The following is a 71,772-nucleotide window of genomic DNA, read 5'->3' as shown; positions in this document are numbered from 1 at the left end:
CCTAAGTGTGTGTGTGTGTGTGTGTGTGTGTGTGTGTGTGTGTGTATTTCTGGTAATTCGTGTCTGGGTGCTTGCGATATTCATGGAATGTTGTTCTTTACACCAGTGGTCAGTTCGTGTGGCTAGGGCTTAAGTCAGCCATCTGTCTCTGGGTGTGGTCGTGATTGGTATCAGTTGGTCGCTCAATATGTCTCTGTAATTTTGTTGTGTGCTGTTGTGAAACATGTTGTGCAAATGCCCTCCTTATATATCATTAGGTAAAACGTTAGATTATCTTTATTACAAATCCCCCTCTTCACGTCTGCAAGACGTGACAAAAAAGAACAATCTGCGGCACAGCGGGAGTGAAAACAAACAAACGGAAGTACACAAATTTGTCAGAGACAAATTTTGTGAGTCCCCCTCTTCACGTCTCACCTCAGCAGATAGCTTGTCAAGTCTCAATAGGGATTAAAATCATATCATTACCATTACAATCCACCCGTTTTGCTAGATATTTCACATACATTATAACACATCTATTTTGATTGGATTCAGAAATTTCACACAAATTCAAACTAATTCATGCATCCCAATAGATGGTCTCATCTAACATGTGCTCCTCATATTTGAATGAATCCTCCACCTTGCTCGGCGGTAGGTACTTGTCATCTCATTGATCTGAACTTTGACTCGGTCCGTAGCTCACCATCTGCTCCGTTATCCATCTCTCTAGAGTTCTGGTGATTAAACCTCTTGCACACGGGACCAAACAACAACCACACAACCCAAACACACTCATACAGGTGAAAGCAGCCCATAATACAGTTCTTGCAACACTTTTCCATTTCCCAAACATGATCTGTGTTATCAAAAATGTACGTACAGCAATGAACCTAATCATTCTACCTACACCATCCTCTTTGCCCGTAACCTATCGAGAGTCAGTCTATTTTACCAGGTCATGAGGGAGGTGGCGGATAATTGGTCAGAGAACCTCTTTACTGCATCCCCTGTTTCATTCATGAATCTCTGTTGATTAAAATATGTCATTAATTCAATCCACATTATTATTTATTGTCAACTACCAAAATAATGTAGTGTTAAAGCCTTCACATATTTGATTCATAGCTTTGTATTCATCTGGAACTTCCCTGAGGATGCCAATAGCATCCATCTTGTAAAGCTACTCCCATCCTGGTCAAAACTCCTCCTGTGCCTACTTTAGCCTCCTATAACTGGCCTCTGATGACTAACTCGAACTGGTTAGACCAATAACCCCAGGGCGCAATTCCTAACCACCCTTTGTGGTAATTTCTGTCGTATGCGTCCTTTGCTGGTACTAGCCCACCCTTCATCAGTTATAGGTGCTATGAGGTTACACATTTTCTCCTATGCTTTCAAACCTAAGTCAGTCATATTAACAATTACCTTTCCAGCCATTAAAATCATCTTAATTCTCGGTGCCATTTTTGTATCTATAACACTGGTATTCATCCGGAATTTAGGTGAACCGAGGTGGGTTGGCTGAGTACTTCAATCTGGCCAACCCATATTCCTGTACAGTTGTCTGCTTCCCCAGGAAATTGTTTAATGTTTACCTTAAATTCTACATCTTGATCTTCTTTGATTCCTTATTCTGTACGTCACTCATCAGTGTATTATATAGTTTATCTTTTACTTCTTCTCCATGACAACGGTAACCTATGTTTAGTACCAGTAGGTGGTGGATCTGAATATATCAGAAAGATTAGACTATGATGCAGCTCAGAGTTTCTACTCTTCCCAAAAACCGTCAACCCTCTCCTGCCCTTAGTCTCTCTGCTTGGTACCACCCCATACTCACACCTCTAGGAGCACACACAGTGATGAACGGTCGGGATAGGGAATCTTCGTTAAGGAGGTAACCCCGGACCCTGTTGGTATCGGTTCTTCTCCTAACTCTGTGTGTGATCAGCAGTGGTCATATGTGTACATACCTCCTTGCAGTGGGTAACGTGGACCCAAGTGACTCTCTCAGCTTTTCTAATGGCAAAGGCAATGGTTTAACAGCACCTGGTATGGGCCTTCCCCACAGGGCTGCTTCCCGTCTTTTCTCCTCAGGGACTGGATCCACACCCAGTCTCCTGGTTGGATTGAGTGAATCACCTTCTCCTGTAATTCACCTGTTGAACACAAAATCTTGGACATACGGGTTTGGTTAACAAACAGTCTTCTCATGTGCTCTGCTAGTATATCTTTAACTTCTATGTCTACCTGTTCTGGTATCTCTATTCTCCCTAACTCTGGCATTCTATAGGCTCTACCTGATTAGCTAAACTGTCATCCATCATTTAAAGAGATAGATCCCAGTATCAACACTAGGGATTATATCTTGTCCTAATATTCTAGCTACCATAATCATGTCCACCAAGTAAGTTGGGAACACTTCTACCCATTTGCTATACTTATCTGTTATTGTTAAACACCCCTTCTTCCCCTTAATTCTGAATAGTTCAATAAGTCCATTTCCAAATGTTGGAATGGACATTCTACAAAAAAAATTTTTGTTCTAGTAGCATCCTATCCTGTTCTATCGCCTGCTCTACCATACTCCCCCTATTTATACATGGCTCAAGCCATGTATCAATTTTGCTGCATTTCTTAACAATGTCTTTTGTAAGGTTAGTAAATTATCCTTATGTCAGCCCTTCTCTTGTAGGATTGCCCCCTTTCATATACCACATGTACAATTCTCCCTGGGGCATTCATCCTTAGCTACCCTGTGCATTTCTCTATCAAGTGTCCTATCTTCTTTAAGATTGAACAACTTCTTTCAACTAAATTATCATATCTTTTCCTAGCGAATTTTACCAAACATAACTTAAAATCATAACTATAATACATGCCTATGGAGCCGATAGTCTCTCCATGTATTAATATCCTAACTAAATGAACCTAACATCTTCTATTCTTATGTCTTTTCTGTCTCTCCAGTGTTATTTCTGTCCTCACCTGTTTATAATTTAACTATGCTGGTCTCCACTCACTAACCGTTATCTAATTCTTCTATGTTACTTTTATCTTCTCTTCCTTGTTTATGCTCTCCTCCTTCTACTTCCAACCCATCAAGGTCTCAGCAGTGCAGGGGAGTACTAAATGTCTCATGGTCTTATTACATAGCTACTTACATTTATCTCGATACCCTCAATAATCCTGGATTCCCTACAGATGTCATATATTCCTGTCCTGTTGGCTTAAGTCTACCATTATTAACCTGTTTTATCAACAAAATATAATATTACTATTATATTAATTCCACAGTCTTGTTGTGTTAAATCTCTTCCACTAAATACAACCACAGCTGACTTCCTAAGGGAAAATAAACGTATCTAGATAATGTAAAAAGTACCCCTACTTATCAAACGATATTCACGTAACGTAATCAGATCAAAATGACTAATCTGAACTACTCCCCAAAGAAAAATTATTGTACCCTTTTCGTCATTTTGTCTTCTCATTGGTTCAAATTATCAATTGTGTCTAAGAACTTTAACTCCATCATAATTATCAGTTCTCCTAGCTTCCTTAAAGTTAGTATCCCAAATGACCTTAAATTCACCATCCAATGGCTTTTCATTGCGGCTGATCAGACCACAAAAGGAAAAGTCACCAGTGGGGTCAAAAAAGTCATAACCCCTTTTCAGAACCGTTTTTTCTTTCTTACTACATTAGACAAATGAAAGCTAATAACCTTATCTAGATTTCGTATCTCAAGTTCCCAGAACATTCCCTATCAAAAGAATTTCACGTGTTTAATTAAAACTCAGAAAATAAAACTTTAAAATGCCATGTGTGTCTACCCCTTTAAGATATCCTGTCCCTAGGAATTTTTCCCCAAAGAGCTAAGCGCTCCATATTCCATAAAATAACCACTTGGTCAGCATTTCCTCATACTACACCGATTCAGAAACCCAAAAGTTAACTACAAACAAAACCTAAAAATGCTTATACTTCCATTGTACTCCCCCCAATCATTAGTTTTAAACTTAATTGAACATGCGCTACCCTTGGATACAATACTGTACTTCAATCTATGAAACCCCATATTTTAACGTACTATTTAACCAAGATTGCTTAAAACCCTAAAACCCTTTCAGTTTGTCTGCAAACCGGCCCATTCTGTTTGCTAGGAATACCCTGCCATTATACACAACTGTGTTTAATGTGCACCTTCCCAGTTAATTATAAAATGAACTCCACCTGTAATTCACCTTAATGACTTGATATTTTTCCTTGCAATGTTCAATTCACTGGTGTTACTAAACAATCAATACCACGAATCAATAACCAGAATTTATCACAAAACAAAACGCTTCTTTCCCGCCAAACATAGCCCAGCGATTACCTCTTTTCAAACAGCGTTCTGCCTTTCCTCTATCACAAGATTAAAACCAATATTCCAACTGTATCTCTCTTTCGGCTTCACACTTATGAAATGTCTATGTCCTTATATGTACCATGTAAATCGCCATACTTATAAAAATAACATCATTCAACTCTTTCTCTGTATGCCATTTCCAGCAACAGAGAACGTATTATATCAAAATTCTCTCGCTATTATTTTCTAATTAGTTAGCCTTTCAATTTAAACTAATCAAGCTATCAAAACGTTACATTAATATCTTAAACAAACGCTAGCAACCGTATCTCTCCAGGCAAAACATATCTTCTTACATTTTAGTCCCATGGTGCATGGGCTGGGATCCGAACCCGGGCCTCCCGCGTGGCAGGCGTGAAAACTAAACTATTCGAATGCATACTCGGGTTCAGTGTCTTCCACCTGAAGCAAAGGAAACATTAGGCCCCTATCAGCCTGACCAGGGTCAATAGCGGTGGTGATCAGCCTAGTAGTGTACACTCACAAAAATAACAAACAGGGGAGCTGATATCCCCAGCCTCTCCCAGGGAGGGATGTACCCCGACCCTGGGCGTGGTGCCTTAGGTCGTGGAAACGGAAGCCATTGTCCCATTTTCCCCAACTAAGGTTTCAGTGGTTGGAATCGAATTGGTTTCAGTCAAAGTTCTGGAAGGGGTTGGGGCTGGAGTGCAATGTGTAAGGTGGTGCCAAGGTGCTCCTGATTTACCTTTGACCTGGACAGAGTGTGAAGTAACTTCCTTCACTTCGTACAGCCCAGTCCACCTGGGTTCCAGCCACTTTCTCTTGTGGACTTTGACCCTCACCCAGTCCCCAACTTTTACCTTCAGTGGTGGCGAGTCTCCCAACAGCTCCCCCTCTTTGACCTTGCGGATCTGTGTGGAGAGAGCTGCAGAAAGTTCCGTCAGTTTTCTCACATACAGACATTACAATTTGTTGTACATCAAGGGCGGGCATATGACCTCCCTCCCTTGGTGGACCAGGCATATTCAAACCTGCACATACCTTAGCTATTTAGCCTTAAGGGTTTGAGTGGCACGTTCCACGAGGCCCTGAGATTGGGGCCTGCACACCTACCCAAATTTGTGTACAATCCCGAATCTCTCTTCCACCTGTCTCAGGTGCTTGTTACTGATTTGCAGCCACTTTATGACTGACTTGGCATCCTCTCGTGCCTTTGGTATTGCTCTGGTACTACTGTTACCCACCCAACAAACCTGTCTTTCACTCCCACCAGGTACCCCCTTTCCACTTGCCACGTTATCTGGGCCCCTGACGGTGTCTTCCTTTTCTCTGGTTTTTTTTTTTTCTTCCTTCTTAAACCTGTGGTTCCTGTTTCTGTCCTTTTCACTTTCTATTCCCTTCTCAACTGCTTCCTTCAAACCTTCCTCCATCACTACCTTATTGCTTTATAATGTTCCTTTCCCCCCGCTCTATCCTGTATCTTCTGATCTAAATATTCGCTAAATTTAAGTTTGGTTGGTGGAATGGTTGCCATTTTATTACCCACACTAATGTCCCTCTATCTTTGTATTCTTAGCCCGTCGTTGGTCAAAACCATCGATGTATTCACGGTGCTGACACAGACTTATCTCTGGTGCCCCACCCTCGTAGACAAAGTTCCGAAAATTATAATTTAATTTAATGAACTGTCTATATTACAGTAGCAGAATAACAACCACTTCAACCTTTATTAAGACAGTTCGTTAATTGTATTGTTGAAATAACCCAGGACAATACCAACAGCACGGCGGCTTACCACAATTCACTCAGTAATTCTTAAAAATTATACAAATGAAATTAAATTGATTAAAAAGAGACCTGTGAAACGCTCAATCAACACTACAATATTCCAAATTATCCGACTGTATATTGGCGCTCCTAACTGATGACTACTTCAGTTGTCCCAATCTCACGGATATTTCCAGGTTAAATTTTCTATGCACCCGACTGTGTATTGACGCTCCGGACTGAGAGTCACTTCAGTCCGCCCCAATTTCACGGAATGCACTATTCCAATGTATCTGACTGTATATTAATGTCTCCAACTAAACGCCACTTCAGCCGGACAGAAACTCACAGATACGTTTTACCAATCCCAGTTTACTAACTCTACTTGAGTAGTTATACCGATCCCAGTTTACTGACGCTACTCGGTTCTAATCGTGATCAATCCCAGTTTTACTGATGCGCCTAGTCGAGCGCCATTTCGACTAGTCCCAGTGTACCGATGCAACTTGACCTAACAACTAATTATCCGACTATATATTGGTGCTCCTAACTGATGACCACTTCAGTTAGCCCCAATCTCACGGATATCTCTGGGTTAATTTATATGCACCCGACTATGTATTGATGCTCCGGACTGAGAGTCACTTCAGTCCGTCCCAATCTCACGGAATGCAATATCCCATGTACCCGACTATGTATTAATGTCCAAACCAAACGCCACTTTGGTTGGACAGAAACTCACGGATACATTTTTAGGCCTATAACAGCAAATATCCTTGTACTCAGCCTTAACGTTTGTTTATACAATTTTATACAATATTAACAGTAATTCATACTCACGCCCAGTACTACTGATCAAATTTTGGATAAAGACTATAATACAATATGCAGATTTTGTTTTAACAGGCTCTGCTTACCTTTTTTTTAATCGAGCTCGTTGATCAGTTTCCCGGGGCAAGCAGAATCGCCGATGACTCCTGCGGACAGGTCACCCGTCCTTACAAGATTGTCCTGGACTTGTCTCTTCTCACATCAACCATTAATGGACCGAATTCAGGAGTTTGAAACCATCCTCTGCTACCAATTCTGTTGATGATTAGTTATTTGAGAAGGAGACAAGTCAAGACGCTGGACCGGGTGATTCAGTTTATAGTAAGGCAGTTTATTATGAGACAAAGATATTTGGCAAAGCGTGCACGGACTCCTTCGTTTAGCTCATAGGGAACTAGCAGAAGAGAGCCCCGAAACATAGTATACATCCAATTTATACAATGAAATAACAGTGTGTTGACGTTGAGTCTAGTAGGTCCGCTCTCCTGACTGGTCGATGAGTGGAGGGACGGTCCACTCTCCAGGTGGTGTCGACTTCCCATTGGCCCTTGGCAGTGTCCTTTGTCCTCGGAGTCCAACACACCTAAGTGTGTGTGTGTGTGTGTATTTCTGGTAATTCGTGTCTGGGTGCTTGCGATATTCATGGAATGTTGTTCTTTACACCAGTGGTCAGTTCGTGTGGCTAGGGCTTAAGTCAGCCATCTGTCTCTGGGTGTGGTCGTGATTGGTATCAGTTGGTCGCTCAATATGTCTCTGGAATTCTGTTGTGTGCTGTTGTGAAACATGTTGTGCAAATGCCCTCCTTATATATCATTAGGTAAAACGTTAGATTATCTTTATTACACTAACATTTTACTAAATTACTCACGATAAACGTTCACAAAAAGCATAACAATTATTTTAAGAATTATAGATACAGACCTCCTCTATGCACTCGATATGTCCGATTTTAAAATAGCTTTTTGGTGAAAGCACATTTTGCAATATTCTAAGTACATAGCCCAGGCATCACGGGCTAGCTATTTAGACACCTGGCAAGTTTAGCACTCACCATAATCATATTTACTATTATAAAAGTTTGATTACCTTTTGTTGTCTTCGTCAGAATGCACTCCCAGGACTGCTACTTCAATAACAAATGTTGGTTTGGTCCAAAATAATCCATCGTTATATCCGAATAGCGCCCGTTTTGTTCGTATGCGTTCCAGACACTATCCGAAATGGTAAAGAAGGGTCGTGCGCATGGCGCAATTCGTGACCAAAAAATTCTAAATATTCCATTACCGTACTTCGAAGCATGTCAACCGCTGTTTAAAATCAATTTTTACGCCATTTTTCTCGTAGAAAAGCGATAATATTCCGACAGGGAATCTCCTTTTCGGCAAACAGAGGAAAAAAATCACAAAGGCGGGGGCGGTCGGGTCACGCGCCTAAGCCCAGAGTCCCTTGATCGGCCACTTGAGAAAGGCGATAATGTGTTTCAGCCTGGGGCTGGGATGACGACATTCTGTTTTTTCCCGGGCTCTGAGCGCCTATGGACGACGTAGGAAGTGTCACGTTAGAGCAGAGATCCTTAGTAAAAGATAGAGATGGAAAAGAAGTTCAAGAAATGGTCAGACAGGCCACTTCCTGTAAAGGAATCTCTCAGGTTTTGACCTGCCATTTGAGTTCTGTTATACTCACAGACACCATTCAAACAGTTTTAGAAACTTTAGGGTGTTTTCTATCCATATGTAATAAGTATATGCATATTCTAGTTACTGGGTAGGAGTGGTAACCAGATTAAATCGGGTATGTTTTTTATCCAGCCGTGTCAATACTGCCCCCTAGCCCTAACAGGTTAATGATGTGAGTGCTCAGCAATAATGAGGCTGGTCAACACAACACAATTAACTGTTGGGTTGAGAGCCCTGATACAAAGAATACAAAGATATTTTATAGCAAAGATACACCCCCTCAGACTACATGACAAACAACAGATGTGTGGAATGGGTCATAACCCAAAACTCATAACCTCAGATTTGTATGAAAGAAATGAATAATTCACAGCAGACGGTACCTGCTGTGAAAACTGTTCTCATTTTAAGGAAACCAGGGTTTGGCCCCCAAAATGAGGTTCCTCTCAACCATTTCTCCCTGGTACCTTCGAGTCAGACCAGAGCCATCTTCCTCACATTACATTTCAGTCATTTAGCAGACGCTCTTATCCAGAGCGACTTACTGTAGTGAATGCATACATTTCATACTTTTTTCTTTTTTTTTCCCCAGTACGAATTAAACCCACAACCCTGGTGTTGCAAACACCATGCTCTACCAACTGAGCCACACGGGACCACCTCACATGATTGAAATGTAGCTTGCTAGGTTTATCACCTAAGCCTAAGGCATCGTCAATCTACTGTCAGCATTAACACAGACACATGAGAGTTCTAAGAACCCTTTTCTATTACATATAACAACCATTTGATGCAATAACAGTATTATAACATAATCTTGTAATTTCATCCACCATATCCCTCGATCTCCCCCTCTCTAGCAGCTACCTAAAGCACTTCCATCCTTTAATGTTCAGTATCATAGTAAGCTTTGAATCACTGAATATTCATGTTTGATTATTCCTGTTGTTGACTATTGCCATTTTGTTTGACTATTGTTGTTTGAATAAACTTTTCTAATCAATACATTTAGCTTTGTCATCATTTGATTTTATATGACCATTTCAACAATTATTATAATATGTCATTAAATAAAAGCTTTTCAAATTAAGGTTCACTTGGATGTTTTTAGTTATAATGTATTTTTTAAATACTCTCCTCCTGACACCAGTCTGCACAAGACAAAAGTTTAGCTGTCCTAAAGCTTAGTACATTTCCAAGAAGAAATCCTAAGACATTATTTTTAAGAATTACATTTATTCTTAACTTCTACAGGAAAAAAAACTTAAGGACATTTCCAATAACTTTATTGAGGAAAAGCAACGTTTAGTAAGTTTCTTCCTAAGTATAAACTTCAGGGAAAAAATGCCCCTTAAAAATAAAATTCATCTTAAGGTTTTGTGAATCCGGGCCCTAGTTCAGCATATCAACCAGCTAATTATTAGAATAATGTGTTTTAGATTAGGGTTGGAGTGAAAACCTACAGGAAGGTAGTTCAACAGGAACAGGGTTGGAGTGAAAACCTACAAGAGGGTGGTTCTACAGGAACAGGGTTGGAGTTAAAACCTACAGGATGGTAGCTCTCCAGGAACAGGGTTGGAGTGAAAACCTACAAGAGGGAGGTTCTACAGGAACTGGATTGGAGTTAAAACCTACAGGATGGTAGCTCTCCAGGAACAGGGTTGGAGTGAAAACCTACAAGAGGGAGGTTCTACAGGAACAGGGTTGGAGTTAAAACCTACAGGATGGTAGCTCTCCAGGAACAGGGTTGGAGTGTGCTGGTGTAGGAAGTGTGCTTAGCTAGACTGCCATAGTTATTCTAACAGGCACTGAAGAACTGCTAAAGACATCAGAATCAAATCACAGCAACATTATCAATGAAGTGTTTGTGTGTGTGTGTGTCAGTGACAGAGAGAGATTGTAGAGAGCGAGGGAGAAGTAGAATTTTGGTATGCTTTAATTGTGGCCTTTACTTGTGGAAAAGAGAGGTGCAGGGAGTGCGTCAGGCCAAAGTGTCATGACACGCAATCACACACGCACTTCAATCGAAACCACTAGACCAGCGTAGATCTTCTAAAATGAGTCTTCCCAGTCTGAGGTTGACACACGTAATAGACACATGTACACTCTCTTTTACACACCTCATCTCACACACCTCATACCTCATCTCACACCTCATACCTCATGTCACACACCTCATCTCATACTTCATAACTCATGTCACACACCTCATCTCACACCTCATCTCACATATCTCACCTTCTCACACATCTCATCTCACTCCTCATCACACACCTCATATCATATCTCATCTCACGCCTTATAGAAATTCTCAGAAAGAGAATTCACAATGATCAAATAGAAACAGCCAGGGTGAACGGTCCATGGACAAAACCCCACCCACTCACCTCTCCCTTCTCTCTCTCTTCACCCACACCTCTCTCTCTCCCTTCTCTCTCTTCACCCACGCCTCTCTGTCTCTCTTCACCCACGCCTCTCTCTGTCTCTCTCTCTTCACCCACGCCTCTGTCTCTTCACCCACACCTCTCTCTCGCTCTCTCTCTTCACCCACACCTCTCTCTCGCTCTCGCTCTTCACCCACCTCTCTCTCTCTTCACCCACACCTCGCTCTCTCTCTTCACCCGCACCTCTGTCTCACCCTTCTCTGTCTTCACCCACACCTCTATTTCTCAGTCTCTCTCTTCACCCACACCTCTCTTTTCTCTCTCTTTCGCTCTCTCTTCACCCACACTTATCTCTCTTTCTCTTCACCCACACACTGCTCAATTTAATGCAGTAGCCTTTATTGACATGGCAAGTTAAATTACTTACATTTTCAAAGTATACATATAGCAAAAATGGTGAGACCAACAGCAATAATACTAGTAGTTGTAGTGGAAATGGGATTACCATTAACAGCAACTACAACAACAATATTAATGAGAATAATAATACATTAAAGCAATAGCAGTAGACCAGTCTCAACATGAGTGAGAAGCCACATGACATGGTATGAAAGCCAAAACAAAACTAAATGGGAAATATTATTGTCATTACATTGCACTTTCCACTGGCTGTCCCTCAGGTTGGCAGGAGGACAAATATTTGGCTGCCAAAACTGCACATTTTGGCTTTTCACCCAATAAACTTTTGATTCTTTCTTCATCTTTTATAGTTTAAAATTCTTTGTACTGAATGATAATTTTGGTCATCTTAAATCTGAGTATTTGTCACAGTGTAATAGGAAATGCAGCTCTGTCTGCCAATCCCCTGGAGCAGAGTGATCAAAGACAGTCCTCTCTGGGTAGCCAGGTTTGCCTGTGATGACCGGTCTCTATAGCCAGACTGCTTACTGAGTCTGTACCTAGTCAGTGTTTTCTATCACTCATAGTAGTCAGATAATCTGCCACCGTGTACTATCTGTTTAGAACCAAATGACATTGAAGTTTACTTTGATTTTTTGTGGTGTCTTTCCAATAGGTGATATATAAATATATATATTTTTTTTTTGTGATGATTTGGTTGGGCCAGATGTTCTGTGATGTCTTGAGGCTCTATGGTTTGGGTTAGTGAACTGAGCCTCAGAGCCAGCTGGCTGAGGGACATTTCTCTTGTTTAATTTCTTGACATTGCAGAGCTGTGTGATGGAATGTTTGGGGTCACTTGTTTTTAGATGGTTGTAAAATGTGATGTCTCTTTTTTCTATTAGAATAAGGAGGGGGTTTGGCCCAATTCTGCTCTACATAAGTTATTTGGAGTTTTTCTTTGCACAATACAGTCTGACAAAACTCTGCATGCAGTATTTCAATTGGATGTTTGTCCCATTTGGTGAATTCATTTTTTGAGATTGGAACCCATACTTCACTGTTAAATAGAGCAATTGGTTCTATAACTGATTGGAACATTTTGAACCAGATTCTAATTGGAATTTTGATTTCAATGTTCCTTTTAATGGCATAGAATGCTCGTCTTGCTTTGTCTCTGAGCTCGTTCACAGCCCTGTGAAAGCTACCGGTGTTGCTGATATTTAGTCCTAGATACCTGTCGCTTTTGGTGTGTTCTAATAGGACTGTGTCCAAATAGAATTTATATTTGTGATCCTGATTTCCGGACCACTTTATAAATATCATTATATTTATTTTCTTTAGGTTAACTGTCAGAGCCCAGGTCCGACAGAACCTGTGATTAATGGTCAGAGCCCAGACAGAACCTGTGGTTAACGGTCAGAGCCCAGGTCCGACAGAACCTGTGATTAACGGTCAGAGCCCAGACAGAACCTGTGATTAATGGTCAGAGCCCAGGTCTGACAGAACCTGTGGTTAACTGTCAGAGCCCAGGTCCGACAGAACCTGTGATTAATGGTCAGAGCCCAGGTCTAACAGAACCTGTGGTTGACGGTCAGAGCCCAGGTCCGACAGAACCTGTGATTAATGGTCAGAGCCCAGGTCTGTCAGAACCTGTGATTAACGGTCAGAGCACAGACAGAACCTGTGGTTAACGGTCAGAGCCCAGACAGAACCTGTGATTAACGGTCAGAGCCCAGACAGAACCTGTGGTTAACGGTCAGAGCCCAGACAGAACCTGTGATTAACGGTCAGAGCCCAGACAGAACCTGTGGTTAACGGTCAGAGCCCAGACAGAACCTGTGATTAACGGTCAGAGCCCAGACAGAACCTGTGATTAACGGTCAGAGCCCAGGTCTGACAGAACCTGTGATTAATGGTCAGAGCCCAGGTCTGACAGAACCTGTGGTTAACGGTCAGAGCCCAGGTCTGACAGAACCTGTGGTTAACAGTCAGAGCCCAGGTCTGACAGAACCTGTGATTAACGGTCAGAGCCCAGACAGAACCTGTGATTAATGGTCAGAGCCCAGGTCTGACAGAACCTGTGGTTAACTGTCAGAGCCCAGGTCCGACAGAACCTGTGGTTAACGGTCAGAGCCCAGGTCTGACAGAACCTGTGGTTAACGGTCAGAGCCCAGGTCTGACAGAACCTGTGGTTAACGGTCAGAGCCAAGGTCTGACAGAACCTGTGGTTAACGGTCAGAGCCCAGGTCTAACAGAACCTGTGGTTAACGGTCAGAGCCCAGGTCTGACAGAACCTGTGGTTAACGGTCAGAGCCCAGACAGAACCTGTGGTTAACAGTCAGAGCCCAGGTCTGACAGAACCTGTGATTAACAGTCAGATCCCAGGTCTGACAGAACCTGTGATTAACAGTCAGAGCCCAGGTCTGAACAATATGACATTGTCAGCTATTTATGATACTGCAGAGAATTTTCCCCAAGTTGCTGTTAATGCAAATTCCTCTAATTATTTGGGTCAAATTTGTCTCCATTTTTATAGATTGGTGTGATCAATCCTTGGTTCCAAATATCATAGAAAACACCTGCAGTGAGGATAATATTAAGTTTGAGTATAGCCAATTTGAATTTGTGGTGTGTATATTTGATCATTTCATTTAAAATACCATCAGCACCACAGGCCTTTTAGGGTTGGAGAGTGCGTAGTTTTTCCAATAATTCTTCTTCTGTAATTGGGGTATCCACAGGATTCTAATAGTCTTTGACTGCTGATTTAAGGATGTGTAATTGTTCTTGTTGTTCTGGGCTCCTTGTTATATTGCTGTAGAGGTTTGCTAAGTGATTTCACTACATCACCATTTTGGATAGCCAATTCCTCATGATGAGGTTTGTTTAATATATTCCAATTCCCCAAAAGTAGTTTCATTCTATTCGCCTTATGTAGCCCCACCCACTTGACCCAGTTCTATTCGAATGCGATTGTGTTTGTGTTTCCGTTTTACAACTTCCATCAACGCTAGCTAATTACATCAGAGCGGTGGCTAGCTAATAAAACAATGTGCATCATTAACACATCTTAACAAATAAACAAAAACAAAACATGGCTCACATTTGGGAACAGACACAAATGGCTTCACCAGGAGGGAAATGGATTGGTATTTTTGAAGGTCGATGTTCAGCCCAGCCAATCAAGCAGCTCTTACCACTCTGCTTGGGGCACTTGTATTCAACAACGGATCAGTAGAGATGGCTGGATGCGCTTGTATCGCTGGCCTTGGAAAGTCATGCAGCCTCAATTTTGTGTAAGGTAGACTAATAAGCAAAGTCACTTGCATTTATTTCTATGTCTAGTATTACTTAACATAAGCGATTACAGCATACAAGTAGCCTACATGTGTTGTGGTGACAGTTACTATAATCAATAGACTGACGTTATGATAGAGTTCTCAGATGATATCTATGATCAATCTCCGCATTACTTGGTCTTGTAATTGATGTTTATAGCCTATTTTCTTCGTTCCTTTCATAGATGAAAGTGCGTAATACTGCCTTATCTAGACACAGAATGATAAAATAGGCTTAAATAGCAGTTAGACCCAAAGTTTTGTTGGATGAAAGCTGAATTGAGAACGTCATTATTTATTGGTTACCGTAATTTCCGGACTATTGAGCGCACCTGAATATAAGCCGCACCCACTGAATTTTGTTTTAATTATTATTTTGAACATAAATAAGCCGCACATGTCTATAAGCCGCAGGTGCCTACCGGTACATTGAAACAAATGAACTTTACACAGGCTTTAACGAAACACGGCTTGTAACAAAAATAAATAGGCTTTAACGAAACACGGCTTGTAACAAAAATAAATAGGCTTTAACGAAACACGGCTTGTAACAAAAATAAATAGGCTTTAACGAAACACAGCTTGTAACAAAAAAAAATAATTTTGCAGTAAACAGTAGCCTACCAAGAAAGTCATTGGTCACTATCTTCCTTCTCCTGTGCACTGAAACCACTGAAGTCATCTCCTTTCAAAAAAAAATTGAAAGCGGGAAAAATCCATATATTAGCCGCGTCATTGTTTAAGCCGTGAGGTTCAAAGCGTGGGAAAAAAGTTGCGGCTTATAGTCTGGAAATTACGGTATGTTAATATGATGTATTTTTGGATAAGCAGAACTGCTGTATTAATGTGGGGAATCTGTAAGTATCCTGTCAAATCTCATGTTGGCGTAGCAAGGTAGGTTTATGGAGTCCAGGTGAGTAGGGTATAAAATGTATTTAAACATGTCAGCATCACATGTATTTCTTTAGTGTTGTTGTTTTTCTGGGTGAATAAGGTTTGTAAAATATCCTTGTGGTTGGGGGGGTAATGCTTAAAGTAGGGTAAGTATAAGTGGTCTCATCTCATTGGGAACAATAGTGTTTTGATGAAGTTGATCTCATAGTCCTCAGTCACACAATAGTTAATAATGGGATTTTCTCTGAATGTATTTTTTTGTAACTAACATTCTATCACCGGTGCAGAATGCAGTGTCCAGTGGGCTAACTGGCATAGCCTTTACAGATGAGCAGCAACAACGGAATGCAGGCACTCGGAGGAACCTTGAGCCAAAGCGGTTAAACAGCATTGACTTCACACACCATAAGGCCAGTGACCAATATGCAGAAAAGAGTCCAGAATGTCCAACCCTGGTTCCCACTCCTGCATTCCACTCACAGGAGGAATTGAATAGGAGCCTGAGACACCTGAATCTGCCTTTGGGGAGTCTGCTCTATACGTGTGTTAATGCTGAACCGACAGTAACATCACAGCCAGTAGCATCCCAGGTAAAATTGGACTGAAAGGAATATTTATTTGTGGCTGTACCATGTTAATGTATTTGAAGATAATGAGCTGATGGCCTCCCAGTGGCTGGAAGACTGGATACTCTGTGAACCACAGAGGCACTGTTGTCAGTGTCGAAGAGCCATGGCGATCAGCAAGCCCTGGCAGGAGTGCTGAACTCCAAGGAGCTGTTGGAGATCAAGTGTCCTGTCATGGGGAAGGACCGTGATTCGCTGGATGATGTCATCAACAGGGGCGAAAATCTGATATCCACTTTGGAGGGGACAATTACATGAAATTTTCTCAAGAGCAATTCCTGAGGGGGACACCAAAAGTAGTGCTGTAACACATAGCCTACATTGTAATATGGTAAATGTATATTGTGGAACCAAAGAAATAAGGTCTTTGCCGTACTCCTAACTACCGGTACCCAAAACTACACAACTAATCACAACAGCAATACCATTGCCTTTAACAAATCTTAGTTCAGTCACCAGTTTAAGTTGAGAGTGGGGGTATCCATGGCATTTTCCAATTATGTTCCTATTTTACAAGTCAAAAAAATGGAGAACCTTTCATAATGTTGCCAAACAAAGACTCAACAAACTTACCTGAGACTCCCTGTCTCTGCCAGTCTGTCCCTGCATATCTGTCCCCAACTCTGCTGTCTGTGTGCCATCTGTTGCCTGCTCTGCCTAATGACATCATTGTGAAACATTTCCATTAGAATTTCATTTCTTTCTTATGAACATTTTATCAACTAGTCTTTGAGATATTAGGCTACTAGGGTTCTTACTTTGCGTTTTGGTGTATTGAAAAATACTCTGATGTCCGTCTTTTATTTTTCTGCCATTTTTCTACCTGGCTGGCTACACACACAGTGTTTAGGTTATTTACAGTAGGAGATGGGCTTCTATCATCTTCAATCATTCTATATGGGCTTCGATCTAAAAGGTAGCTAGCAAATGTGATACGGATTAAAATGACGAGTTGACAGCTGTATGAGTTCACCATTTACACAACATATGCTGCAACCTTTTGTAATTTTAATAGTTTGTTTCATATTGGCTGGCTTCCAACAATAGCTAAATTTGCAAAGCTAGCGAGCACCAATTCAGTTTCAGTGGTGTTTGCTATAATCTTTGCTACCCGGGTTAAATAAAGGTGAAATAAAATAAATAAATAAAAGTTCCCTTGCGACAATTTAGCTTTTGCAACGAGACCATTAAATATATTTAAGACAATGGTAGATGAGAGTGTAGTTCTGTTCAGTTTGGACTTCAGTTTATCGCTAACCTTATCACAGGGACTTTGAAGCACTAACTTACATCATCTGCATGCTGATTCCATCTTTGACGACGCCACATAAATGGAATAGGTACTAGCTAGCTTAATAGTTAATATTCGCGCGCTAGCTCTGCATATTCAGCTAGTGTGTGTGTGCACGATTGACTGGATGAACCTCACGGCAGTTACGTAGCAAGCTAAGGAACTGGCAGTGGATCAAACCATTGTGAGGCAAAGGGCGGGAGGGTCGCAATCTTTAGAAACTTAAAAACGCGCTATTAAGTGTCTATAATCAGCACAATTGCTTTCATTGCGTATTATTAATATTATTTAAATTACATAGTTATGTTTCAGTGATATATTGGGGGGGACAAATCATATTTTTCCCAGGATGGGGGGGTCGTGTCCCCCCCGTCCCCCCCAGGATTTCCGCCCCTGGTCATCAATGGGAAAGCCTGTGATGTGAAGGTGGTGGAGGGCACACCCAAACTTCAACCACATGGGCCACCTGGCTACTACATGCAGGTGCAAATTGGTATGTTTTGCACAGGACTGAGAGAAAGTAAGGTGCTCATCTGGACTCTGTCCCTGCAAGTTGTCATCCCTGTTCCCTATGATGCACAGTCCTGTGCAGAGGCTGTCCTGAGGTTGAAGGCATTCTACTCAACACACATGCTGCCATTTATTGTTGAGGAGCATCAGGCAGGCAGATTGTGACTGAGTGACAAATATATACAGCTCTGTAGACGTATGTAGTCAGATGTCCCTCCTGTTTGCAGTTAACATATTAACACATTGTTTGTCAATTAAAAAGCCTGCCTTAATGCATCCACAGTCAGTATTATGGAAATTGTTTTTATGGCTTTGTTTTTTATTCATATTCATCAGTAATGTAAAACAAATAATTAAGTCGAGTTGTTATAGAATGAATTGACATTTATTTAACGTAACTTTCGACAAGTTTAATTCATATTGGGAAATCGACCTTGTACATGGCGTTTGACTAGTCAGTTCATTCAGCATCTTCATGAATGATATCACCACGCAGGTTACACAGGGCAGCAGAGATTCTAATGATTTTGTCCATTTTAGATGAGAGGTTGATTGGCACTGTTTGTGAGATGATTCTAAACCATTTGAGCTTTTGAATTACGCGTTCCACATGAACCCTCACGTTAGCTATATGTCTTGTACATGTGGTGTCCTTCTCTGACAGCTGCGCTCCTCTTTTTGTGAAGGCTGGAATTGTTCATTTGACCTTCCACTAGTGTAGCATATCACTTATTGTGGAGCCCCGGTCAGCCATGACCTCATCACCTGGACAGAGGTACTCCAGGAACCCAGAATCCGATGTTATATCTTTGTCGCTACATCTACCTCCATATGCTGAGGAGATGAACATCAGTAGACCACAAGGTGCAATGACCAGAAGGTACTTGATAGTGTTCTGGGCGTAGTAATGGCTGAATGACTCCCCCCTTGAATCCATATTCTTGCACTTCTGTAAATTAGTTTCTGAGCAGTCAATAATGCAGGTTGTTCCTGGGCAGTGGTCCTTAAAACACTGGCATTCTAGCACGGGTGGTCTCCCTTGGCAACCATGGAATGTACTCCCTCAGATTCCCTTCCATCATGTCGATCTAATACCTAATCACTCGACTGACAATCCTCTGGGAAACACCAAACCTTTCTGCTAGGTACTGCTGCAGCAAGCTGAGCTTCAGCTTCATCAGTGTCATTAGGAGTTGGTCTGTCAGGTCTAACTGAAAGCTGCCTTTGTAGAAGGGTAGAAGACGTTCCGCCAAGGTAGAAAAGGCAGCAAGAGACAAGCCTGTATGCAGTGGACAGAGTGCTTCGTTCCTCAGCAGGGTTTTGGAGAGAGGTGCTGCTGGGCACTGTGTCCCTGCCTCACAGATACTGGGCAGGGACACAGTGATCACCTGAGCTGTAGTTGTGATCACTTAGAGATGGGTCTTCCCATTGGGTTTGGGCATCCTCCTCTCTGAAGGCATATCCATTCCTTCTATCTGTGTTGGCCAATCCCCATTTTCAATTTGGTGAAAACCTGAACCTGTTGTGTAATGTGTTAATAAATCAGTATGGCTCGTTAAGCAAGTCAACGGACAATTAATAACAAAAACGTACAATAAAACACTGTACTGCATGGACGCTCTTATAATATTTAATAATCATAACAATTAAGTATATATATAAATGGGAATTTTTTATTGAGTTGTAGAGGAAATAAATTGTGCTATTATGAGACTGTGCTTAGATAGAAGAGGGAGACACAAAATGAGAGCAGGCAAACTGCTCAAGCGTTTGGCTTACACGGAACCCAAACCCACACCATCGTGCATAGATTTATTTTGTCCCCTTACACCAAACGCGATCACAACACGCAAGTTGAAATATCAAAACAAACTCTGAACCAATTACATTAATTTGGGAACGGGTCGAAAAGCATTAAACATTTATGGCAATTTAGCTAGTTAGCTTGCACTTGCTAGCTGAATTTGTCCTATTTAGCTAGCTTGCTGTTGCTAGCTAATTTGTCCTGGGATATAAACATTGAGTTGTTATTTTACCTGAAATGCACAAGGTCCTCTACTCCGACAATTAATCCACACATTGTCACGTCCTGACCAGCAGAGGGAGTAAGTGTATAAGTTTTGGTCAGGGCGTGGCAGAGGGAGTTATGTTTTGTATGTGTGTCTATGTTCAGTCTAGGTTGGGTTGTTCTATGTAGAGTTAATTGGGGTGGACTCCCAATTGAAGGCAGGTGTGTTGGGTTGCCTTTGATTGGGAGTCCTATATTAGTAGGGTGTGTTTGTCTGTGTGTTTGTGGGTAATTGTTTGTGAGCACTGCGTTTATTGAGCCTGCTACACTGTCTAGTCGTGAGTACTGTTTATTGTTTTGTTGTTCCTGTGGATGCCTTTCGTTTTTTTCCATTAAAAGAATGAGTATCCACATACCCGCTGCATTTTGGTCCTCCCTTCAACACCACGACGAAATCCGTGACACACATAAAACGGCCAACCGAATCATTTCTAGTCATCTCCTCCTTCCAGGCTTTTTCATCTTTGAACTTATATGGTGATTGGCATCTAAACTTTCATAGTATTACTACACGGACCGGCAACACAGTTTGTCTTTCAATCACCCACGTGGGTATAACCAATGATGAGATGACACGTGGGTACCTGCTTCTATAAACCAATGAGGAGATGGGAGAGGCAGGACTTGCAGCGCGATCTGCGTCAGAAATAGATAGGAGTTCTTTTTTAGCCCTTGGCAATGCAGACGCTCGTTGACGCATGCGAGCAGTGTGGGTGCAATAATTGAATAACGTAGATTTCTAAAATTGTTTTGCGACGCTCGCGGTGTGGTCAGCCTATTACCTGTCACTGATGACTGCCTGACCGACACCTTGACGCTTCTTCACAAGTGGAGCACCGTAGTCAAGCCATTTTTCGGGGTAAGGAAGCTCCACTGTAGGATTCTTGTCAAAGAAGTGATAGGAACACACAAAGGGAAGTTTTGGTGGTTTCTTTAGGTTTAACGCTTTGAGCCAGAGCCGCAAAGACTGTGTCTTTAGGAGGTGGATGCAGGTCGCATGGGGCTCCACAGGTACATTCAGATCGACCTTAGAGGTTGGTGTTCACAACATTGTTGTTGGAAAACTGCCTCCTCTTCATTCAATTATTGTGACAGCCTCGTACTGAACATATAATGCTTGCCATGTTGATCAATTTTAGGATTTTGTGTGGTCCTGTCAGTGTAAAACTATCAATCTCTCAACTAAAAGTACAGCTTTTGCCTCCCGCCACTTGCACGCGCTAGCGTCGCATGAATGTTGCCGGAAATAGAAACACAATTGCAACTAACTCGCCGCGATCACTGTGATCTTCCAGAATAAGGTGAATAGATTCCTCAATTCCATCCAGCTGATTTCTAAAGTGGTGTTTCTTTTTTGTTCTTAGGGTGTGTTTATATTGCTTCAGTGTTTCTCCATATTAAAGGTCTATATTTTTGTTGTCTGGTTTTTGATTAGATCAATTTCTCAATGACTTCCTTACATTTCTCCAATCATTATCAAACCATCTTTCATTATCTATTATTTTTGGTTTCCTCTTATATTAGCCAAGGAGGCTAATTTGTCAAATATAAAGTTTATGTTATAAACGGCCAAATGTACACCTTCATTGCTGTAGGAGAATGTTAAGGCTAAAAAGTTGTCCAGGAGAGATTTATTTTTTGGCTACTAATTGCTTATGGGTAGATGTCTGTACTGTTTGCACCCCATCTATAGGCCTGTTTAGTACCATGTAATGTATTGGGCTGTGATGCTTCATGGTTTGGTTCTGCTCTTCTCAGATACACTGACTTTACTGTGGTCTGAGAGAGCTGGGTTGACTGTGAAGGCACTTAGATACTTAGGGTTGAGGTCGGTGATAAATTAGTCTCTCTCTTCACCCACGCATAAAGTGCATTCGGAAAGTATTCAGAGTCCTTCACTTTTTCAACATTTTGTTACGTTACAGCCTTATACTAAAATGGATTAAATAGTTTTTTCCCCTCATAAATCTACACACAATACCCATAATGACAAAGCAAAAACAGGTTTTTAGAAATGTTTGCAAATGTATAAAAAAACAACCTAAAATTTCACATTTACACAAGTATTCAGACCCTTTACTCAATACTTTGTTGAAGCAACTTTGGCAGCGATTACAGCCTCGAGTCTTCTTGGGTATGACGCTACAAGCTTGGCACACCTGTATTTGGGAAGTTTATCGCTTGATTCTCTGCTGATCCTCTCAATCTCTGTCGTCCTCTCAATCTCTGCACAGCTACTTTCAAGTCCGTGCTCTGGCTGGGCAACTCAAGGACATTCAGAGACTTGTCCCAAAGCCACTCCTGTGTTGTATTGGCTGTGTGCTTAGGGTCGTTGTCTTGTTGGAAGGTGAACTTTTGCCCCAGTCTGAGGTCCTGAGTGTTCTCGAGCAGGTTTTCATCAGGGATCTCTCTGTACTTTGCTCCGTTCATCTTTCCCTTGATCCTGACTAGTCTCCCAGTCCCTGCTGCTGAAAAACATCCCCACAGCATGATGCTGCCACCACCATGCTTCACCTTAGGGGTGGTGCCAGGTTTTCTCCAGATGTGACACTTTGCATTCAGGCCAAAGATTTCAATCTTGGTTTCATCAGACCAGAGAATCTTGTTTGTCATCGTCTGAGAGTCCTTTACGTGCCTTTTGGCAATCTCCAAGCGGGCTGTCATGTGCCTTTTACCAAGGAGTGGCTTCCGTCTGGCCACTCTACCATAAAGGGCTGATTGGTGCAGTGCTGCAGAGATGGTTGTCCTCCTCCCAACAGCTTTTACCCCCAAGCCATAAGACTCCTGAACAACTAATCAAATGGCTACTCGGACTATGCACTGTGTCGACGACCCCCCCCCCCCATTTTAGAATGAGGCTGTAACGTATTAAAAGGTGGAAAAAGTGAAGGGGTCTGAATAGTTTCCAAATGCACTGTACCTCTCTATCTCTCTTCACCCACACACCTCTCTCCCACTCTCTCTTCACCCACACCTCTCTCTCCCTCTCTTCATTGTTTTGTATTTCTCTCCTGCTATCATTCTTTCGTTAAACATGTCACCCTCAACCTCTCTCTTTCCCATCAATCTGAGCTTTTTTTCTTCTTCTACCATTCACTCATTCCCAGTCTGTACCCTGTTCACTGTTCTGTTCCCTGTTCACTGTTCTGTACCCTGTTCACTGTTCTGTTCCCTGTTCACTGTTCTGTTCACTGTTCTGTTCACTGTTCTGTTTCCTGTTCACTGTTCTGTTCCCTGCTCAGTGTTCTGTTCACTGCTCTGTTCCCTGTTCTGTTCACTGTTCTGTTCCCTGTTCTGTTCACTGTTCTGTTCCCTGTTCACTGTTCTGTTAACTGATCTGTTCCCTGCTCAGTGTTCTGTTCACTATTCTGTTCCATGTTCACTGTTCTGTTCCCTGTTCACTGTTCTGTTCCCTGTTGTCTGTTCCCTGTTGTCTGCTCCCTGTTCTGTTCAATGTTCCCTGTTCTGTTCACTGTTCTCTGTTCACTGTTCTTCTCTGTTCTGTGTACAGTGTAGACTATAGTCAACCCCTGACCCTCCCTAATCTCTGTCTAGTGTAGACTATAGTCAACCCCTATCTTTCCTGTCTCTCCCTCTTATGTGTCTTTCTGTCTGTTTGTCTCATTCTTTGCAGTCAAACAGGCAGGCCGCCACTCCAAAAGAACAGTTGAGGAGTCAGAGACAGGTCAATGGGGACCTCTTCTGGGGATTTCAGTGTACTATAACAGTTTGAGGACGAGTTAAAAAAGGACTTGGCAGAAAAATATTGCTTCACAATATTACAGTTTTTCTGACTTATCCTCTGGGGGGGCTCAATATAGAGAATAAGAGAGAGAAGCTTATAGAGAATTGGGAGGGGTGGAGAGAGAAAGAAGGGGTCTAAATCAGTTCAACCCACTTGAGCACTCTATTGTACCATATAAATATTCAGGCCTGGACAAGTGACCCCAATAAGATTCTGTCAACACAATACACACTCTGCTCTCTCACAGAAAGAAAAAGACACACATATACACACACAGATGCACACATCACACTCACCGAGACACAAAAACACTACACATATGCACACACAGACTTTTACACACACACCCAGATCCTTTCAGACAAAGGACATAATAAGGTGATGAGTGCTTTAGCAGCTCAGCCTGTAGTAAATAAACTGGTTGGCTTGGTTCAACTCTCAGTAGCCCTTTACACTCGTACCTTGTATGCTGGTTGAAAATGGCAGATTTGGACACTGATAAGAGCCTAAATTGGAACGCAGTGGCTGTACAGTAACATGCTAAACATGATGTCGGAGCTCAGGTTCTCTGTTTTACAGCTCTGTATGGGTTTCCACTGACAGCCGTTCTGAACTTGACTACCCGCTAATCGGGCAACATTTGCAAATGTTTTGTTGTCTGAGTGAGGAGAATTCTGTAAATTAAGAGGACACAATGTATTTTTGAAAATTAGACGTTGAGTATTATAATACACACCGCTTTGATGTTATACCAGTAGGCCAAACACCGTGAGTCCAAATGTGGACTTCACATTTCCATATCATAAAACTCATGTCATATACAGTGTCAAGGTTCATCATCACTATGTTTGATGTACAATTACAAGATGACATGGTGTTATACCTTGGGCTGTCCTGAACAGAATGAGCCTGTTTGTTTGTATTGCTATGAAAAATGTGCCGCGGACCACGCATCTGAGAGCACTCATGACTTCATTTTATGAGCATCAAAAATAACAATATGCTTCATTGAATCGTCTTGTAAAATGTTGCTAGTCGTGTTGGTAATAGAACAAGCATTTAGATAATGACACACCTGACCCAGGGATTTATAATGGACCTTTTACGATTGCGTAAACAGTAATTGTGTAAAAGCGGTGATACAGGGCTGTTCCAAACAAAACAACTATAAGTGTTTTTGCTCTAGTTCCTCAACAGCAAAAATAGGAGAGCTCAAAAAAGCACATTGTAGTTGAAGAATCTTCTTTGAGTCATAAGTGCATTGAAATGACTTAGGAACTGTGAACACTTTGGAGAGGTGTGTGTCCACTTGGAGAAACCAGTTAGTCCTCTCACTCAAATCCTTGTCATTTTTATGTCTTATGTTGCACCTACCCCACATTTTCAAGAAATATTATTATCATGTTGCTGAATGAATGTATCCAGAGGATTTCGTTAACAACAAATGCGGCAAAAATTACAGTAAATGTAAAATGCACATAAAATCAACAGTGTAATGTTTGGATTCAGTCCCGGGTCAGGTGAATTGTTGTGTCCTCACAGCTGTCTGTGACCAGGCGAAAAAATCTTTCCAAGCTAAACCTTCAAATCATAACCGCTAACCTCTACACACAGCCTAGATCGTTATCGCCATTATTAACTAGCTAACATCATAGTCAACATAGCTACTAGAACTAACTGGTTGGTAAACCCACTACAATCATGCAGTACAGTGTAGTCAGCAAGCAGTTTAGCAGTTACACCAGCGGCCCCTGTGTCAGTAAATTACTAAAACCAAAAGCTTACCTTGACCTGGAAGAGATCCTGTGTTGGAAAACCATAGCCAGCTAGCTAACATAGCATCCCTCTCTGTTTGAGGCGGGTCTTTGAGTAGGCTAAACAAGATGGCTGAATTCACTAACTAAGTATGTGAAAGTGAAGGTGAAAAAAATACAAAATATAGCTCTCGCTCTCTTGCTTCTCCTTCATTTTTGAAGAAATTAATTTGTTCAAAACTGTTAAACTATTGTCTTTCTCTCTCTTTGAGTCAACTACCCACCACAATTTATGCACTGCAGTGCTAGCTAGCTGTAGCTTATGCTTTCAGTACTAGATTCATTCTCTGATCCTTTGATTGGGTGGACAACATGTCAGGTCATACTGCAAGAGTTCTGATAGGTTGGAGGACGTCCTCCAGAAGGTGTCATAATTACTGTGTAAGTCTATGGAAGGGGTTGAGATCCATGAGCCTCCTGGGTTTTGTATTGAAGTAAATGTACCAGAGCAGGACGGAAACTAGCTGCCCTCCGGCTACACCATGGTGCTACCCTACAGAGTGCTGTTGAGTCTACTGGAGACCGTCGTTGCAAAACAGAGTGTTTTAATAAATGAATTGGTGATGTGAATATATTTAGTATAGTTTTATCTAAAAATGATAATTTTTTTTACGTTTCACTATTTTTATTTTTATGAAATTCGCTGAGGATGATGGTCCTCCCCTTCTTCCTCTGATGAGCCTCCACTGATAGGGAATAGGCTGCCATTTGGAACACACTTTGAGGACTGACCCTAAACCTCATCCCTCTGGGACTTTCAGAGGGGAAAGAACTGTGTTTGCCCCTTCTGATCACACACATTATAGGCTACATAGATAAGCAGACACCCAGTCAAGTCAGCACACACACACACACACTTTTTAAGAGCCTCACCCGTTGCCTACAAATGAACAAGCGGTCAGAGTGAGTGTCAATAGTGTATTTTTTCTCACAAACATTACTCACCATCGAGGGCAAGTCTGACTTTTACTCATTGGAAGATTCCAAAAAGGGTGGAAAAACATCTACTAGGCCTGCTGTTATAAAGTGAGTACATATTTTCTGTCATATTTCAGGACACTACAGTGAATCCAGCATTAGAATGTAAAACCTAGTAAGGGCCTAGTGTAAAAAGTAAAGCAACACATAGAAGATTGTAACAACGTTTAAATAAGATAGACTACATCTGTTCGTTTTTTTATGACCCCCAAAAAAGTTAAAGAATTTTTTTTTAAAGGGGAAACAGCAAAAATGTCCCATCCAAATGATCTTCAAGTCACCACTATTGAATGCGTCAATCCGTGTCATTCATATGTGATATTGTGAAGAAAATACTTTCTGATTGAGACATTCTATTCCAAAGACAGTTCATCTTAGTGATGGGTCGTTCACACTTCCTCTCTCTCCAGCCGAGGAGAGAGAGGAAGGACAGCTGTGAAAACAACAGCTGGAAAATGAGTCGGAAGCACAGTAACATTTGGATGCATTTTAATAATGTAGACAATGATAGAGCACAGTGTAGAATTTGCCAAAACAAAATCTCATTTAAAGCCGGTTCTAAGCACAACCTACACCGACATATGCGAACTGTGCACCCAACTGTGAAGCTAGTGTAGCAGAGCTTCCAGAAACTAGCGGGCCTGCTAGTGATGGTGGTGGAGCCGGTATCCACTCAGTCAAGTAGGCCTACTCCGCAACCCACAGCAACGCAGTCTTCTATGGACCAGTTTATGCCAAAGTCTATGTCTGTAGCAAAACAAGGCCAAATTGATATCGCATTGGCTAAAATGATTGCCACCGATTTCCAGCCATTTTCGATCTTGGAGGACAGAGGTTTTAGAAACTATAGCAATAGTCTAAATCCAATGAACTCGATTCCAAGCAGGAAAACCCTTTCAAAATCACTTATTCCACAACTGTACGAGAGCACACAGGCTTCAGTGCGGGAAAGAGTCCAAAAAGCTACTGCTGTTTGCCTTACCACTGACTGCTGGACATCAAGGGTAACCACTTCTTACATGTCGGTTACATGTCACTTCATTGAAGATTTTTCGATGTCTAGCTGTCTTCTGGACTGCTTTGAGTTCAGCGACAGACACACCTCAGAGAACTTGGCAGAGGAACTGTTGAGAGTGGCCAGAGAATGGCAAGTAGATGGAAAAGTGTTCTGTTGTGTTGGCGACAATGCAGCTAACATAACCAAAGCCATGAAGATTTTAAAATGGACTCATCATCCAAAAAAAGATGCAGGTATAAGGGCTGGATTACTTGACAGAGAGAACTTGTTGCGAAGGGGAGTGCCTCGTGATGCATCAGAGAGAGTGTATTTTGTTACAAAATACAGCACTGAAGCAGCGAACATTAAAAGAATCATTAAAAATAATTGGGGAATCATCCAAAGTGATACGCTACTACGCCAAGTCTTTCCTGAGCCACCAGTCATAAGCTTTAAGAGATGTCCTACCCTAAAGGACAAATTAGTCCACAGTTATCTTCCGGGTGACTCTCCAAAAACTTGGCTTGGCCACAAACCCAAGGGCTCTTTTAAATGTAACCAGTGCAACCATTGCAGAAATATTGCACAGAAAAAGTATTTTGTTGATACAGCTTCCAAAATGGAGTATTACATCAAGCATTTCATTAACTGCAAAACCACTCATGTCATCTATAGATTGGAATGTCCACAGTGCAAGGTGTTCTACATTGGACGGATAAAGAGACGCCTTCAAGATCGCCTAGCGGAACACAAGTACGCCATATGGGTAGGCAATGAAGACTACCCGATGGCAAGGCACTACAAGTCCTTACACCATGGCAACCCTGCCTCCCTACAAGCTATGGGTATTGATCATATCCCGGCCTCTATTAGAAAAGGGGACCGTCTTAAACAGTTAAACCAAAGGGAAAGTTTTTGGATTTACAAACTACAGGCCACTAAATACCCGGGTTTAAATGAAGATATGGATTTCTCACCCTTCTTGTAGGGTTGTGATGGGTACATTTGCTGTCATCTAGTGGACATTTTGCTCAATTGCCCTCAGCTATGTTTAGACTCTTGTTGTTCATGTTTTGCTGTGTTCTAGTGTACTATGGAATATATTCCTTTCTTATTCTTGACACTTCTCCCAGACATATTTTAGGTTAGAATTACCTTTCTAAGTGTTCTGATACTTCTAGCTTGGAGTTAAATTTTTATGATAACATAGCTACAGTATTTCACTTTAAAGTGTGTATACTATTGCTTACAAGGTGTGTCCAATCAATTTTAACCACTCCCTCTTCAAATTAGGGTTAATGTAAAAAGCTGTTAAAAAGAGAACATTGTATTATTTCTTTGTACTCCCTGACGAAGGCCATGCAGGCGATACGCGTCGGATTTTTATAAACATTGTTTCTATTGAACATGCCATACTAATAAAGGCATTTTAATCAATTATATGAAGAGTGCCTTGGTCCTCCTTTCTTTTTGAGGACTCATCATCCATGTCTTCCCATCACAATCAACCTGATTGTAAGATATGCTCTGAAGGTGATGAAGCCCACTGTGGACAAAGTGAAAGCAGCTGTGGAATACTTCCATAGGAGCACAGTAGGTGCTGAAAAACGAAAGTCTACACAACGCCAGATGGGGATGCCATCATCTCTACCCTGGCCATTGTCAATGCACCTGTTGATGCTCTGACCCAAGAGAAATGGGAGGAGGTGTGCAGAGTCCTGGCACCCTTTGAGCAGGTCACTGTGGAGATCAGTGGAGAGAGGTACAGTAAGCAGTTATTACTACATCATTATTTAACACAGTTTTATACACTGCTCAAAAAAATAAAGGGAACACTTAAACAACACAATGTAACCACAGGAAATGTGACAGAGTTGATGGACACCCTGTGTTCATCAATGGACAGAAAGTTCCACAGAATGGAATATAATCACGTGCTATCAGAAACCGCTGCACTTGACCCCAGGTTTAAGAAGTTAGCCTTCAGTGATGCCAGAGCGATTGATGAGGCTCTTCAAAGAATAACCTCAGCAGCAGAGAGGGACAGCCCCAGCAGTCAGCAGGCTCAGGCACCAGGGCAACAGGAAGAAGAGGGAGCAGATGGAGCAGAAGCACCAGCAGTAGTGCCACAAACGTCTGCTGTTTGACGAGAGAGGAACTGGGGATGCAGCACGAAGGAATCCCTCAGCAGATGCCATATGGAGGTCCGATCCTATTTGGAGGAGCCCCTCCTCCAAAGATCTGCAGATCATCTGAGCTGTTGGAAGCACAAGGCCTCTGTCTGCCCCCGGCTTACTAAAGTCATGACAGGGAGACTGCATAGTGGCCACATCCGTTCCCTCTGAGAGGGTCTTCTCGAAAACGGGACATATAATTACTGAGAGAAGAAACCGCATCAGCCCCTCAAAAGTGAGGCAACTTGCATTTCTGAATGCAAATCTCTCATAAAAGCAAAATATGGTCAGCATTTCTGTGTGCTGCTGGTTATAACATGGCAATAAAGAAGAGAGAGAAAAGAGGGACCAGTTTAATGTTTTAAGTGGGATGCTGCAGTTTTGCACATTGTTATTTATTTTTCTTTGATATGGTGCAATATTCTATTATTATGTTGTTCACATTGTATTCGTTTTGAATGGTCAGATTTATATGCACTTTGTTTATATACATTAAAAAGTTATACTTTAAATGCAAATGTTTAACAGCATTCTTTTTCATAACAAACCAATGCATTTTTAAATACATTGTAGTTAAGGTAGAGTATGATTTCATTTAATAATTTGATTAGAATTATTTTAACACCAATCATAGTCAAAACTATCGCAAACTGTTTGACTTGAAAAAATACAAAACATACTTTTTTTTAAAGAGCTGTTTGGGAGCCAAAAGAGCCGGTTCTTTTTCGGGAACTGAGCCGAACGAACCGGTTTACTGTAAAGAGCCGGAATTCCCGTCACTTGTTTATCTGGGGTTACAATACATTTATTTCCTCATCACGTGATCTGGAGCAGCAGAAAAACACATTGCTCAAGACAGAAAACTTCACATATCTCCAAAGACATGAAGATCACAGACGTCTCTCGCTGTACGATGGAAGTTATAGAAGTTGAGGAATTCTTGCGGAACCCTCCGCCCGGTTTCACGGTAGAGGCTGGCTACGGATTCGTGAAAAGCGATCCTGAAAACTGCTGCGTGTTCATCGATGACTTCGAGTTATCCAGAGGAGGAAAAGTAGTCTTCCAGCACTCGCAGGGAAAGTAAGGAATATGTTCATTTAAAAAGTTTGATACATTAGTCAGCCTTGAAAATATAATTAATTCAGCATCAACTTCTTAACTAGCAATCGAAAATGTATTTTATTTCAGGAAAATCACAGTGCGCAATTTGGGAGATTACACTCGCTTCAGGAAGAGCCTAACGTCAAAAAAGATATATATACTGGTGTCTGCATGTGAAAGTAAACCTTCATCGACAGATGGGAAAGCTCCCAAAAACATAAAAGGTAAAACGTTTCGCTGTTCTATCTATAATGGACCTGCTGCAGCAGACAAGGCGTGTTCTGCACTGTAGTCCATGGTTTCCCTAAATGACTTTTCATAACGTTACTCTTTACTGCATCAAATAGCAGATTTCATATGTACAGGAGTAAATGTTAGCCTGATACAGTATGTATGTATTGGTGGATATCAGCAGCACATCATTCTTAACCATGCAGTGAAACAACATGTTATTTATGTATTTTTAACCTGGGCTGGCCCTTCCATATGGAGGTTATAATGAATCACTCCCTGCTTCCCAAATTGCACCTTATTCCCTATATAGTACACTACTGTTGGCCAGGGCTTTGGTCAATATATTGCACTATATAGGGAATATGGTGCTATTTGGGATGTAACTGTGGTTTTTGACCGGTTGCAGGCGGTGCAGAGTGACCTTTAAGTATGACTCACAGCTTAACTACAGAGACTCATGGCTTATTACTAACTAACACAGTGGCCTTCACAGGACTGACTGACTCTTTCTGACTCTCTCTCTCCTTTTCTCCCTCCCTCCCCAGTGCTCCAGCAGTATGTGGTGTCCATTGATGGCCGTAACCCTCTGATCAAGTGGGAGATTGAGAGAGGCCTGGACAGGACTATCTCCTCTGTGGCTGGGGAGAGCTACAGGGTCGACGTGAGTTTGTCATTTTTCTGTTAGAAAGATAACATTTAATAAGAGTGATTCTTAGAAAACAAGCTTATTTTCTTTACGCAGCCACCTCTCAAGATGTTGACATTGAAAATAGCATATTCATATTTATTATATCTTTTTTTTCATGTAAAGTTGAAATACATTTTTCCCTCTGCTTTTTTGTTTTCAGATTGACCTGTGTGATGCATTGCGTGGCTGGGCAGGGGAGAGTTTCTGTCTCCTAGGCAACAGAGAGAAGGTCACGCCCGTGTGGAAGGATACCTGCTTCACCCTGAAATATTACTCTGATGCCCTCTTCGACTTCCCACACTGGCTCGGCTTCAGCAAACGCCATTTTAAGGTCAAATACAGTGATTGAATGACGCCTATTTATTTATTAATGTATCTGGAACTTTCCTTTTAGCTTATTGATGTATATTCTCTCCTGCGGACAGTTTACTGCTGAATAGTCTGTGTTTCTCTGAATCTTACTTGTGGCCATCAAAGGGTGCGTCACAATAATATCCCTGTCCTCCTGAAGTGTGAACTCATTCACTACTTCCCACAAATCTAAAAGCATTGAAATACGGTGGAGACTCCCACCAGCCCATTGCTCCGCCAAATTTCTTACACCAGTCATTTTCTTTCAAATCAGTGAAGGGAAGGAAATAGATCCACTCTGGGAGGAAGGAGATGATTGGGCCATAGCTAGGGTGTCCACTCTGTGAGGAAGGAGATGATTGGGCCATAGCTAGGGTGTCCACTCTGTGAGGAAGGAGATGATTGGGCCATAGCTAGGGTGTCCACTATGAGAGGAAGGAGATGATTGGGCCATAGCTAGGGTGTTCACTATGAGAGGAAGGAGATGATTGGGCCATAGCTAGGGTGCCCACTATGAGAGGAAGGAGATGATTGGGCCATTGCTAGGGTGCCCACTATGAGAGCAAGGAAACCAACACGTTTATTTACTTTGTGATTTCTTCCCTGTAGATCTCCAACCATGGAAGATGAGACCTTAGCAAGAATCAATAATAACTATTTGATGGGCAAGAAGACTGGACATAGGCCAAAGATGATCTATTATATTGACAAGGTAGCCGAGTGACCACTCTAACAATGGAAATGCATGTCCTTAAGGCTTGAAGGCAAGTGAAGTCAGGTGGGACCATACTAGCCAATGAGAGGGCAGATATGCGTGTGAACAACAGGCACAACCAAGTCATTTTTCGCAAAGCTGCCGGAATGCCACCTGCATCCACTTATATCAGTACATTTGAAACAGTCTAAAAATTACAAAACTTCTATTCAAATCAAGTTAGCCCTATGTAATTCGACACTCTCTCATAGACCTCCATACAAAAAAATGTCATATCTCACACGGACATATTATGGGGTATTAAGGAGTAAATCCTCTCTTCGCCTCTTCCAAGGCCCATGTTTCAGTGGACAGCGACACCTGTCAGTTGAAGTGAGAAGCTGGGATTCCTGCTACCTGCTATGCAGGATTCCACCACTTGGAGGAGCTGTTTATCAGTAGACTGGATCATCTCGTTGAGTGTAGGACATGGATGGCCAGTTCAATGCTGCTGCTTTGGTTTGAGAATTTAACCCTCTGATGCACTGTTATGTTAATGGGAAGATGGAGTAAGCCAGTCGGCACGAAACTATTGAAAGAATAGCCCAAAAGACTTTACAATAAGTTGTTTTATCAAGTTCATATATACAGTGCCTTCAGAAAGTATTCACTCCCCTTGACTTTTTCCACATTTTGTTGTGTTACAGCTTGAATTTGCAATGAATTAAATTGAGTTTTTGTTTTTGTTACTGACCTACACACAATACCCCATAATGACAAAGTGGAATGATGTTTTTAGATCAATTTGAATAAAAAATGAGTCTTAAGTATTCAACCTCTTATGACAAGCCTAAATAAGTTCAGAAGTATACAAGTCACATAATAAGTTTACATGGACTCACTCTGTGAGCAATAATAGTGTTTAACATGATTTTTGAATGACTACCTCATCTCTGTACCCTACACATACAAGTATCTGTAAGGTCCCTCAAACAGATTCAACCACAAAGACCAGGGAGGTTTTCCAATGCCTCGCAAAGAAGGGCACCGATTGGCGGCTGGTGGTACCTTAATTGGGAGGACGGACTCTTAGTAATGGCTGGAACGGAATTTATGGAATGGTATTGAACACATCAAACACATGGTTTTCATGTGTTTGATACCATTCCAACCATTATTATGAGCCGTCCTCCCCTCAGCAGCCTCCTGTGGTAGATGCGTAAAAATAAAAGCAGACATTGAATATTCCCTTTGAGCATGGTGACGTTATTAATTACACTTTGGATGGTGTGTCAATACACCTAGTCACCACAAAGATACAGGCGTCCTTCCTAACTCAGTTGCCCGAGAGGAAGGAAACCGCTCAGGAATGGTGACTTTAAAACAATTAGAGATGAATGGTTGTGATGGGAGAAAACTGAGGATGGATTAACAACATTGTAGTTACTCTACAATACTAACCTAATTGACAGAGTGAAAATAAGGAAACCTTTACAGAATAAAAATATTCCAAAACATGCATCCTGTTTACAAAAAGGCACCAATAGAAATACTGCAAAATATGTGGCAAAGCAATTCACGTTTTGTCCTGAATACAACGTGTTATGTTTGGGGCAAATCCAATGCAACATAGTCCAGAGTACCACTCCATATTTTCAAGCATAGTGGTGGCTGCATCATGTTATGGGTATGCTTGTAATCGTTATGGACTAGGGAGTTTTTCAGGATAAAAAAGAAATGGCATGGAACTAAGCACAGGCAAAATCCTAGAGGAAAACCTGGTTCAGTCTGCTTTCCACAAGACAGATGAATTCACCTTTCAGCAGGACAACCTAAAACACAAGGTCAAATCTACACTGGAGTTGCTTACCAAGAAGACAATGAATGTTCCTGGGTGGCCGAGTTTTGACTTAGATCTGCTTGAAAATCTAGGGCAAGACCTGAAAATGTCTGTCTAGCAATGACAAACAACCATTTTTTGTTCAAGCTTGTAGAATTTTGAAAAGAATATTGGGCAAATGTTGCACAATCCAGGTGTAGAAAGCGCTTAGAGGCTTACCCAGAAAGACTCACAGCTGTAATCCCTGCCAAAGGTGCTTCTACAAAGTCTTGACTCGGGAGTATTTCTGTATTTAATTTTCAATAAATTTGCAAACATTTGTAAAAACAGGTTTTCACTTCATCATTATAGGGTATTGTGTGTAGCAGGGTGAGATGAGAGAAACAATCAAATTAATCCATTTTGAATTTAGGCTGTAACACAAAATGTGGAATAAGTTGAGAGGTATGAATACTTTCTGAAGGCTATGTACGTTGTTAGAAAGCATTTTAAAAGTTTGTATTGTGTATGGCGACATGATTTCTAGAACATGGCGACAAGATTTCTAGAACATTTGAATGTAGATGTTTAGATGTTGTATGCTCTTTAGATGAAGGGTCATCTTGGACTGACTTTAGAAACTGTTCACATGTCATTTAGATGGATTGCTGTGGCTGCTGTGGCATATCAACATATTTTATACATTTTCAATGGAATTCAATACTATGTAGCTTTTGTGTTTTTATTTCCCATACTCAAATAAAATCTTTTTTTTTTTAAAGGAAATAAAACATGAAATGATTGTGCACAGAAGCGGATAATTGCACCACATTGAATCACTCATCACATCACCACACTTGCTGACCCTTGCACTGTGCAAATACACACATGCACACACAGACACAAAACATAGACTTTATAGTCACTTTCCGTAGTTCAGGGAATGAGGAGTAGAGCGGAGGCTGCGTTGGTGATCATTTCCATGGTGTCTTTATAGTCGCTGCCGAAGTAACGCAACAGCAGGTAGTTGAAGATACCCACAATGCACATCAGGATGAGGAAGGACAGGACGCGTTTCCCAAACAGGTACCCTGGAGTGCTGTCAGACAGAAACACAGTTGATTAGTCACACACACACATACAAAACAGCAGTCAATCAGTTACAAATACATACTTTACACACACACACACACACACACACACACACACACTCTCACCTTTGAGATGTCTGACCCATGTACCCGACAAAGTACTTCTGCCTGGCCACCAGGTAGATGATCCCTGCAAAGGCAGCAGGAGCTGAACACACCAAGATCACAGACAGTGTTAGCTAGATGAAAAGAGAGACTGGGGAATGTTACGTGACGTACAGTATCTGTGTGATGATTTACCTTGGTTAAGGCACAGCCCAGCACACCACATCACTGCTAGGAAGGTTGGGTAGGAATCCATACAGTTACGACTGTGGAGACAGACAAGAGAAACACATGATGAAAACCCCAGTTAGGCCTAGATTCAATCAGATCAAGGGTTAACCGGCGCTAGAAGACACACGCATAACAGATGTTTTGGCGATGTCGGAGGTGTCACTACAGTCCCTGGTTCAAATCCAGGCTGTATCACATCCGGCCATGGATGGGAGTACCATAGGGCGGCGCACAATTGGCCGAGCGTTGACTGGGTTTGGCCGGGGTAGGCCGTCATTGTAAATAAGATTTTTTTCTTAACTGAGTTGCCTAGTTAAATAAAGGTTCAATAAAACATAATCCACACCTGCCCCACTCGTGTTAGAAGTTCAGAGTGAGAAAGTGTAGGCTGTACAGAAATAATTACGCTCCAACTGAAAAATCATTCAATTAAATAACGATTTCTAGCATCTTAATGGAGGTGTAGATTACAGTTTACGAGGCTGCATGGGATTTCTGTTAATGTGACTCAGCATAGCCAATGACCGCTTTAGGTATAATTTACATTTTAGTCCTTTAGCAGAGGCTCTTATCCAGAGCAACTTACAGTAGTGAGTGCATACATTTTCCTTACTGGTCCTCGTTGAGAATCGAACCCACATCCCTGGCGTTGCAAGAACCGCACTCTACCCAACTGAGTCACACACGGGAGCCACTTGTGGCTTCGACAGCTCTAATGAAGTTCCACCGCTAACAAAGTTCCACCGCTATGTGGATGTTGGCTAATGCCGATCTGATTGAAATAGAGCCCTTAGGCTTAGACAGTTTTATGCTGAAATTACAGTGGATACAAACACACACTGAGACTCGACTTGTATGAAGAGTTAGGGTTCTAATTCAATCCATACCGTGGAAACTCAGCATTACAGAGTGATTGACATGTAAAGGCAATATTCTCGCTTTAGCGGAGACTGCATTCATGGTAAAAGCTGCATATGTCGGCTCAATCGGAAATGGCTATTGAAGTTCTATAGCGGAATCTGTAACGCTTCAGAATGAATAGAGCCCTGAGTCCAGGGGCGAAAATCTGATATCAACTTTGGGGGGGACAATTACATGACATTTTCTCAAGAGCAATTCCTGAGGGGGACACCAAAAGTAGTGCTGTAACACATAGCCTACATTGTAATATGGTAAATGTATATTGAGGAACCAAAGAAATAAGGTGTTTGCCGTACTCCTAACTACCGGTACCCAAAACTACACAACTATTCACAACAGCAATACCATTGCCTTTAACAAATCTTAGTTCAGTCACCAGTTTAAGTTGAGAGTGGGGGTATCCATGGCATTTTCCAATTATGTTCCTATTTTACAAGTAAAAAAAATGGAGAACCTTTCATAATGTTGCCAAACAAAGACTCAAGAAACTTACCTGAGACTCCCTGTCTCTGCCAGTCTGTCCCTGCATATCTGTCCCCAACTCTGCTGTCTGTGTGCAATCTGTTGCCTGCTCTGCCTAATGACATCATTGTGAAACATTTCCATTAGAATTTCATTTCTTTCTTATGAACATTTTATCAACTAGTCTTTGAGATATTAGGCTACTAGGGTTCTTACTTTGCGTTTTGGTGTACTGAAAAATACTCTGATGTCCGTCTTTTATTTTTCTGCCATTTTTATACCTGGCTGGCTGGGTACACACACACACACAGTGTGTTGGTTATTTACAGTAGGAGATGGGCTTCTATCATCTTATCTTTTATCATTCTATTTGGGCTTTGATCTAAAAGGTAGCTAGCAAATGTGAAACGGATTAAAATGACAAGAGTTGACAGCTGTATGAGTTCACCATTTACACAACATATGCTGCAACCTTTTGTAATTTTAATAGTTTGTTTCATATTGGCTGGCTTCCAACAATAGCTGAATTTGCAAAGCTTGCGAACACCAATTCAGTTTCAGTGGTGTTTGCTATAATCTTTGCTACCTGGGTTAAATCAGTTTATCGCTAACCTTATCACAGGGACTTTGAAGCACTAACTTACGTCATCTGCATGCTGATCTCGGAATAAATTGACCATAGCAAAGATTCCATCTTTGACGAGGCCACATAAATGGAATAGGTACTAGCTAGCTTAATACTTAATATTTGCGCGCTAGCTGTGCATATTCAGCTAGTGTGTGTGCGCGATTGACTGGATTAACCTCACGTCAGTTACGTTCATTGAGTGCCTTTCAGACAGTGGCTACGACCCCTCTGTTACCTTGCCAGTGGATCAAACCATTGTGAGGAAAAGGGTGGGGGGGTCGCAATCTTTTGAAACTTAAAAACGCGCTGTTAAGTGTCTATAATCAGCACAATTGCTTTCATTGCGTATTATTAATATTATTTAAATTACATAGTTATGTTTCAGTGATATATTGGGGGGGACAAATCATATTTTTCCCAGGATGGGGGGGTCGTGTGTCCCCCGTCCCCCCCGCGATTTCCGCCCCTGCCTGAGTCACGAGAGCTATTGCAAATATTATGTGATCAGTAAAAGACTCTGTAGTATGCAGTCAGTAAAGTAACAATGATGAAATGGGTTGACAACATCCTCAGCCCTGCTCTCTCACTAGGAAGGAGGAGTGGAGGGAGGGAGGGAGGGGTGTTGCAATAAAAACACTGCCTCTTCCTGAAAATACAAAAATATAGTTCCTGTGTGACAGCGCAGCCACACAGTAACTTCCTGAACTTTGGTTTTTCTTGCAAAATGTTTTACTGTGTGTGTGTGTGTGTGTGTGTGTTTCTTCACACGTGATGTCAACCTAACCACCTTAACTCTACAGAGAAGTTGTATTAGTCATATGTACGGGATATGCATGATAGACATCGTCCAATGAAATGCTTACAGGCAGGTTCTTTCTGGACAATGCAATAAAGTGAGGAGCAGAGAAAGGATGTGGGTCCACTGCTTCCTTTTTTAATACAGGAAGTACATCAGCGCAACAATGATGGCCTCCATTGAAACAACAGTCCTGATCCTCTGTTCCTTCATGTGTCTTTATCTACGTTATTCCTTTTTTTTACCAGAATATTTGAAGGAAAGGAGACAAGGAGAGGAAGCCACTTCATACTATTGAGGTGCACCCTGTGGGCCGATTTCCTGGTCTGAGATTAAGCCAAGTCCTGGAATACAAAACACTTACAATTGGGCTGTTTCCATTGAGTATGCTTTTTAGTCCAGGACTAGGTTTAACATCTGTACAGGAAACCATTAGAGTCTACAGCCCCAGAGGGCAGATCCACACAGTAAGCAGAGACTAATCTCCCCTACAGCCCCAGGGCAGATCAACACAGTAAGCAGAGACTAACCTCCCCTACAGCCCCAGGGCAGATCCACACAGCAGAGACTAACCTCCCCTACAGCCCCAGGGCAGATCCACACAGTAAGCAGAGACTAACCTCCCCTACAGCCCCAGGGCAGATCCACACAGTAAGCAGAGACTAAACTCCCCTACAGCCCCAGAGGGCAGATCCACACAGTAAGCAGAGACTAACCTCCCCTACAGCCCCAGAGGGCAGATCCACACAGTAAGCAGAGACTAACCTCCCCTACAGCCCCAGGACAGATCCACACAGCAGAGACTAACCTCCCCTACAGCCCCAGGACAGATCCACACAGTAAGCAGAGACTAACCTCCCCTACAGCCCCAGAGGGCAGATCCACACAGTAAGCAGAGACTAACCTCCCCTACAGCCCCAGGGCAGATCCACACAGCAGAGACTAACCTCCCCTACAGCCCCAGAGGGCAGATCCACACAGTAAGCAGAGACTAACCTCCCCTACAGCCCCAGGGCAGATCCACACAGTAAGCAGAGACTAACCTCCCCTACAGCCCCAGAGGGCAGATCCACACAGTAAGCAGAGACTAACCTCCCCTACAGCCCCAGAGGGCAGATCCACACAGTAAGCAGAGACTAACCTCCCCTACAGCCCCAGGGCAGATCCACACAGTAAGCAGAGACTAACCTCCCCTACAGCCCCAGGACAGATCCACACAGTAAGCAGAGACTAACCTCCCCTACAGCCCCAGAGGGCAGATCCACACAGTAAGCAGAGACTAACCTCCCCTACAGCCCCAGGACAGATCCACACAGTAAGCAGAGACTAACCTCCCCTACAGCCCCAGAGGGCAGATCCACACAGTAAGCAGAGACTAACCTCCCCTACAGCCCCAGGGCAGATCCACACAGTAAGCAGAGTCTACAACCTATTCCCTATATACTACACTACTGTATGGGCCCTGGTCAACTGTTACGCACTATAAATAGAAAATAGGGTGCTATAACCTGGTCTGGTTGGAGTTTGAGGAAACTCCATGTGATGGTTTGTAATGTTAGGAGAGATGGAAATCACATGTAAAAGGTGACCAGATGGAAGAGAGAGGAGACGTGCGATATGCAAAACCCTTCTACCACAGGCAACACAACCTATGTGTAAAGAAACACACACAGTCTTGTGTGGGTTACAGCATGGCTATTATTAGGCTATGGCTTGATACACTGGGATAGTAGCATTTATGTAAATGCGATAAGCCGTAAAGAACAGGGGAAATGATACACAGTTAAAATGGTACATCCTTGTTTGGGTTATGTGCTTAGTTTATATTCTGAATACACAGCGAAATAATATAATTGTACATTGTGTGTGTGTGTGTGTTTTTTTTTAAATTATTTTATTTCACCTTTATTTATCCAGGTAGGCCAGTTGAGAACAAGTTCTCATTTACAACTGCGACCTGGCCAAGATAAAGCAAAGCAGTGCAACAAAAACAACAACACAGAGTTACACATAAATAAACGTTCAGTCAATAACATAAAAGAAAAGAAAAATCGAAAGATCTATGTACAGTGTGTGCAAATGTATAAGAGTAGGGAGGTAGGCAATAAATAGGCCCTAGAGGCAAAATAATTACAATTTAGAATTAATACAGAAGTGATAGATATGCAGATGATGATGTGCAAGTAGAGATACTGGGGTGCAAAAGAGCAAGAGGGTAAGTAATAATATGGGGATGAGGTAGTTGGGTGTGCTATTTACAGATTGGCTGTGTATAGGTACAGGTACTGTGTACAGGTACAGTGATCGGTAAGCTGCTCTGACAGCTGATGCTTAAAGTTAGAGAGGGAGATATAAGACTCCAGCTTCAGAGATTTTTGCAATTCGCTCCAGTCATTGGCAGCAGAGAACTGTAAGGAAAGGCGGCCAAAGGGAGTGTTGGCTTTGGGGATGACCAGTGAGATATACCTGCTGGAGGCGTGCTACGGGTGGGTGTTGCTATGGTGACCAGTGAGCTGAGATAAGGCGGGGCTTTACCTAGCAAAGACTTATAGATGACCTGGAGCCAGTGGGTTTGGCGACGAATATGTAGTGAGGGCCAGCCAACGAGAGCATAGAGGTCGCAGTGGTGGGTAGTATATGGGGCTTTGGTGATAAAACAGATGGCACTGTGATAGACTACATCCAGTTTGCTGAGTAGAGTGTTGGGGGCTATTTTGTAAATGACATCGCCGAAGTCAAGGATCGGTAGGATGGTCAGTTTTACGAGGTTATGTTTGGCAGCATGAGTGAACTAGGCTTTGTTGCGAAATAGGAAGCCGATTCTAGATTTAATTTTGGATTGGAGATGCTTAATGTGAGTCTGGAAGGAGAGTTTACAGTCTAACCAGACACCTAGGTATTTGTAGGTGTCCACATATTCTAGGTCAGAACCGTCCAGAGTAGTGATGCTAGTCGGGCGGGAGGGTGCGGGCAGCAATCGGTTAGTTTTGCTAGCATTTAAAAGCAGTATTTTTATTCCAGGACTAGGTTTAATATGTGTCTGGGAAAAATGATGTGTGTGTGTGTGTGTGTGTGTAAGTTACTTACTTGGCGCAGGACACTCTCTCAAAAGCAGTTTTGTTGTTGTGCTCTTTACCCTCCCTCTCTACCTTTGTTGCAAAGAAAGCTGGAAATAACACGACAGATAAAACACCAACAGTTCAGAAATGTATTTCATCGTCGATCAGAGAAGTGAAGAAAAAGACTTGGTTATCAGGTGATAAACAGTCATTTAAAAGTAAGGCATAGTATTCAATTCAAAGCATCAACCGAAAGGTTCAATGATAAATACATTTTACAGTATGAAGAACATAGAACACTACACCACTACTAATATAGAGCATGGTGTTTGCAACGCCAGGGTTGTGGGTTTGATTCCCACGGGGGGCCAGCACAGGTTTTTTATTTTTTTAATTATGAAATTAAATGTATGCATTCACTACTGTAAGTTGCTCTGGATAAGAGCGTCTGCTAAATGACTAAAATGTAAAAAATGTAAAAATGTAATAAACCACATAGTAAGCTACTTTACAATGTGAGTAAATCCTCCACAGGTCTCCATTTATAAAGATATTATTTATCTCAATGGGACTTCCTGGTTCTAATAAAAAAAATATATTAAGTTTATAGTCTCCTACATGAGACAGGACAGGTTTCCCAAACGCAGATTAAGCCTAGTCCTGGACTAAAACATCGCCATTGAAAGTGATTTTTATACCAGGATTAGGTTTAATGTGTGTCTGGGAAAAAGACCCATAAAGTTACATTATTCTTTCGCTGACAATGACAATACAAGTAACTTCGCCACAGTTGTCTTTTTGGCCAGGCCTCCTTTCTATACATATATTATTCATGTGAATGGGACATCCTTGTTGAAATAAAATAACAAATGTAGTCAAACGTAATTTTTGTTATAATAACAATAACCAAAATAATGTATATAAAGTGTATTAATTGTCTTACCATTCTGCAGGACGCTAATGAGAGTGACGATGACCAAGAGAAAGATGTGTTCCACCACTATGGACAACATGACTATTCAGAACGGAGGGATAGATGGAGAGAGAACAGGCTTATTGAATATAAGGATAGAGGAGGGACAACAGTTATAACTCTCTCTGTGTCTGTCTCTCACGCACACAGTCTCTCTCTCTCTCTTGCACTTCCTGTTAGACTGTCCGTTTTTTCCTCTATTTGTTTTATGCAAACTATTTCTCAGACATTATTTCCTTATTGATGTGTGTATTGGCAACGGGGCTCCGTCATGATTACTTCATTGTTGTTGTCATTGCGTAGTACATTCAAAACCCCATTGAGGACAAACAAAATTATAGTCCCATATGGTCTAGCGGTTAGGATTCCTGGTTTTCACCCAGGCGGCCCGGGTTCGACTCCCGGTATGGGAACAAGTATTTTTCTTACGAGTCTTCTCACCAATAAATCATTTTATAGGCGATTCAATTTACTTACATGTTTTGATGCATGCATGACGTTTCAATTGGCGAGGAGTATTCTGCGTTAGTAACCATAAGATAGTCAAGAGAACTTCCAATACATCAGCCTAGCTAGTACTGACTGTTTCACATGTGTCATTTATGTCAATAAATTAAACAAAACATTGATTCCTCCAACTGATAAAATACCTTCATTGATAATAATTGACATACTGTAGCTAGGTAGAACCAGAGATTGTAGAGAAAGCGAGACACAACACTCCGTAATTGTTTCGGGGTGGGGCTACTCTGGTCTACTTATTTCCCTCGCCCGGCGGAGCAGGTGCCCCAGGGCGAGATATGTCACTGGCTCATTTTCTATGGTCGGGGCGGATGGGGCGAGCGGGAGGGGACAATAAGTAGACCAGAGCCAGCTATCAATTCAAGGGCTTTATTGGTATGGGAAACATACATCAACATTGCCAAAGCAAGTGAGGTAGATAATAAATAAAAGTGAAATAAACAATACAAATGTACAGTAAACATTACACCCACAGAAGTTCCAAAAGAATAAAGACATTTCAAATGTCATATTATGTCTATTTACAGTGTTGTAACGATGTGCAAATAGGTAAAGTACAAAAGGGAAAATATATAAACATAAATATGGGTAGTATTTACAATGGTGTTTGGTTTTCACTGGTTTCCCTTTTCTTGTGGCAACAATCTTGCTGCTGTGATTGCACACTGTGGTATTTCACAGTAGATATGAGAGTTTATCAAAATTGGGTTTATTTTTGAATTCTTTGTGGATCTGTGTAATCTGAAGGAAATATGTCTCTAAAATGGTCATACATTTGGCAGGTTAGGAAGTGCAGCTCAGTTTCCACCTCATTTTTGTGGGCAGTGTGCACTCTTGAGAGCCAGGTCTGTCTATGGCGGCCTTTCTCTATAGCAAGACTATGCTCACTAAGTCTGTACATAGTCAAAGCTTTCCTTAATATTGGGTCAGTCACAATGGTCAGGTAAGTAGACCACTGTGTAATCTCTGTTCAGGGCCAAATAACATTCTAGTTTGCTGTTTTTTTTGTAAATTCTTTTCAATGTGTCAAGTAATTATCTTTTTGTTTTCTCATGATTTGGTTGTCTAATTGTGTTGCTGTCCTGGGGCTCTGTGGGATCTGTTTGTGAACAGAGCCTCAGGACCAGCTTGCTTAGGGGACTCTTCTCCAGGTTCATCTCTCTGTAGGTGATGGCTTTGATATGGAAGGTTTGGGAATCCCTTCCTTTTAGGTGGTTGTAGAATTTAACAGATCTTTTCTGGATTTTGATCATTAGCGGGCATCGGCCTAATTCTGCTCTGCATGCATTATTTGGTGTTTTACGTTGTACACAGAGGATATTTTTTCAGAATTCTGCATGCAGAATCTCAATTTGGTGTTTATCCCATTTTGTGAATTCTTGGTTGGTATGTATAGTTTTTTGTTTGCTCTAGGGCAACGGTGTCTAGATGGAATTTGTATTTGTGGTGCTGGCGACTGGACATTTTTTGGAACACCATTATTTTTGTCTTACTGAGATGTACTGTCAGGGCCCAGGTCTGACAGAATCTGTGCAGAAGATCTAGGTGCTGCAGTAGGCCCTCCTTGGTTAGTAACAGAAGCACCAGATCATCAGCAAACAGTAGACATTTGACTTCAGATTCTATTAGGGTGAGGCCGGATGCTGCAGACTATTCTAGTGCCTTCGACAATTCGTTGGATATATATATATATATATATATATATATATATATGTTGAAGAGGGTGGGGCTTAAGCTGAATTCCTCTTTTGCATGAGTATGCCAGATATTATGGAGGAACAGTGAGCTCACGAGGAAAAGCATGCTCACGCAAAAGAGGTAACGCCAACTTACACATACAGGAACCTTGAGAAAAAAAAACTCTTATTTATCTACCATCTTTGGTAGAATATTGAAAAACCGAGGTTGGGTAAATGGACATGCTCTTTCAAATATTCTCCACTAGGGGGCGTATTACCACTATCGAAGAGCATGCTATGGCGAAGTAAATTATGCTATTTGTAGCGTCACTACTAGTGAAATTGTATTACAAGTAAATAGGTGTTGGTGGAACTACTTACCAAACGATGTATATTCAGTACAATTTATCACCCTGTAATGAGACCACAACTACAAAGCTACATCACCACATTTTCATATCGTTCCCTTCATTTTAGTTTAGTAAATGATGTATACTTTCCTGCAGGTTGCTGATGATTCTTAGCCTGGGTATCACTACCTTTCTGTTGTGCCATCATGCCACAGGAGTTGGCATGATAGCACATACATATCTGGGACCAGTCTAGTTCATTCTCACAACTCTCCCCAAAAACTATTTCTTCTAGATTCTAGAAATTGTCAATATGGAGCATTTTGCCTCATGATTGATTTGCTACAAGGAGTCACAGTGTTTTCCACTGCCTACTATACACAAATAAATAAGGGGATGGTTTTGGGGGGGGGGGTAAGACCGACAAGCGTTCTGTCCAAGAGGTACATCACGCAGACTCACGCTAACACAAAAACAATTATTAGATTCTGGCTCAGACAAGGCTTACTTATATACCCCCCAAAACATGTGTATCCATGTAAATAAGATTTTATTAGAATTACATACAGTATCTGATTCGGTACAACATTTTAGAACTCTGTCACACTTTTTATTACAAAAAATACATTCAAAAGATAAGAGTTCGAACCACCCTTTAAAACACAAACATATTTTTATCCCAGACGTCAGGCTTTTTATCCTAGTTTTCAAGTAATTCAGACAAACGAAAATAAAAAAAGGCAAACAAAAACAGCATATGTCATCTTCAGGAGTTTTTTCCCTCCTCCACAAAGATCAAATAATTGGGTCTATTAACTTCCCAGAATACTCTGAAACAACCTACATTTTTAATCTCCCTTAAAGCCTCAGAACCTGTAAGTACTATGTTTCCATCACAAATGGCACCCTATTACCTTAAAAAAGTACATTACTTTTGACCAGATCCCTATAGACCCTAGTCAAAAGTAGGGCACTATGTAGGGAATAGGGTGCCATTTAGGACAAACCCTCAGTGAGTACTAACATTACTCCATGTTCAACTTCAACATTCTCGGTAAACCCCCAAAAAATACATGAGCGATATCCGAGTGCTTACCAGAGTTACAGGAATAGTTCACCCAAATTACAAAATGGCGCATTGGTTTCCTTACCCTGTAAGCAATCTATGGATGACAGCAATCCATGCTTTGGTTAAGTTTCAGTGCCATTGTTTCCATATGCTAACGTTTTAGCATTTGTATCAGAAATCCCATTCATGGGACCGATATTAGCATTTTTCATGCATCCTGTCCTAACCAAAATGAGCTAAAATTGATTGTGAATCTTAAGAAAGTCACTTAAATATGATTTGAACAGGATGCGTAGAAAATAATAAATCAGTCCCATGACTTGAATGGGATTTGTACCACAAATGCTAAAACGTTAGCATGTGGAAACAGTGCCAGGGAAACTAAACCAAAGCATGGATTGCTATCATATATTGTCCATAGACTGCTTCCAGGGTTAGAAAACCAATATGTCACTTTGTAATTTAGGTGAACTCTCCCTTTAAAATGGCTGCTTGATTCCGCTTCATGTAACACATGCTATCCAGAACAGAACAACCCATTGATGCCAAGCACACACACACATATTCTCCCGACTGAAAGGAATAGTAAGTAGCATGTAGTTTCTCCTAGAAACTGCCTGCATGCATCCAAAATGGCACCCTACTCCCTATATAGTGCACTACTCATATAATTTGGAATTAGAATAGTTTAATTTAATAGGATCTCCATGGTGCTACATTTGACCAGAGGCTCTATATAGGGATTAGCATGCCATTTCAGATGTAGCCTTAGCCACTGATCTGAGGTAAGCTTTGCATTTCCCCTAACGTTTAAGCTTAGGGGTTGGGTAAGAGTTGTTAGCAGATCCTAAACCTGTAGTTAACGAGCCTAAAAGAACAGGTCGAGAGCACTGAGGGTATCAGTCTCCATCTCCGTCTGCTGATTGGCCGACCCTGATATGAACTCTTCCAGGAAGTTCTCACCAGAGGTCGTGATTGGCTCGGCTAGACCAGGTTGTGGCACTACTACAACGTGATTGGCCGGATGCAAGATCACAGGTGTCACCACCTGTGAGGCTCCACTAATACCATCCCCTCCACACGCCAAGTCCCCGCCCCCTTCTTGTCCATTGGTGGTCAGCATCTCCAGGAAGCCCGTGCTGTCCGGTGATAAGTTGCTGGCGGTCGTCGCCGGCGACAGAAGGTCGGCAAAGAACTGGTCGTATGCGGGGCTGTCGTAGACAGAGGTACTAGAGCTCACGGTGTGGGAGGGACTCCGATCAGTGATGTCTGGTGTGCAGGTTACTTCCCCCCGTCCTCCCGCACCCCCCTGGTAACCCAGCATCTGATTCAGCTTCTCTAGTTTCTTCTTCTTGGCTTTCAGCTTCTTCAGCAGCTTGTACCTGAGGGCATCGGTCTCACTGACCAGACCACCGGGGCTGTGTTTCCTGGAGGAAGAGATTTTAGGGATCTCCGTGACTCCTGGAGAGGGAGGAAGTGAGGTCACAATAGGCACTGCTGAAGTGGTGTGGTTGATAAGGGGTTTTCGCGAGACGAGGGCAGCAGGTTGACTTGGTATCTTCCAGGCGTCATTTTGCGGGTCAGTTCTTTGAGAAATAAGCTGGGTGGGAGGTGAAGTCTTGGAGGGGCTGTTTATGTTTATATTTACGATCCTGCTTCTGGCCTGGAACCCTCCGTACATCTCGGCAGCCTTCACCGGCAGGGCCTCGATGTCCCCCTTACTTAGTTTGGGTTTGGGTAGAGGTGGAGGCTTCTTTAGCCTGGCGTCTGGGTTGGGGGGAGCCATCCTTGGGACCTGCCAGCTCTGTGAAAGCTGCTGGAACCGGTTGGGCGTTGAGTGGTTGAAATGACTGGTTGGTCTCTGGGTTCTTGGGGGATTGGGGATGGAGGTGGGATGGAGGCTAAGCAGGTAGGACCAGCGAGAGTTGGGGTCCGGGGGTGGAGGAAGGCCAGGTTTGCTCTGCAGAGAGGTGGAGGTAGCAGCGGGTTTGGAGTGGGGCGGGGGAGGAGTAGAGGCCTCTGGTGCTAGGGTGCTGGGTTCCACATATGATGGTGACATCATAGATACAACTGAGGGCAGGATTATTCCACCCCAGTTTCCAGGAAGTGCCATTGGTGTAGCTGTTCTTGGTGGTGTTGTTGTGACCACCTTAGCTGCTGCAACTGGATTGTTGGATGCCATAATTTTCGCTTTATTGCTGGTTCTTCTGCCCCTTCTGAGCTTGGGAGGACTAGGAGGAGTGGGCTTTTCAGAGTTGGGCTCAGAAGGACCGTCACTGCTGTCAAGGAGAAACCCACTGGCAGTATCAGGGGACGATGGCCTTTTGATGACGACAACATCTGTTTCAGGGGGCATTTCATGGGCAGGTGCGGGGTTCTCAGTCTCAGGTGTAGGAGCAGGTAGAGGAGGACTGAGGTCTCCATTTTGCCTGGGAGCCAGGGAGACATTGTTGTCGTCCAACGGCCTCCCATCAGAGTCAACTTTGACCTCTACGAGTGTCAGGGTGACAATGTCATCGTGGGAGAGGCCCTCGAAGGTGTCGAGCAGTGTGGTGCTACTGATAGACGAGTTACCAGCGTTACCGGTGGTTACCGTGGTGTCCATGATGTCGTTGTCGGTATCGTCAGACACCGTCAGTGCCTCGACAATGGCTGTGTCGTTATGAAGGAGGGGGAGAGAGAGGTTGTGGTAACAGGACTGAACCGGTACGCTATGAAGCACACTGGTGGAACCGATGGCGATGGGAGAGTTAACGTTATTTGTTAATGTTGTGTCCATATCGTTATCAATATAGCCAGCAGTTATGGTGGTGTCCATGTCAGTGTCCGCATCATCAGAGACCGTCTGAGAGATGTCTTGAGATTCATTGTTGACAAAGAGTTTGGCTAAGGGAGGTTTCTGCAGTTCTTTGTGTATCAGTAAAGTGCTTGTCAGGGATACAGGGGGAGAGCAGGGTGTCTGTGGGTTGTCCGGTCTGTCGGTCTTCAACTCCCAGAAGACAACATGGATTTCTCTAGGAGGGACCACCAGCTGGGTGTGGGAGACACAGTTAGGGTGCTTCAGATCGTCAAACTCCAACCACGATCCTGTGGGGAGAACAGCAAGAGAGAAGAGTGAGGAATGGGTTCTATACACTGGTGGTGGACGGGGAGAGTTACTACAGTCACAGAGGAATGGGTTCTATAGACTGGTGGTGGACGGGGAGAGTTACTACAGTCACAGAGGAATGGGTTCTATAGACTGGTGGTGGACGGGGAGAGTTACTACAGTCACAGAGGAATGGGTTCTATAGACTGGTGGTGGACGGGGAGAGTTACTACAGTCACAGAGGAATGGGTTCTATACACTGGTGGGAGAGTTACTACAGTCACAGAGAAATGGATAACATGCTCACTCTGATCATTCCTCAATAGAAGGAAGGTGCTGAATCCTTGTGAATACTAAATGGATTATTGAAGGTATTTTTGGTGTGCTGTCCATCTCTTTTAAAGAGTTACCCCCAACACAATGTAGAGAGACCTACTGACTGGCACTTTATAAATGCTAGACATGATTAGACAGAGACTGACATCACTTTTCAGTTATGAAATAGAATTGTTTCTATCCATTGATAATGGAGGTATGAATAAGCTATATATATAGCATTCTTAAAAGGGATACTTTGAGATTTTGGCAATTAAGCCCTTTATCTACTTCCAGAGTCAGATGAACTCATAGATACCATTTTTATGTCCTTGCATCCAGTACGAAGGAAGTTAAGAGGTAGTTTCGAGAGCCAATGCTAACTAGCAATCTACAAGCATGCTAGTAGTTACCATAGACTTCCAGTCATTGCGCTAACACTAGTTAGCAATTTCCTTCAAACTGTCCGCAGAGACAGTTTGAAGTTTGTGGCTCAGTTGGTAGAGCATGGTGTTTGCAACACCAGCATGGTGTGTGCAACGCCAGTGTTGTGGGTTCGATTCCCACGGGGGGCCAGTACAATTTATTTTGTTTATTTTTTTTTATTATTATGAAAAGTATGCATTCACTACTGTAAGTCGCTCTGGATAAGAGCGTCTGCTAAATGACTAAAATGTAAATGTAAAATAAAAATGGTATCCACGAGTTCATCTGACTCTGGGGAAGTTGATAATCCTGACGTATATATTTAAAAATAACACAACTGAACTTGTTGACCAGTAAACAACAAAAAAACTTTACTAATGAAATGACAGTCAACTGCCCCTGAAGGGACAAATAAAGTTATACTGAACTAAATGACAAAGTCACACTGACCGTCAGGTCTGCGTATCCAGGTGACAAAGTGCTTGAGTTGCTGGTCATACTGTATGACTGTGGTGACGGAGTATTTCTGCTGCTGGAAGGTGAAGGAGTACACACAGAGGTCGTTGTCAGGAAGACCTTCTACAAAGTGCAGCACAAACACAGGAGACACCCTGGAGGAACAGAGAATAGATATGAGCCTCAGGAAACAGAGATAGAGAAAGCAAGACATTATCTACAACATGGTGTCTCGATCGTTGGATGATAAATCCTCTACTCATTTCCTGTCCTCCATCTGCACCGACTGGTAACAGAACAACAATCTGCAACAGAAAACATGAAAAAGGAAAACCAAGAAAATAGAACACTTGCAGTTGCTTCACAAATCACCTAGCAACCGCACCAGGCGCCATGTTGGAAGACCAGCAAGTCTGGTGGAAGTCCTCCAATCGTCCACATGACTGGCTGCGTTTTGCCATCACCGTAAACGTCGGGAAGATTGCCCATTATTTCGTTTTTCTAAGGACCAAGAAAACGGAGGCAGTGGGAGAACCTATTCAAGTAAGTAAATATATTTTGAAAATGATAGCTGCAGGCTAACTCAAATGAGCTAACGTAATGTTCACTAGCTGATTTTCATATTAGCTAGTTAGCTACCCATCTTGATATATTTATTTTTGTAACTGAAAATGCATTTGTAGCTAGCTAGCTAGCTAACAGCCATGGAAACATGTGAAAGGATTAGCTAGCAGTTCCAGCTGTCAGAGAAGGGGGAGTAGGCTACTCTGGATAGGGCAGGTACCTTTGTGGGTGGACATTATGGAAAGATTCCCCAGTTCCAGTCCCTAGCGAGAAAAACTATGAGATATAGCAACATAATATTTAGTGCTGTCTAATTTGAGTAGAATGTAGCCTGTTTCTATGTGATGTATTCTGTCCTCCGATACAGAGAGCTGTAAAACCCTGTCTGCAGATGAAGAGGTCCTAAATAATGTCCCAAGAGAATAAGGGTACATCCTTGTATACCATGGATTATATGTGTACTTATGTTGGCATATTTAGTGAAGAAAAATACATTTTAAAAAAGTCACACACAATGTAGAAACCTACTACAACTGGAGCAGGCCAACCCTGCTGGGCGTGCAGGCTTCTGTTCCAGCCCAGCACTAAAACACATGATTCAATTTACCAAAATGAAGTGTGCTATTGCTGGGCTGGAATAGAAGTCCTCTCAGACAGTAGATCAGGGATCAGTGGAGCAATGTTGGCCCCTTCTGGTATTTACATGTTCTTTGTTCACCTGAAGTTATGCTTTATTAATAATAGCCTACTTGTTACTAACACGTCTAGCTTTTACATATGAGTTAGCTTACGTTCACACTTTGAAATTCTATGAAATAGTGTTGATTTTTTGAAGTGAAGTGTAAACTTGTTTTAAATGTTAAGTTAAAACTTTTCTTCAAGATGAACTAGTGTCAATGTTGATTCATCACAGCTCACAATCCTGCAAAAGGGAATCTGTCTAATTTGTGTATTATATTCTCAAATTAACATTAACAACCTTTTGTTCAGTTGTAAGCTTTACAATTAGTATTATTTCAGGATTTTTCAGGATATCAGCCACGTGAACCCATTTTGCAGCTGATAATGGCAACGCCAATGTAACCATAGGCCTACAGCAGTGGTTACCAGCCATTTTTGTTGCAGCCTGATGATTAGTTGACAAGTTGAATCAGGTGTGCTTGTCCGGGGCTACAATAACACTGTGTACTATTGGGGGTTCTCGAGGACCGGAGTGGGAACCACTGGCCTACAGTGTGATGGCATTAGCTTTATGGCAGGGTTTCCCAAACTCGGTCCTCGGGTACGCGCATTTAGATTTTTGCCCAAGCACTACACAGCTGATTTAAATAATCAAGTAATCATCAAGATTTGAATCAGCTGTGTAGTGTTACGACAAAAAAACGAAATGTGCATCGATTTGGGTCCCAAGGACCGAATTTGGGAAACGCTGCCTTGTTGGCATTTGCAATGCACCCCTTGACATTGTCCATCTGAAGCATTATTGATTAACATTATTTACATATTGTTGAGCTATATGCCCTCAAGAAAAAAATTATACCAGTCAACAATGTACAGTACATTCAGAAAGTATTCAGAGCCCTTGACTTTTTCCACATTTTACGTTACAGCGTTCTTCAAAAATGGATAAACTGAAATATCACATTTACATAAGTATTCAGACCTTTTACTCAGTACTTTGTTGAAGCACCTTTGGCAGCGATTACATCCTTGAGTATGACGCTACAAGCTCGGCACACCTGTAGTTTCTCCCATTCTTCTCCGCAGATCCTCTCAAGCTCTGTCAGGTTGGCTGGGGAGTGTCGCTGCACAGTTATTTTCAGGTCTCTCCAGAGATGTTCGATCAGGTTCAAGTCCGGGCTCTGGCTGGGCCACTCAAGAACATTCAGAGACTTGTCCCGAAACCACTCCTGCGTTGTCTTGGCTGTGTGCTTAGGGTCATTGTCTTGTTGGAAGGTGAACCTTCGCCCCAGTCTGAGGTCCTGAGTGCTCTGGGGCAGGTTTTCATCAAGGATCACTGTACTTTGCTCCGTTCATCTTTCCCTCGATCCTGACTAGTCTTCCAGTCTCTGCCTTTGAAAAACATCCCCACAGCATGATGGCTGACACCACCATGCTTCACCATAGGGATGGTGCCAGGTTTCATCCAGACTTCACGCTTGGCATTCAGGCCAAAGAATTCAATCTTGGTTTCATCAGACCAGAGAATCTTGTTTCTCATGGTCTGAGAGTCCTTTAGGTGCCTTTTGGCAAACTCCAAGTGGGCTGTCATGTACCTTTTACTGAGGAGTGGCTTCCGTCTGGCCACTCTACCATAAAGGTCTGATTGGTGGAGTGCTGCAGAGAGGGTTGTCCTTCTGGAAGATTCTCCCATCTCCACAGAGGAACTCTGGAGCTCTGTCAGAGTGACCATCAGGTTCTTGGTCACCTCCCTGACCAAGGCCCTTCTCCCCTGATTGTTCAGTTTGCCCGGGCGGCCAGCTCTAGGAAGAGTCTTGGTGGTTCCAAACTTCTTCCATTTAAGAATGATTGAGGCCATTGTGTTCTTGGGGACCTTCAATGCTGCAGAAATGTTTTGGTACCCGTCTCCAGATCTGTTCCTCGACACAATCCTGTCTCAGAGCTCTACGGACAATTCCTTTGACCTCATGGCTTGGTTTTTACTCTGACATGCAGTGTCAACTTTTGGACCTTATATAGACAGGTGTGTGCCTTTCCAAATCATGTCCAATCAATTGAATTTACCACAGGTGGACTTCAATCAAGTTGTAGAAACATCTCAAGGATGATCAATGGAAACAGGATGCACCTGATCTCAATTTTTAGTCTCATAGCAAAAGGGTCTGAATACTTATATAAATAAGGTGTTTTTGTTTTTTTATAAATGTGCAAACATTTCTAAAAACCTGTTTTCACTTTGTCATTATGGGGTATTGTGATGTCATTATGGGGTATTGTGATGTCATTATGGGGTATTGTGATGTCATTATGCGGTATTGTGTGTAGATTGATGAGGAAAACATCCAATTTAAGCCATTTTAGAATAAGGCTGTAACGTGACAAAATGTGGATAAAGTCAAGAAGTCTGAATCCTTTCCAAATACATTGTGAGGCTAATACACCACCAGATGTTGTACATGCCTTGTGCTGACATGACATTGTTTAGTGCAAATATAACCCTTGTAATCTAGGTGGTGAAATGTCTGGTAGAAGGAGATGGGATCCTTACCTTCAAACACACTACCTCTACCACCAAGTTTAATGCCAGATACTTGTCTCCCGGAAGGTCTGAGAGGCACTTGGAGGTGCCACTGTGATAATGAAGATGGTTTGCCTAAGACTACCACAACAATTACATTGTCTATGCTAAATGTGTTTAAATTGTAAAAAGAAAGACAATAGTTGGGCTATAAGAAATACATTTTATTAAAATGGGGTGGAAGAAGAGATGACACACAATATACTTCTAATATCACCTATACAACTATATATTAAAATACAGTATGTTAACAATATCATAAACATTAGTATTTAACATGTTGTTTCAAATTACGTTGTATATATTCATACGGTTTATTTTGTCATGACAAGGTGCTCTCTACTCAAATGGCACAACATAATCATTCAGATTGACCAAAGTAGAGCATTTGACAACCAATGTGTCTAACTGAAGGATGTCTGCTTTCATATCTGGAAAAGGACAAAGAAGAGCAATGCTGCAGCATTTATACATCTTTACAGGGGGAAACTGATGCTGCTGCAGCATTGCTCATCTTCACAGAGGGGAAACCGAGGCTGCTGCAGCATTGCTCATCTTCACAGGGGGGGAACCGATGCTGCTGCAGAATTGCTCATCTTCACAGGGGGAAACTGATGCTGCTGCAGCATTGCTCATCTTCACAGGGGGAAACTGATGCTGCTGCAGCATTGCTCATCTTCACAGGGGGGAAACTGATGCTGCTGCATAATTGCTCATCTTCACAGGGGGGAAACTGATGCTGCTGCATAATTGCTCATCTTCACAGGGGGGAAACTGATGCTGCTGCAGCATTGCTCATCTTCACAGGGGGGAAACTGATGCTGCTGCATAATTGCTCATCTTCACGGGGGGAAACTGATGCTGCTGCATAATTGCTCATCTTCACAGGGGGGAAACTGATGCTGCTGCATAATTGCTCAACTTCACAGGGGGGAAACTGATGCTGCTGCAGCATTGCTCATCTTCACAGGGGGGAAACTGATGGATGCTGCATAATTGCCCATCTTCACAGGGGGGAAACTGATGCTGCTGCAGCATTGCTATCTTCACAGGGGGAATCCAGTCGACATCGGTGTCTTGACAGAGGTCAGCTGGTGAACCTACAGTACATAAACAAATGAGAATATTACTTAGAATTAGAATATCACTTCTTTAAGTCACCAATACCATCAGGGCTCATAATTGTTTGGTTGTGTTTAATTGGTTCAGGTGTTTTAGTGTCATATAAATATTCAATATATTGTTGGGCTAGAACATTAGTCAACACAACAGGTTGTCATATCCCAGTGAGGCATGTGTCCTATGCTGTAATGTCCATACATTTTACCTCTACTTATGAATCAAGTTCTCTACAAATGATCACTGGGTCATTGGACAATAAATGTCCTCCTCCAGGCTATAAGGGCCTTATATTGTACAATTTGTTTCCTCTTTTCATGGTCATCGCTAGAAGGGATCTGACTTCTGTCAAATTAACGTCATTTGACTTTTCGTAGCAATTTAGGAGAATTTACGTTGCAGGCTAGGATAATTAACATAGCAGGTTAGGATAATTATTAGGGTAAGGTAAGGATAAGTTAAAATGCAAGATTTTTTTTTACTTGACATTAATTTGCCAATAGCTGGATCCCTTCTAGCCATGACCCCTTTTCATAGGCCTAGGTTATATGGTTACATTCTAGACAAGGTCGTTTTCATTCATCTGCTGTCCGTGTCAGCAGAGTAGGCCAAGACTACCATCGTATTAAAAAAAAGATTCTGCTAATGTCTCCAGTCATTTTAGAAGTCTATAAAATGTTTTTCAAAGGCCCACATTTCTCCCCATGCAAAAGGACAAAAAGGTCTCTAGAATAGCCTATAGGCCTATGCCACTACCCACTTATTAATAGCCTAAATTATCATCATCCAATCTACTCATCACATTAAGAATACTAGACTTACATTAGTCTGCAAATGCGATGATAAATGCATATGTTACATAAAGGTGCATTTTTTTATGGTGCAAAAATTGCTTCCCTAAAACGTTAAACTCACGCAACACATGCTAATAGCTAGACTACAAGCTATCTTGCTAGCTAATTTTGTCTAACAGTGTTGTTGTTAACACCTGGTTAGCATAAGGGCTAAACTAAACTCGAAATTGATCAGACTTGACTTACCAGTGATGAAATGATCGTAGCAGACCCTGTACTGACAGTTGTCTGGGTTCAGGTCTTGACAGGCAAAAAGGTTTCTTCGCTTTTCTGACAGTTCTGGAGTCTTATCTCCTTGGTGTCAGCAATGGTGTTTCATGATTGCGGGGAATCCATAAACATATTTTTTTCCCCGTTGTCTTTCCTGCCATGTTAGAGCAGCCAAATACTGATGAATCAAATATTTTTAGGCACTGTTATCATGTTCTTTCCGGTAGCCAGTCAGCTGTTGTCGGAAGAATTAATGTGGTGGTGTTCCAACATGGCCACCAGGTGGCGTCATACATCAACTACACGGCCCCATCTCAATCATCTACAATATTAACTACACGGCCCAATCTCAATCGTCTACAATATTAACTACACAGCCCCATCTCAATCATCTACAATATTAACTACACGGCCCCATCTCAATCATCTACAATATTAACTACACGCATCTCAATCACAATATTAACTACACGGCCCCATCTCAATCATCTACAATATTAACTACACAGCCCCATCTCAATCATCTACAATATTAACTACACGGCCCCATCTCAATCGTCTACAATATTAACTACACGGCCCCATCTCAATCATCTACAATATTAACTACACAGCCCCATCTCAATCGTCAACAATATCACTACACGGCCCCATCTCAATCATCTACAATATTAACTACACGGCCCCATCTCAATCGTCTACAATATCACTACACGGCCCCATCTCAATAGTCTACAGTGGCTTCCACTACTCATCTCCTTTCCTCCATCTGCCCGGAATGAGTAGGTAAAGAGACAAGGTCCTGGAAATCTCCGGAGCGGAATCCACTTAAGATCAGGGTTGGGGTCAATTCAGTTCTACTCCTCCACTGAATAGGAAGTTGCCCATTGTTTTCTATGACTTCTCAACTCGTAAACAGAATTTCAATTTCATTCACTTCCTGAATTAAAAAAACTGAATTGACCCCAACCCTGTTTGAGAGCCACCCCAGGTATGAAAGGTTAGAGGTTGCACCCTCACCTCTCCAGCACCAACATCCTGGTCTGCTTCCTCTTATTACACTTGCTGCAACGTGAATGGTGGGCTGCGTTGAGAGGGTGCCAATCAGAAAGCACCTTGGTGAAAGTGGTGAGGGTCTTCTTACATCTGAAAGAAAAATACATTTGATAGTAAATAAAAGACACACAGACCTTTTGATCCAGTTGAGTGAGTCAGTTTTCCCCTTTATTTGTTTTATACAAATTATTTTCCAAAATGTCCTTGTACACTCCCTTTCTGTTAACATTACCTCATTGTTCTTGTACCATTCAAAAGCCCAATTCAAATACAGACAGACAGCTTCCCATATAGTCTAGCGGTTAGGATTCCTGGTTTTCACCCAGGCGGCCCGGGTTCGACTCCCGGTATGGGAATGAGTCTTTTTGTTTATAGTTTTCATCTCACGTAAAAATTATAAGCCATCTAAACCAATTACATTTTAATTCACACAGGAATATAGGAGATGAAGGTTTCAACAAATAATATCTACTCGTTTCATCATCTGGTAAACTTGTACCGAGCCAAGCTCTTCAAAAGAAACTAACCAAAAACTACAGGAAATATTAAATGAGATTTACATTTGTCATTTAGTAGACGCTCTGATCCAGAACAACTTACAGGAGCAATTAGGTTTAAGTGCCTTGCTCAACGGAACAGAACATTTTTACCTAGTCGGCTCTGGGATTCAAACCAGCAAATTTTCAGTTACTGGTCCAACGCTCTTAACCGCTAGGCTACCAGCCACTCCAGTAAATAACGGATTCGTTTCAACAGACTAAATCGCTACCCTTTTCACCATCTGTATTGTAGCTACTGGGCCAAGTTCTTTGAAGAGTCTTAATTAGACCAATAGGTTCACAGTATTGTTGGCTCTTTGCACTGCTAAAATGTTGCCCAATACCTGCTTCACTGTCTATATTGGTAAACTTGTACTGGTCCAAGATTCTCAATGAGCCATAATATGACTAATCCCCAAACTAGAGGAAGGAATTAGATGAGTAAACGTTTGTTTTCATTCATGACTCATTTTCCTATTCTTTCCTCTTTAGAGACATCCTCAGGGCAGAAGACTGGACGTTCCTCCAGCACAATCACCATGTTGATTATATTAATTTCACTTCTCTCATTTCCTCTTTCTTCCCATTTCCATGCCTATCCCAGCAGCACGTTGTGCTGTTACAAGCCAGGTCTACTGAAGGTAGGTGAGAGAGCGAGCGAGCGAGGACAAGACACTTAGAAATATGCTCTCTCACCTGACTGACCATTAGGTTAATATGACCGATTCTACAGTACTGACCATTAGGTTAATATGACCGATTCTACAGTACTGACCATTAGGTTAATATTACAGTCTACAGTACTGACCATTAGGTTAATATTACAGTCTACAGTACTGACCATTAGGTTAATATTACAGTCTACAGTACTGACCATTAGGTTAATATTACACAGTCGACAGTATTGACCATTAGGTTAATATTACAGTCTACAGTATTGATCATTAGGTTAATATTACAGTCTACAGTATTGTAGTGGAACTACAAGGCTTCTTATGAAAACTAAAGGACATTGTTAACAGTTGTCAAACACAGATCTTCTAGGATAATGATTAATAATGACATTGATCACTAAATCACAGAGAGAGAGAGATGAAGATTCACCATTGAAAGTGCTTCTTAGTCCAAGACTAGGTTATATATTTATGTCTAGAAAACTGGCCCTAAAAGTTCAAGATGGTTCTTACTTGGTGTTGGTGGCATGTTGACAAGTTGTTGAGGTACACTCAAACTGCCACTCATATGCTTGCTGGAAGAGAGGTTCTGCCCAGGAGTCAGCCCTGAGGAGGAGGGGCAGGGCAAACACCGGTGTCTCATTCTGACCTGCAGGAGAGGAGACAGCAGGGGTCAGGGTGAGGTCAATAATCAACAAAAAATAAAAATCGGGGTCAGCTCACAAAGTAAAATCAGGTCAATTTTGAATCAATTGTGGAATGTTTGTGTTAGTTCTGAAGGTAAGAGATGGTTGAGAAGGAGGAATGTTTGTTAGTTCTGAAGGTAAGAGACAGTTGAGAAGGTGGAATGTTTCTGTTAGTTCTGAAGGTAAGAGACAGTTGAGAAGGTGGAATGTTTGTGTTAGTTCTGAAGGTAAGAGATGGTTGAGAAGGAGGAATGTTTGTGTTAGTTCTGAAGGTAAGAGATGGTTGAGAAGGAGGAATGTTTGTGTTAGTTCTGAAGGTAAGAGATGGTTGAGAAGGAGGAATGTTTGTGTTAGTTCTGAAGGTAAGAGATGGTTGAGAAGGAGGAATGTTTGTGTTAGTTCTGAAGGTAAGAGATGGTTGAGAAGGTGGAATGTTTGTGTTAGTTCTGAAGGTAAGAGATGGTTGAGAAGGTGGAATGTTTGTGTTAGTTCTGAAGGTAAGAGACGGTTGAGAAGGTGGAATGTTTGTTAGTTCTGAAGGTAAGAGACAGTTGAGAAGGTGGAATGTTTGTTAGTTCTGAAGGTAAGAGACAGTTGAGAAGGTGGAATGTTTGTTAGTTCTGAAGGTAAGAGAGGTTGAGAAGGAGGAATGTTTGTGTTAGTTCTGAAGGTAAGAGACAGTTGAGAAGGTGGAATGTTTGTTAGTTCTGAAGGTAAGAGACAGTTGAGAAGCTGGAATGTTTGTTAGTTCTGAAGGTAAGAGATGGTTGAGAAGGTGGAATGTTTGTGTTAGTTCTGAAGGTAAGAGACGGTTGAGAAGGTGGAATGTTTGTTAGTTCTGAAGGTAAGAGATGGTTGAGAAGGAGGAATGTTTGTGTTAGTTCTGAAGGTAAGAGATGGTTGAGAAGGAGGAATGTTTGTGTTAGTTCTGAAGGTAAGAGATGGTTGAGAAGGAGGAATGTTTGTGTTAGTTCTGAAGGTAAGAGATGGTTGAGAAGGAGGAATGTTTGTGTTAGTTCTGAAGGTAAGAGATGGTTGAGAAGGAGGAATGTTTGTGTTAGTTCTGAAGGTAAGAGATGGTTGAGAAAGAGGAATGTTTGTGTTAGTTCTGAAGGTAAGAGATGGTTGAGAAGGTGGAATGTTTGTATTATGGGTACGCTTGTAATCATTATGAACTGGGGAGTTTTACAAGATTAAAAAATAAAAGAAACAGAAGAGCTAAGCACAGGCATAACCCTAGAGGAAAACCTGTTTCAGTCTCCTTTCCACCAGACACTGGGAGAGGATTTCACCTTTCAGCAGGACAATAAACTAAAACACAAGGTCAAATCTACACTGGAGTTGCTTACCAAGAGGACAGTGAATGTTCCTGAGTGGCCGAGTTCCAGTTTTGACTTAAATCTATTTGAAAATCTATGGCAAGACCTGAAACTGGTTGTCTAACATTGATCAACAACCTATTTGACAGAGCTCAAATCATGTTTTAAAGAATAATGCGCAGAAGTTGCACAATCCAGGTGTGGAAAGCTCTTAGAGACTTACCCAGACAGACTTACAGTTGTAATCGCTGCCAAATGTCCTTCAATATAGTATTAACTCAGGGGTGTGAATACTTATGTAAATGAGATATTTCTCCATTTAATGTAATATATTTGCACAAAAAAATAATAATAAACTTGATTCATTTTGAATTTAGGCTGCAACAACAAAATGTGGAATAAGTCAAGGGGTATGAATACTTTCTGAAGGCACTGTATATTAATTTAGACAACTTTAGACTAAGTAGGTAAGAGCAGGGTCACATGCAGAAACAGCCTATTACACATTTGAGTCATTTTGCAGATGCTCTTATCCAAAACAACTCTAGCTTTCACACATGTTGGTTGATCTATGAACTGCTGAGAGTCATAACCAATCACCTCTATGATTCCCAGCCAGGTTCCTGCTTTTTAAAAAAAAATGTTTTATTTGTTTTATTGTACCCCTTTTCGTGGGGTACAATTGGTAGTTACAGTCTTGTCTCATCGCTGCAACTCCCGGACGGACTCGGGATAGACGAAGGTTGAGAGTCGTGCGTCCTCCGAAACATAACCCAACCAACCCGCACTGCTTCTTGACACAATGCCCACTTAAGCTGGAAGCCAGCCACACCAATGTGTCAGAGGAAACACCGTACACCTGGCGACGGTGTCAGCATGCACTGTGCCCAGCCAGCCACAGGAGTCGCTAGTGCGCGATGGGACAAGGACATCCCTGTCTGCCAAACCCTCCCCTAACCCGGACAATGCTGGGCCAATTGTGCGCCATCCCATGGGTCTCCCGGTCGCGGCCGGCTGCGACAGGGCCTGGACTCAAACCCAGAATCTCTAGTGGCACAGCTAGCACTGCGATTCAGTGCCTTAGACCACCGTGCCACTTAGAAGGCCCCCAGCCAGGTTCTTACCCAGTTTACATTTCAGCAGAGGCTCCAGCAGTTTAAAGATGGACATCCTGATGGCATGCATCTCAGTTTGGACCCTCTGTAACACCGCAGAGGGCACTCTGACAACACTGTCTGGAGAGAGATGAGGGAGACAAACACAAACAGGTGTAAGTAAACATGTATTTAGGATTAGGTAATAGATTAATACACAAGAAGCCCTGCTGAAGGCAGCTTGCTGACGAAACGTTGCTCATGTCCACACCCCCGTGGAAATTTAACTAGCATTTTTTTATCCCCCCAAAAATCAGTCCGTTTAAGCTAGAGATGGGTTTTATTTGCATGGGATGCATCTCAATCCACCGAATCCGCCGATGTCGCACTTCCGTATCTGTGAGGAAAGGAGACATAGCTAGAGCGGTGACTGTCAGACCATGAGACAATCCCTTAAAAAAAATAAAAAAATACAATTTTAAAAGTCAGTCTTCTTACAAAATGAGAGACTAATGAAGATGGTGTTATCCATTTTGATCTACTAATTCAAGGGTTTCTTTATTTTGTACTATTTTCTACATTGTAGAATAGTGAAGGCTTCAAAACTATGAAATAATGCATATGGAATAATGTATTAACCAAAAAAAAGTGTTAAACAAATCAAAACATTTCACATTTGAGATTCTTCAAAGTAGCGACCCTTTACCTCGATGACAGCTTTGCACACTCCTGGCATTCTCTCAATCAGCTTCATGAGGTAGTCACCTGGACTGCATTTCAATTAACAGGTGAGCCTTGTTAAAAGTGAATTTGTGGAATTTCTTTCCTTCTTAATGTGTTTGAGCCAATCAGTTGTGTTGTGATAAGGTGGGGGGTATACAGAAGATAGCCCTATTTGCTAAAAGACCAAGTCCATATTATGTCAAGAACAGCTCAAATAAGCAAAAAGAAATGATAGTGCATAACTAGTTTGAGACATGAAGGTCATTCAATATGGAAAATGTCAAGAACTTTGAAGATTTCTTCAAGTGCAATCGCAAAAACCATCAAGCGCTATGATGAAACTGGCTCTCAATAGGACCGCCACAGGAAAGGAAGACCCAGTATTACCTCTGCTGCAGAGGATAAGTTCATTAGAGTTACCAGCCTCAGAAATTGCAGCCCACATAAATGCTTCACAGAGTTCAATTAAAAGACATCTCAACATTAACTCTTCAGAGGAAACGCCGTGAATCAGGCCTTCATGGTCAAATTGCTGCAAAGAAACCACTACTAAAGGACACCAATAAGAAGAAGAGACGTGCTTGGGCCAAGAAACACGAGCAATGGACATTAGACCGGTGGAAATCTGTCCTTTGATCTGATGAGTCCAAATGTGAGATTAATGGTTCCAACCACCGTGTCTTTGTGAGACGCAAAGTAGGTGAATGGATGATCTCCGCATGTGTGGTTCCCACCGTGAAGCATGGAGGAGGAGGTGTGATGGTGCTTTGCTGGTGATACTGTCTGTGATTTATTTAAAATTCAAGGCACACTTAACCAGCATGCCTACCACAGCATTCTGCAGGGATATGCCATCCCATCTGGTATGCGCTTAGTGGGACTATCATTTGTTTTTCAACAGGACAATGACCCAAAACACACCTCCAGGCTGTGTAAGGGCTATTTGACCAAGAGGGAGAGTGATGGACTGCTGTATCAGATGACCTGGCCTCCACAATCGCATGACCTCAACCCAATTGAGATGGTTTGGGAGGAGTTGGACAGCAGAGTGAAGGAAAAGCAGCCAACAAGTGCTCAGCACAAGACTGTTGGAAAAGCATTCCTCATGAAGCTGGTTGAGAGAATGCCAAGAGTGTGCAAAGCTGTCATCAAGGCAAAAGGTGGCTACTTTGAATAATCTCAAATATATTTTAATTTGTTTAACACTTTTGTGGTTACTACATGATTCCATGTGTTATTTCATAATTTTGATGGCTAAATAGATGTAAAAAAAAAAAAGACACATTTTTCCTGTTCTTTTTTATATCTCTCAAATATAGGACAGACACGTACTTTAGATTTTTTGGGGGACTATCTGTTTATCCATGTAGTGAATATTTTATGCAATTACTTTGTATGGGCTAATAGCAGAAAGGCCAAAAATGTATTAATTTAAAAAGATTATACTTCAAAGAGTCTTACATTTCTAAATCAAATAGATAAATTATCTTTGGTATGACCTTGTTAAAACAATTCCATATAGCTTAGTCCAACCCCGCCGCGACCAGGCTTAGACAGGGCTAAGTCTGTAGAGGGTTAATTCAATCAATACATGTATTGTATCAAAGGGATAGTGTGCAGATACATTCTTCCCCTTTCAAAATAAATATTCAGCTCTTAGCTGCCAATGTTGTACATCAATTCAAATAAACCTTACTAAATAGATAAGTCCACCCACCTGCGCCAGTGTGTTGGTAGGCTGTGATGAGACCACAGGCCCGGTTGTACCTCTCACACAGGTCCCAGACAGGTTGACCTACAGTGGGCCTCTTGGTGGGCCGTCTGTCCCTCAGGGTGCGAAGGTGGACCAGCGCTACCAGCAAGGTGTCCAGCCAACACAGACTATTCTCATTCCTCCAGAATAGGTGAGGCCCGGGAAGCGGAACAAACTCCTCAGTCGAGATCACTTCCGGGTCAAAGTTGGGCACCACTTCCTGCGTGTATTTAATAATAGGAGTCTTTCTCGGTCGGCCCATTTTCTTTTTTGGCGGTGATGGCACGACTTCCACTTCCTCAGTGACGCTTCCTTCCCGGTCTGTTTCCATGGTTGCGCCGGTCATCTCGTCCTCGCTACTGATTAGTTGCCGGGTGTTCTGAGCTCTTCTTCTAACTTTGATAGAACCATCATCATCATCATGAACTTCAACAGGCACTTTGCTCTGACTGAGGTCCACACTACAGGGCCTACACATCACCTCTGGGGGGCACTCTTCCTCCTCTTCCTTGTCAAAGACAGGCAGATCCTCCTCTCCGTACTCATTATCCATCAAGGCAGGTGTAGCCACCTCATCTTTCTCTAAAGCAAGGACAGCCTCCACCAAGGCAGGCAGAGCCTTCTCAACCTCTTCTGAGGCAGGGACATCCTCCAAAGCCACTTCTTCCTCCTTGATTAAACACTCCTCTTCCTCATCGTTCTTTAAGCCAGAGAGACCTGGGGCAGTCAGAGCCTCTAAGAGAGAGACTGTGTCCTCTAAGGTAGGGACAACCTCCACTAAGGCAGCCTTGGCCAAGGGTTTCTCTGGGGCAGACGTTGAGGCAGAAACGGCCACATGTAAGGGACGTGAAATCTCCTCTGGGACAGAAATGGATACTTGCGGGGCAGATAAAGTATTGTCTAGGGCAAATACAGCCTCCTGTAAAGTAGAGAGAACCTCCTTTGGTGCACCTTCAGACTCTACAGTAGGCTCTACAACAGAAACGGCCACCTGTAAGACTGGTACCATCTTTTGGAGAGGAAAACCCTTGTCTAAAGTAGGTGTACCCTCCCCTGGGAGAAAGACACCATCTTGTTCCTCTTCTAGGAGTTCCTGGTCCATTTCTTCTGGCATCGACCAACCAGAATCCTTGTGGTATCCGTTGGCCCCTCCCCTCTCAGTCTCAGGAAGTGTGTGTTTGAGGGTTTTATCCACCACATCCATGTTGGTGTGTTCTGATTGGCTGATTCTCTCCTTCTTCCCATTAAAGCACTCTTCTTCCCCATTGAGTTTGTTGGTGATGCCGCTGACTGATAGAGCTCCACTCGGTGATACGGCGTCCTCGGCCACTTCTGACTCCACCGATTGTGCACGTTTGGGGGAAGGTACAGGGTCTCCATTCTCCAACCCGCAGGGACTCTTCCTCTTGCTCCCTGTCTGAGTTTGGGGTAGAGGAGGTACGAGGCTGGCCAGGACATCCTCCAAAGGACGAGAGACCAAGGGAAACAGGCACTGTAGGGGAGAAGTTACTTTGATTTATTTATTTATTTAAAACAGGTAAGTCAATTCTTATTTACAATGGCCTGGCAAGAGGCGAGGCTGAATGAATAAATGATGAGTAACTGTCTGGGGAAGTTCAAACTTCACATTGGCTTCATATTGTTTCTTGACACTACTACTTGTTTTCACTCTTGCATTGAAGGAAGGGGACCAGGAAACCACTAGAGGACAACACTCACACTATAAAGTAGCAGGGTGAAAGGATACTTCAGCACAGTTTGACTGCATTTACTACTGACAGTAACACAGAATTCATCCATAACTTGACTCTCTCATAATACTGCCACTATGGCGAACAACAGAGCAAACCCAGTTTCTCTAGGAAACTACTAAAACTGGTGTCTTGTTCAGACAGTTTAGGATTCCCCCATTGATCCTGCTTTGTGAAACACCTGTTTTTTTGTTGACGTTGTGCTGATTGTGTGCACGTGTATACGTGCACATCTGTGTAAGTGAGCGCATGTGTGTGTGTTAACATTACCCTACCTGTGGGTCAGTGCAGAGAGTGATGAACTCCTGGAAGTTGATCCTGTAGGAGCGCAGGGCCAGAGACTGTCCTTTAGCAGCACACCATGGACAGGTCTCCAACAAAGCTGAGCGTTCCTGGATCTGCAGGGACCAATCACAAAACATGTTAATACCCCTGATAGATATCAGTAGGGGAGGGTAACCTGGTCAATGGAGAGACCACATACAGTAATTACACAGAGTATTGTACAGTATCATTGAGTACAGAGTATGACCAGTATCATGATACTCGTTAGTATCTTAGCCAGAAGACAAAAAACTAAGCAGAATTTACTTCTTTATGAAGACAGGCATAATGTTGTAAACAGATATGTTGTCATCCAGAGACACATTTATTTTCCAAGATACAGCACACAATTTCTTACATACAGCAGGTTTTTAAAGGACCAAAGAGTATAGCCTGCTTTGTGTTTTCATTTAATGCATCGGGGGAAAAAAAATACCACGATAATGGTATCGTCAAAATATAATTGAGTGCCATCAGAGTATCGTACACAGTATAATTTAAAATCAGAGTGTCTCAGTGTCATATAGTACAGTGGAGTATCAATCCAGTCGATATGAGAATCATATTTAAGTTTTGCATTGTACCAGGCAGCATGTCAATCAATCTAACCCTCAAAAACACCCACACAACAGATCAAAACCTTTCGCCTTTTCAAACCAAAGTTTCCGTTTCTTTGTTTTGTTGAGTTTCTCTATTTTGAATTTTGATTTGGGATATAAGAGGATTCAGCCTTCCCAATCAGACAGCATCTCTCAGACCCAAAATAGCTTTGCACAAGTGACAGTAAGTGAGAGGAAGACAATACGAGTTCAACTGACTTTTTCCCAATACCCTGCTAGCGGGCCAGGGGCCCCCAAACCAGTGCCGTCGCCACTCATCACAGGCAAACCACTGCTGTTTCTTGTTGTTGTGGCCAGTACTGTCAGAGTCCTGCTTCATTCACTTTACATTACCATATCACTGTGACCACCCAGTCTCACCACCTCAGCATGGTAGGCTATGGGGGAGGGACAACAACAAAGCAGAATATGTTAGGTACAGTGAGTAGTATCATGTTACCAACAGATGTGTGTATCTAAAGAAGAAGGGTCGGAGAATGAACCCATGTCATCCAATGGAACACCGGCCTACTGACAAAGACACCTGCAATTGACTACCATATTTATTCAGATGTGCACACTATTGACTACACAGCCCTATTCTAGCCAGCAGAACTGAAGATTAGTGTAGCTAAACACTGTCTTTCAGGGGTAGAATATATGGTTATATGAGTAGTTACCTAGTTCAACCAGTATCTTTGCGTTAGGGACCTCTAAAGTCCAGAATGCTCCGATTCATAGGCGTTATAATAATAATAAACCAATGAGCGAAGTTATTTTGGTTATTCGAGTTTTATAGTTGTACTGTTGATCATGCTTAATCAGGACCAATTGATTTGAAAATATATTTTAGTAAGAGGATATACTGAAAAGGTATATGAGCTAATATTTTTATTGGACCGATTTACTTACACCTTTTGTGGAAGTATATACCGGCCATAACGGGAGTAAATGAAGGTAGTTTCTCAGCGAAATTTAATGAACGCATTTTGACATTATAACGCTTGCAGAGCTAGTGAATAGGAGTTTGAATCGGAGCTTTCTGGGAGTCAGAGGGGTCTTACGCAGATACTGGTCAATTAGTTAGTCAAAGATAACAATTGTCACGCTGACAAGACTGTACATTGGCAAAGTACACGCACGCAGCAAAACGTTGGCATTACGTTCGGATATCTAGCGAAGTTAGCTAAATGAATTGCTAAACGTTATACACCCATAATCGTTCATACTAATGTCCGTAACACAGTTGATATGACAATGCAGGGAATGGGATTTAATGTTGCTGTGAAAAAAATAGTAACGTTAGCTATAACGTGGTGCGATTTTTGCTAGTTGTTAGCAATGCAATGCTAACTAGCAGTTTGAAAAAACGCTAGACCTCAAATCCTGCTAATATTTTAACCTACCTCAGTAAAGAGCGTATTCTATCCAATTTAGAGATGAATATGATTACAATAATCCATCTGAACTTAATTCATTCATCAACTCGGGTCCCCAGTGTGTTTCCATGTGCACCGCTCTTTCGGGGTCGAAACGTTGTGTTTCCGGTTGGGGGCTTGTCATAACTTTCCACTAGATAGCACACACACAAAGTCAAAATTGTCTGTATTGTAAAAATTCATGAAAAACAACAAATTTGCTCTTCATTTATTTATTTTTAGGCATACGGTTAAAAGTGAGGTGGAGGTTAGGTTGGAAATCAGATTTTAAGAAGAGAAATTGTAGAAAATGGGCGGGGTTTATGACTTTGTGGCTGTGGTAGCTAATGACAATGGCTTGGCGCTGGTTGTGTAGCAACTTCCTTTCGAACGGGGAAAAAGCCAGACTGGTCATAAATAATGATAGAGGCCTCTAGTGGCAAAAAGGCTATGTTATCATGGGCGACGCCACTGAGGACTTCCACCATTTTAATACAGTCAACTGGGTGGAACTTCCAACTTCATTGGCTGATCCATGTCCAACTGGGACATCAAGAAGGATCAGACAATCGTGAAAAAGAAAATTGACTACTTCAAAACGGATTGTCTCAATGGTGCTGCCCATTGGCTAGACTGTAATCTCTCCTTCCAGACTCACATTAAGAATCTCCAATCCAAAATTAAATCTAGAATCGGCTTCCTATTTCGTAAAAAAGCATCCTTCACTCATGCTGCCAAACATACCCTCGTAAAACTGACCATCCTACCGATCCTCGACTTCGGTGATGTCATTTATAAAATAGCTTCCAATACTCTACTCAGAAAACTGGATGCAGTCTATCACAGTGCCATCCGTTTTGTTACCAAAGCCCCTTATACCACCCACCACTGCAACCTGTATGCTCTAGTCGGCTGGCCCTCGCTACATATTCGTCGCCAGACCCACTGGCTCGAGGTCATCTATAAGTCTATGCTAGGTAAAGCTCCGCCTTATCTCAGCTCACTGGTCACGATAACAACACCCACCCGTAGCACGCGCTCCAGCAGGTATATCTCGCTGGTCACCCCCAAAGCCAATTCCTCCTTTGGCTACCATTCCTTCCAGTTCTCTGCTGCCAATGACTGGAATGAACTGCAAAAATCACTGAAACTGGAGACTCGTATCTCCCTCTCTAAATTTAAGCACCAGCTGTCAGAGCAGCTCACAGATCACTGCACCTGTACAAAGCCCATCTGTAAACAGCCCATCCAACTACCTCATCCCCATACTGTATTTATTTATGTATCTTGCTCCTTTGCACCCCAGTATCTCTACTTGCACATGCATCTTCTGCATATCTACCATTCTAGTGTTTAATTGCTATATTGTAATTACTTCGCCACCATGGCCTATTTATTGCCTTATCTCCCTTATCTTACCTCATTTGCACTCACTTTTCTTTTTTCTACCGTATTATTGATTGTATGTTTGTTTATTCCATGTATAACTCTGTGTTGTTGTATGTGTTGAACTGCTGTGCTTTGTCTTGGCCAGGTCGCAGTTGTAAATGAGAACTTGTTTTCAACTAGCCTACCTGGTTAAATAAAGGTGAAATAAATAAAACAAATAATAATAATAATAATTTTGTCACAGACACAAGGATGAGTCCTCTATCTACCTCTATGAGACTTGTACATTTTGATTGAAATCAAGAAGAACAGCAGATTCACCACAGTTGACTGCAACACACAGCAGACGTGGAGTACAGGTCCGAATCTATTTAATAGATTTGATAATAATATAAGATTACATGGTCATCATAATGTGAATAATTGCTATACTAATATTAATACTACTAATAATAATTGCTGTACTAATATTACTGATACTAATAATTGTTGTACTAATATGAATACTGATACTAATAATTGCTGTACTAATATTACTGATACTAATAATTGTTGTACTAATATGAATACTGATACTAATCATTGCTGTACTAATATGAATACAGATACTAATAATTGCTGTACTAATATTACTGATACTAATAATTGCTGTACTAATATTACTGATACTAATCATTGCTGTACTAATATGAATACTGATACTAATAATTGCTGTACTAATATTACTGATACTAATAATTGTTGTACTAATATTACTGATACTAATAATTGCTGTACTAATATTACTGATACTAATAATTGCTGTACTAATATTACTGATACTAATAATTGCTGTACTAATATTACTGATACTAATAATTGCTGTACTAATATGAATACTGATACTAATAATTGCTGTACTAATATTACTGATACTAATAATTGCTGTACTAATATTACTGATACTAATAATTGCTGTACTAATATTACTGATACTAATAATTGCTGTACTAATATTACTGATACTAATAATTGCTGTACTAATATTACTGATACTAATAATTGCTGTACTAATGCAACTACAGTATGTCATCTTTTGTTATCCACATTTAGTTCAGCTTCTCTTTTTGATTTTAATTTATAGAAGGAGAAACATAAAATGGAGAGGGGGGTTCTTTGGGGTATGGGGGTTCTCAGTGTACAGAGGCGAGAGGGCGGGCGGTGGGGTAGGTACTACAAATCTCTGAAAAACAATCCTCCTTTCATGTATATCTCAGTGCTCCTGCCCCCCCCCCCCCTTAAAAAAATCCCCTCTTCCCCTGTTTCTCCATCCCTCTGACTCCCTTCTCCTGTCCCCCCTTCTCCTGTCCCACCATCTCCTGTCCCTCTTCCACATCCCCCTATTCCTGTCTTCCCCCTGCACATGGACGCATGCCCTCAGGCACATACACACTCCTTCTTTCAGCCCCTCCTGTATGCACTGCTGCTGTACTTTATTTTTCTCTCCTGATGACAAATTAATTTGCATATTTTTTTCCCCCAGAGAGGC

General features: G+C 42.0%; 3 protein-coding genes, 1 long non-coding RNA gene and 2 other non-coding genes across 9 annotated transcripts; 3 read left to right on the top strand and 3 right to left on the bottom strand.

Moving 5' to 3' along the window:
- Positions 1-253: 253 nt before the first annotated feature.
- Positions 254-1,875, bottom strand: LOC123725207 (uncharacterized). The gene is made up of 2 exons (XR_006757718.1): positions 626-1,875; positions 254-328 (listed from the first exon to the last, which is right to left on the bottom strand). It is a non-coding gene; the product is annotated as an uncharacterized lncRNA (long non-coding RNA).
- A 28,738-nt stretch (positions 1,876-30,613) lies between these two features.
- On the top strand, positions 30,614-33,758 carry medag (mesenteric estrogen dependent adipogenesis). Its single transcript, XM_014129718.2, has 5 exons — positions 30,614-30,935; positions 31,044-31,180; positions 31,736-31,851; positions 32,039-32,209; positions 32,839-33,758. Exons 1-5 carry the CDS (start codon positions 30,739-30,741, stop codon positions 32,857-32,859), a joined length of 642 nt encoding a protein of 213 aa, XP_013985193.1. The 5' UTR covers positions 30,614-30,738; the 3' UTR covers positions 32,860-33,758.
- A 1,281-nt stretch (positions 33,759-35,039) lies between these two features.
- On the bottom strand, positions 35,040-43,722 carry alox5ap (arachidonate 5-lipoxygenase activating protein). Of its 2 annotated transcripts, XM_014129713.2 has the most exons (6): positions 43,486-43,722; positions 42,979-43,050; positions 42,064-42,142; positions 36,134-36,204; positions 35,960-36,041; positions 35,471-35,841 (listed from the first exon to the last, which is right to left on the bottom strand). In XM_014129713.2, the coding sequence occupies exons 2-6, from the start codon at positions 43,046-43,048 to the stop codon at positions 35,679-35,681; spliced, it is 465 nt and encodes a 154-aa protein (XP_013985188.1). In that variant the 5' UTR covers positions 43,049-43,050; positions 43,486-43,722; the 3' UTR covers positions 35,471-35,678. The 2 variants fall into 2 exon arrangements, with proteins under 2 accessions (NP_001139968.1, XP_013985188.1); NM_001146496.2 differs by lacking the exon at positions 43,486-43,722 and having other exon boundaries at positions 35,040-35,841; positions 42,979-43,160.
- On the top strand, positions 43,350-43,421 carry trnae-uuc (transfer RNA glutamic acid (anticodon UUC)). The gene has a single exon. It is a non-coding gene; the product is annotated as a tRNA-Glu (tRNA).
- A 2,370-nt stretch (positions 43,723-46,092) lies between the features above and the next one.
- Positions 46,093-69,017, bottom strand: uspl1 (ubiquitin specific peptidase like 1). Of its 3 annotated transcripts, none has more exons than XM_014129719.2 (9): positions 68,844-69,004; positions 67,657-67,835; positions 66,790-66,912; positions 64,728-66,255; positions 62,318-62,428; positions 59,702-59,837; positions 57,940-58,065; positions 50,908-51,068; positions 46,093-49,715 (listed from the first exon to the last, which is right to left on the bottom strand). In XM_014129719.2, exons 2-9 carry the CDS (start codon positions 67,714-67,716, stop codon positions 47,497-47,499), a joined length of 4,464 nt encoding a protein of 1,487 aa, XP_013985194.1. In that variant the 5' UTR covers positions 67,717-67,835; positions 68,844-69,004; the 3' UTR covers positions 46,093-47,496. The 3 variants fall into 3 exon arrangements, with proteins under 3 accessions (XP_013985194.1, XP_013985196.1, XP_045546136.1); XM_014129721.2 differs by having other exon boundaries at positions 67,792-67,835; XM_045690180.1 differs by having other exon boundaries at positions 67,657-69,017.
- Positions 58,260-58,331, top strand: trnae-uuc (transfer RNA glutamic acid (anticodon UUC)). Its single transcript has one exon. It is a non-coding gene; the product is annotated as a tRNA-Glu (tRNA).
- Positions 69,018-71,772: the final 2,755 nt, after the last annotated feature.

The sequence above is a fragment of the Salmo salar genome, chromosome ssa11, assembly GCF_905237065.1.
Source record: "Salmo salar chromosome ssa11, Ssal_v3.1, whole genome shotgun sequence".
NCBI lineage: Eukaryota > Metazoa > Chordata > Actinopteri > Salmoniformes > Salmonidae > Salmo > Salmo salar.
Note: the sequence above shows the minus strand (reverse complement) of the source record. Positions and strands in the feature narration are given on the sequence as shown.

Coding starts and splice junctions, on each gene's coding strand:
- medag (XM_014129718.2), top strand. CDS start 30,739: ATGAAGATCACAGACGTCTCTCGCTGTACGATGGAAGTTATAGAAGTT. Junction 31,852..32,038: donor GGGAGAGCTACAGGGTCGAC/GTGAGTTTGTCA, acceptor TTTTGTTTTCAG/ATTGACCTGTGTGATGCATT. Junction 32,210..32,838: donor TCAGCAAACGCCATTTTAAG/GTCAAATACAGT, acceptor TCTTCCCTGTAG/ATCTCCAACCATGGAAGATG.
- alox5ap (XM_014129713.2), bottom strand. CDS start 43,048: ATGTTGTCCATAGTGGTGGAACACATCTTTCTCTTGGTCATCGTCACT. Junction 36,042..36,133: donor TGGGCTGTGCCTTAACCAAG/GTAAATCATCAC, acceptor TGGTGTGTTCAG/CTCCTGCTGCCTTTGCAGGG. Junction 35,842..35,959: donor ATGGGTCAGACATCTCAAAG/GTGAGAGTGTGT, acceptor TCTGTCTGACAG/CACTCCAGGGTACCTGTTTG.
- uspl1 (XM_045690180.1), bottom strand. CDS start 67,716: ATGAGTGGCGACGGCACTGGTTTGGGGGCCCCTGGCCCGCTAGCAGGG. Junction 51,069..57,939: donor AGGATGTTGGTGCTGGAGAG/GTGAGGGTGCAA, acceptor CTGTTCCTCCAG/GGTGTCTCCTGTGTTTGTGC. Junction 49,716..50,907: donor CTGGATACGCAGACCTGACG/GTCAGTGTGACT, acceptor TTCTCCCCACAG/GATCGTGGTTGGAGTTTGAC.